The sequence below is a fragment of the Dreissena polymorpha genome, chromosome 2, assembly GCF_020536995.1.
Source record: "Dreissena polymorpha isolate Duluth1 chromosome 2, UMN_Dpol_1.0, whole genome shotgun sequence".
Classification (NCBI taxonomy): domain Eukaryota; kingdom Metazoa; phylum Mollusca; class Bivalvia; order Myida; family Dreissenidae; genus Dreissena; species Dreissena polymorpha.
Genome location: NC_068356.1, coordinates 83,375,730 through 83,447,818, shown reverse-complemented (window position 1 = coordinate 83,447,818; position 72,089 = coordinate 83,375,730). Strand labels below are relative to the sequence as shown.

Sequence of the window (72,089 nt, the reverse complement as noted above, 5' to 3'; positions counted from 1 at the left end):
GATAGTATGTATAACAATAGCGTAATGAATGAACTTCAAATTTCAAATTTCAGGCATACAGCAATTTATACTCACAGCACAAACTGAATCCTAATTGTTTGACACATTCACTGCTTAAATGCTATTCTGTAAAGTCCGCCCTATTTGTATGTGTAATGGGTCAATATAAAATGTGTATACTGCTTATAACTGAATTTTTCGTATTGTGTATTTCTATCATATGAATAACAAACGTAACAGTATTGTTTTCAATTGTATGAATTATTCCCCAAACCAACAATACAATCGATTGCGTCTAATAGGGATAAGTATTTTTTAAATAAAAAGTCATTTAAGTAAAACGCTTTATTTTCCCTAATTAAATACCTGTGATGGTAAATGAAATCGAATATGCACATTGACCTACCATAAACCTGACTTTGTCGTAGTCCGGTACTGCTAGTATTGAGGGCGCGTGCATACATGTCTGAAAGGAGTCAATCATTGTTATCTTTGTTAATTCAAACCACCATAAATAAATAAATTGAGGTGCTTTCATATTGCCGTTATCTATATAAGTTGTATGTTTCATAATAAAAATCATTGAGCTTATTGTCACAGACGTATTTTGACATGTTTTTAAACATGCACCAGATGGTTGACATCTGGTTAAAAAGTATCTGGAATATATAGGAATTGATAAACATTATTAAATGTTTAATTCTGATTGCGAGTTTTTTTTATGTAAGTCAACATTTAAAAGGAAATAAAAAAAGCTAAATAATTTGATTGAGATCCAAATTTTTACTGATAACTACACCCCCTATCAACAAATTATATATATAATGGATTTGTCTATTGGTCTACCGCTTAGATGACTGATAAAGCTCATGGTGCGGTAATTCTCTAACAACTTGAGGTTTCCCTTTTTCGTTAGGAGAATGACCAGCGATTGGGTTTACTCCTTGGACTATATTCTATTGACCATTATCGTGGAACTGCTCTTCATGTGTATACACAGTTTCATAATCATATCTATATAATGTTCTAGGTATTGCATTATTTAGTGTATTTTTTCTTATTATTCGCGTAATTTAACCGCTGGAGGAGTTATATGTCATGCATATTATGTTCTCATCACGTTTAATATGTAAACAAAGTTTCTTGATCGATTCGCATGTGTTTCGTGGTATTTCTTTGTTTGCGGATTGCCGACGCCAGCGATTATGGCAAGCATATAACACAATGTAAATGTTTATACTAAGTATCATTATTGTATCATGAGTCATTTTTTATTTATTACAATATAAAGTTTTGTAACAGTGATCTGTACATTGATGTCTTGTGAAAGAAACGTGAAAAAAACGTGCGTTTTTTTCTAACTTTGGTTTATGCTTTATAAAATGCACAATGTACGTTACATGAAATTAACTAAAAAGGGAACGCATTAGCTTGGTTGTAATTATAACATTGTATAAATATAGTCTTGGGTTATAAATGTAAAATAATAATGCGACTGTGACATTTATTTGCTTTTTTGATATTATCTGTAAACCACACCTACCCTGTCAGACTAAGCGTCCCTTTGATCCAGGCACATAGAAAAATAAAACTACCAAACGCTAATGCCTTTGTCATTGCTGGCAACCGAATTTGTTGACTCGGAGTGTAAAATGCATGCATTTATATCTTTATTGTAAACTTCCTTTTCGATGATTACCCCATTTTTTCCATTTGGGTCATTTCTGGAATTCAATGACAGCTAACAAAATCTTTTGTTTTCGTATATTTTTTAAGGCCATGTCATCTTATTATCAGCAAACATTAATCACAAGAGTTATACTCATGCTCTTTATCAGCTTATTATCGCTGAATAAACATACAGTACTGACAAGTAAATGTAAAACGTCAACGTTGTTATACTCATGCCCTATATCTGCTTATTATCGATGAATAAACATACAGTACTGACACATACCCTGTACGTCGATAATCCAAACTGAGTTGGAAATTCAAACTGAAGAAAACAATGTCGGCCGAAACTGAAACTGAATGGTAGGTGGTCATTTTATCATTTCTGCTAATCTAGTAACTATTAGGACGTAATTGTTCTGCACATGTGATAATGAATGTCTAACACACACACATGCGTTTTGAGTTTTGCAATGATTTAATAGTTTTCTAGTAAAAAACGATAAATTTGTCTTTCGGAAAATGCTAATTTTCATGAAATGCGACCTATGCCTTGAATTATTTACACGTAAATCGACAAAAGAGCGAACGACACTCTAACAGAAATATGCCAAGTTATATCATGAATGTCTTTTAAAATTTTACTTTTAACACCTAGTGTTTTTCTGTGTTAAAATCAAGTGTTTGCAGGACGGGTATAAAAATTATGGATAAATCATAACTGATATGAAAATTTATGTGGATAATAACCCCCAAACTCAAAATAGATAATGCACAAACTGTGATGTATTGAACATGTTTTCCAAACACAGGTTGGATATTATTCTTTGAAAACAACTAGTTTGACCAAAAACTCACACGATGTGTATAATGGAATATAAAAAATACTTTCAACGAACATTAACATTCATTAGTTATTAGTAAAATCAATTTAAATAGAACTTGCATACAAATATACAATTGAGATTAGAAGCAAAATAAGTATGCAAAATGTGCATTCCACGTACACAGAGATGCCATAACACGTGTGCCATGTCATTTTGGAGAGCATGAAAAGCATAGAAATTTAAAATTGTCCCTACTTATTATTTAATCACTTGATTTAAAGCGATTCGAGTCGAAGCTGCAGGTCAAAGTGGCAACGTGATTTATGTATTAGTCACCATATTTGAGGTTTCGAATATTATTTGAGGCATTACTGATGTGATTCATTATACATTATATCAGAAAGATTGCATCGAATGGTGCACAAATATTTAAGTAGCATATCGACGGCTAGTATAGCATTTTACTTTCCGAAATATATTTACTCATTGAAAGGAATAACTTAAATGATTTCTCAATACACAGACATAGATATTAAAAATCTTCTGTAAGTTATTTATTTTAATAATAATAAAATGTTTTCCCTGTGGCCCTTTTCGCCGGCGCGCGAAAATTGAAGTAGTAGTAAAATATTTTCGAGTTAATTGCACAGAACCCCGCTATGCGCATGTTAGATGAACGACTTATAAAGGTATTTAAGCATAGAAAGCTTGCGAGTTCTTTATATGGAATGACTTTAAATCCTATTGAAACCTTGGTGGGAAGAATATTTGTGGACTTTTAACAATTTCTCTTCCCGATTTCATAAATTACGTATTATTCCTTCCGATTTTATGTTAATAAAATTTTGACTAGTTGTAATTTTGAATATTTGATATTTCATTATATAGGGCGCCTTTAAACTGGTGGCAAATAGTTTTTGAGCCGGGGCTTGTGCACATAGGATTGGCTTTATTTCGCTACTTGGTAGGACCAGACTGATGGGATAATACCTTCATGCGGCTTTGATTTATAACCGAATTTGTTTAGTACGGGATCATATGCAAACTCCCTGTATTTCAAGGGCTTGACACCATGGTGCTCTATGCAGTGCTTTATTATCTCACTCAAAGTTTGTTTATCGTTACTACAATACACGCAAAGCTTTTTTGGCCTGTTCTTATGCGATTCCAATTCTTCACACGGGCACTTATCTGGCGATGGGCAGGCAGTTTGATTAACTTTTTCTATTACTTTGATAACGCCATTTTCAATAGTGAGTTGCTGATGTTGTTCATCTATATTTTGTGGTGTAATAATAATTCAAACATATTCATTTTATTTCGACGTAATTGTTTTTAATTGTTATGGGTTTATTAGCGCATTGTATCCGGCAAATAACATTTTATAAAAAAAAAAACGTTTATGTCGCAACCTACCTTAAATAAACGTGTTCTTAGAAAAAAACGACTGGAGTCTTTATTTCTGTCGCCATTTTTTTTATTCAGTTTGAATTATCCTTCTTAGTATGGATTATCGACGTTCAGCGGGTGTGACAAGTAAATGTAAAACGTCAACGTCGTTTTATGCCCAATATTTACTTTGATAAATGATAGTAAGGTTTTACATATGGATCAATCTTCTTCTACTATAAACAACATATTTAAATTATTCTTAGCATGGATTTAATAAAATTGTGCACGATATCACAGATTATATTTAAAGCATTTAATATTTATTACATTTCTATTAATATATATGCTTGGTTTTAAACGATAAATAGTGTCAAAAAGATCATAAACACGAACATTTTTGACGTTGATACTAATGTGCGACAGTTTGGCAAATTATTTTGCGCGCACTATTTAATAAACGTATTCAGGCTCGTACGCAGGGGGGGGGGGCATGAGGCCCGCCCCCCCCCCCCCCGCGCCCAGCTGGCTTTTAGGTTAGGATTTTTTTTAATAATGCACCTACTGCAATTTTTAGTTGTTCGCACAGCGAACACTTAAGTTGTACCCAAAATCTCAAGTCGGTTCGGCTTATTTACGGAAAGCCTTCTACCTGCCACATCCGCGCGAGAAAGAGTTGTATAATGTATTCAACAGGCTTGAGTTTTCCAACTATATTCATTCACAAATGGAAACATTACCACAGCCACTTTTTTCTTGTGTGCATTTTTGGTGCGGGATGCGGCGCTATATTATATGCCCGGAAAATGTTCTGACGGTTTAATAAGGGGGGTGGGGTTTTAAAAAAGACCCCCCCGCTAATTTTGCCGGGCGTTTTATTTTTCTGACAATAAGGCATTTGATCGCTACATGGATGGACATAAAATTTACATTACAATTTTTTGTATAAATAGCAGATGAATGCTTTACTGAGTCTAAGAACGTTCGTTCGCAAACATGTCGTTGTATCAGAGACTTCAATCGTTTAAAAACATGCCTTCCCATTTCGGCGTGTCAAAGGAAGACCTGGCTAGCCAAGGGTTCATCTACGACACTTGTGTAATCTCCGAAAATATTGAGTGTGTTCGATGCGTGTTTTGCCATGTGCACATTTCCATTTGGAACATGGATAAAGAAGATGTAAAACTGAGGCATCGACAGCTGTGCCCCGTTTGCCCTTTTGTGTTCGATTGGGTCATGAACACAGAAGAAGAAGTGAAACTGAAACTTAGTCAGCGACGGTTTAGCCCTGCTTGTCCTTTTGACAATGAATCATTCGGTCGGTACTTACAAAATGAGTTTTCCAAGCTATATCAAAAAGCGAACAATGGAATTGCGAAAACAGAAAGCAATAACCAACGATGTTCAACGAAATCGGTTGATATCCTTCAAACCAAAGATAACCAAAATGATGACGAATACGATAATTACAGTGATTTCGATGACCTGCTTACGGCGAAAATTGAAAAGACTTGTACTCGTACCCGCCCCAATTCCTATAAAAAACAAACTGAAAAGCAATTTAAAAAGGCTGAACAAAGGCGTTTGCAAAGGCAACTTTCAAAACGAAGAACAAAAATACGCAATGCAAATCGAGATCAAAAACAAACATATTGCCAGGAAAAAAACGACGATGATAATTACACAACTCAAACAGTTTCCAATGATCGAGATGTAAAAATACATGATCGAAAAATGTGTTGGGTTTGCAGAAGCAGAGATATCGATGATATGATAGAAGATAGTTTTTTGGAATCTTACGAACGTTTTTTGGAGGAAAAATATAAAGAAGAATTCGACAATTGTTTTGCGGACGAAATCGGTGGCGTCGATGATGAAGAACAAAATAAAATTGAACATCTACCTTATGTTCAATCGCCATATGACTATTTGATTGACAAAAAGCTGGATGAAGAGGCCCACCATATTTATTTTTCTGATTACGAGGCATTCGCGCAATACATCGAAACGCGGGACGAAGAGGCCGACAATATTTATTTTTCTGACGATGATGCATCCGATGCGGCATTCGAGTGATACATGATATTAACACATAGATGTGTGACTCAATAATTAACATTTTATGCATGTTTGTTTTGTTGTGTTCGATTGTATATGTTAATAAAAAACCTTGAAACAATTGTGCGTGTTGTTTGTTATTTGAGTATGTTCTGAACAAATCACGAAAACACAAGCTATGATACAATACGTTTTATTGAATATTCTTCATGGACATTTTATTGGAATATCTTGTCATCGCATGTGCGCTAAACATTTCAAAAACGTGCTTTGTTTCAAGAATATCTTTGGCAATATCTTTTGACTTTTCAGCACCTCGAAAATCAATTGCGCCACATATCCAGTTTTCGTCGTGAATGAAACTATACAATAAATCGAATTTACACAGATTTGCTTTCGTAGCAAGAACGTTCAGAGTTTCTTTTGTCACATCTTTGATCAGAAACGACCAAACTGAAAAAGTTTTCCTTGAAGTACAAAAGTCCATCAGCGCATGTTGAATCTTGATTTTGCTTATGTTTGTTTTGCTGCAAACGAATTCAACAATTTCATCAAATAGACACATTATCAACTTCGTTGGTTGTAGAGAAGCTTTGAGTCTTGCGTACGTTTCGAATTGATGTGCAAAATGTTTTCTTGTATTTATTTCTACATGCTGGAAATCTGTCCACAGACACATAGGAATGCTATTTGTGGTGTAATCCATGTGAATGACTGGAAGACAAATAACTTCAATTTGTTTGTAGAAAATACTTATATAGGAACTTTCCAAAATGACAATGCATCAAAAACTCGTCATGTATATGTTTGTGCATATAGTTGCCCTGTTTTTTCCCTTAGTTTTACATACAAATGCGTTAGGACGTCCTAAACCAAATTTTTATGAACCGTCTTGTTTCAAGCATGTACATAATACACCGATTGACGTTACGAATGGTTTATTTTATGTGTTGATAAACGTAACCTATGAGTATTTGTCATTATACGACGATGTCAAAGAAAATTTACAATTTTTCAACAAATGGATGCAAAACCCAGAGTTTAGTTTAGAAGGTCATGAGCAACAATGCAAATCCATAGGTCTATCTAGATGTCCGAACAAGAAAAAAGCGTTTTCAAAACCGGTATACAGTGTAGTTGATGGTTTTGTAGCGGGATCAATGTTTATCACTTACGACTTACCAAGTCTTTTAGTTAGATTGCAAATTGAGCCGAAAACGTACTCTATCAGTGAGTTTGTAGAATCTGTGTTTACTGAGATTTACACACACGCTTGGATACCTTTGTTTCCGTACAATTTTTCATTGACCTATGATGGAAGTGAAATTTGTGCAAATGGGATGCACGGTCATGCCTTCATCAGATTTAATACTGAACTGTGTACAACGTTCGGAACATGGTGCGATGTGAATTTAGAAGGTGCTAGTCCCGAGAAACAGGATCATGCGTTAACACGAATCAAAAATGCGTTATTGAAGAGAAAAATGAATGATTTGTCAGTCGCCAAGTATATCAAAGAATATGATCTAGGTTTGGAAATAATCCCTTCTAAGTCCAAAGAATTGCGAGACACAATTACACAAATAGAGCAAGAAATGAGTGAGATCCGCTTAAAAATCGATGATAAGTTCGACTTTGATCAATCTGACGAGGATTACTCTGACGAGGATAACTTTGATGAGGATTACTCTGACGATAATTTGGATGAAAAGCAAAGCGCTGAAAATGTACCAATTATCGATTTTTCTGACTTTTTTTTCAAAAACACTAAAGTTCTGTCAGTAACAAACAAACCTATCGTTGAACCTATCGTAAGCCAAAAAGTTCACGATCTTCAAAATGCCAATACTTTCGTTAGCCAAAAATTTTACGATATTCAAACTTCTACCAACAAGCCAAAAAACAAGATAAGTCCAACAGTTAAAAAAAATACTGTTGTTAACCAAACTTCTCACAAAATTCAAAATGCTCTTACCAAGCCAAAACTCACCGTTAGTCTGCCAGTTAAAAACGATAACATTGTTAACCAACAATTTCAAAATATGCAAGATGCTATCAACAAGCATAAAATGGGAATTAAGCACAACAAGCAGACCGTTGCAGAAGTATCTACGTATGGATTGCAAAATTGTTACTGCCTAACATGTAATCGTTCTACTACAATCGGCAAAGTACATAACAATCGTTGCTATTTCATCAACTTGGATTCATCATTCAAGATTTCCTCTAATACGCATTTTTCTCCGTTTCGTGAATACACACTCTTGATTATCAACGAACGTAATCATGCTTTACGTGCGATGCTAAGTCAAATAGTGAAACAAGTGAGTAACGAAGTTATTCTCGCGAAAAAGGCTTCATCATATCGACTTACTGTCTTCAGCACCAAAGATGGCACAACTGTTGATAAGATTTGTATGTCGTTATTCAGAAATACGTATCAAATTGAGAATTGTACCGAGAGCACGAATGCTGTGCTTATAGCGAGAAATGGTCATTTCATTCGCGTACCACAAATACAATTGGCTAATTTCACGTTCTGCGATATTGGTGCTGTGAAAGCGGAAAATGGCAAATGTTTTCGGATTGATGCAAATTGTTCGCACTCAAGTATAGCGAGTGTTTACGATTTGGATAATACGGTTGTTTCATATTTGGTTAGCATTACTCAGAACACGGCACACAATATGAGTGAGGCAAAGTTTCAAATAAAAAATATAGATGACAGTTCTGTCACAAGCGAACACTTCATTGTGTACAACAAAAGGACGAACAGTGGACAAGAATGCACGTATGTCGATATGCGATCAAAGACCATTTCAATCGAAAAATGCAAACACAGTCCCACGATTTGCGAGGTTTTGTTGGGTAAAAGTACATTGAATGACGAACCGGGACTAAGAAAATTAACGTTTTGGGAAACTGTCGCTGTTTGTGTTGGTGGATTCATTGTGCTCGTGATAGCTGCTATTTGCTTCATAATTGTACTACACAGCATAGCTCGGCATAACGATACTGTTGTAAACAGTTAACATATATCAAAGCGTTTGTATCCGCTATTGTCATAACTCACAATGACTTCGTATGACAACATGTATACCATTGAAAGCGAGAGCATTGGTAACACTCAAGAATTTTCCATCCACGTTTTTAAATGCATCAGCGTTTTGATCAATGAACAAGAACTGCTCGAAAGCATTTTTGAAACCATACTAGACTATATTGGAGACGAACACGTGTTCATATTCGACTTGACAATCGAGTTTTGTTTCACAACAATTAGTAAAACTCTACATATCAGTCAGCTAAATTCGCAAAACTGTTCGTGTTTTGACATTACTTGTGCTATGCAGGAACAAGGAATCAATTTCACGGTACCAGCTGATCTTCATGTTTTTGTAACAAAAAACGCATAAACACATTTTCAGTCATAATTTCACTATTTTGAGTTGTTGATGGACTACAAAGTTAAACCATGTAACGGTGAGCGCTGCACTCTATGTTCTCAAATAAAGAGTGGAAATAGTTTTCAGTTCAATTGTGGTTTTGTATACATTGTTGAAGATGGAGAGAACTTGACTTGTAAATCAAAAGATGTTATATATGTTCTGAAGTGCAAAACCTGCGGCGGTGAGTATATTGGCGAGACCGTTAATTTGAGAAAACGCATTCACACACACAACTCTCATATTCGAACAGAGCAGCATTTGTGTCGAGCTACTGACCATTTGATAGAATGTGGGAAACACTTGTGCGATGTTAAGGAACGGTACACTGTATTCGTTTTGGAGACAGAGCGAGACAAGCACGTGCGTAAAGCCAAAGAGGCGTACTACATTCGATTATTCAAGCCAATGATGAACAAGTAAGGCGTGCATTATTTTTCAAGCGTATATATATAGCTGCAGTTAACAAAATAAGCACACTCGCAATCACTTTCTACGATGGCACAAGCAATGTTGACCTCGAGCTATGCTATAAAAACGAACAACCGAGAACGAATACAGCAGTTTGCGAACACTGTACTGAATCACGGCGTGAAAAGGAATTTGGTGTCTGAAGTCGAGTCAGGTGTCTTCTTGTCGCCTAACGATTATTTGAAGATAGAAGAACTTTCAGAGAAACTAAAACAGATTGATGCCAAACTAGCGCAGTACAAAAGCCTCAAAGTAAGAACGCAGAATCTGATAAAGGGCATCAAGAAAACAAAAAACCTGCAGAACGATGTTGTGAAGACTGTGAGCTCTAACGTTTTCGATCGAATTCCAATTGATGTGATTAACAAAATACTCGGTTCTGGGGAAGACGAAAACATGTTTGCGCTAATAGAGCGAATAAAATCTTCCAATGTTGAGGAAAAACGCAAATATGCCGATATCGACATCTCCGATACAGAAATCTCAGATACGCTAAACGATGATGAAAAGGAAATTATGAACGGTCTGGCTGTTAAAAGAATGCGCAAATCTGGTGAAACGAAAGCTGCAAAGAAACCGAAAAAGGAAAAGACTATACTCAGTGATCTAGAATTGAGCGATGATGACGAATGACTACGTTGTTGCAATATTGTATGATTATGTTGACTTGTGTGTGTTACATTTTTTGTATATGTTGTAAATAAATTGTATCAATGAACTGTAAACATTTGTTGCCTTATCAATGGATATCGACGAGGTTTTGATTGTTGACGAAGACGAACAGTTAGCACAAAACACCTACTTGCTTTCACCCATGTACTCTAGACATCACCACGAATGCTCGCTATGCATTTTTCAATACATAACAGAATATGAAGAACCAATACGAATATTCGAAAGCAAGCTAGTAGAAATGAACTCAAAACTCGGGTGTGGAATTCAAACGTGTGTCACAATGGTTCTCAATGAGTTCAAAGACGATGAACGCATGTCGTTGTTCAAAAAATTGACAACTAGCGAAATTACAAGCCATTTTGATTCAGTATTTGGCGATCCTATTTGTGGATACAACCGACTTAAAGCTTACAATTTTTTCTCTCTGTTTGACGAAAGTACGGTTAACAATTCCACATACATAAAGTTTATTTACGATACATACAAAACTTCGAGAAACACTTCACTCTGCCCTTATTCGCTTTTAGGAGTTTATGTTTTTCTTGTTATGATTAACACTATAGGATGTGATTCCCAGCTCAAGAAAAAACATGACTTTTTGTGGATGTTCAACTGTCTATACAATCACAAATTACGGTTTGGAAAACTGCGATAAAAATCTATTTAAGGTTAGTTTTTCTATAGAAACACTCAAACCACACACAACCATGTCAACCATGTCAACCATAAACGTTAAAGATATTAAACGGGTCACTGACACCGAAGCCACTAATCGCTTGTTCACTAAACTGAAGTACGATATTGGTATTGAAATCTCTTCAAAGCTCATTCAGTCGCTTAAACAAAGCAAAGACAGGGTTGTATTTTATGTGGGCAAAGAACAAAAATCATACCCAGCAGCAATTGTGAAAATGTTCACTAACGTTAAGACAAATCATGTCAAGATTCAGCCGAAGTACAGTGTTCAAGAATTGATGAACGTGTTTGAAATTCTCATGAACCTGTCTGAGTACCAATGTAACGGTCTCACGCTAGATTACTCGGATTGGCAGTCAATCTCTAGCCTGGTAAACATGATCGAACTCGCTGAGCACCTAGGCATGACAGAAGTGGTGATGTTTCTTAAACGCATTCCACAACTTCTTACATTTCACAACAAAACCGCGTATGATAACGAATTGCTCAGAAGAGAAAACGAGTCAAAGGAAAACCTTCAACCGAAGTCAGTCAACGAACTTAGTGAAAACGATGATAAACGTTCAAGGCCTAGGAAGAGAAGCTTTACAAAGGTGTTCAGTCGTAGTCTGAGTCGAAAGCGCAGAGAAGAAAATGTGATGACATAAGTGTTGTACATTTTTGTTGTATGTTGTTAATAAAGAACAATAACAGTAAACTTGTGTGTTTGTTTTGTTCATGCAATAAGACAACCAAAAGCGTATTTTTCTGTTTTCTACTTTTTATTCACATAAAATGCATTTCAACGGTTTATTTATCGATAATAAAAACACTCAAAGTCATAACTTCTAATCGGTCCAATAAATCGGCGTCCAACCCCACATCTCAGTTCTACACACAGCGCATTTGTTCCCGTTCATATGCATGCGCCAGCAACAGTTTACGCAAAACAAGTGCCAGCATGCAGTTACCACACAGGTTTTCTCTTCAATGCGGCAAACAATACAAGTTCGAGAGTCTTTCACAGCTTGCTCTTTCTCCAGTTGAAGTCGCGCAATTAGTTTGGTGCAGTCTTTGCGACCACAGCAACAATCTGTTCGAAAGTCCATACGAATTTGTTCCATCATCTGTATGCATTCCATTCGTATTTTTCTAACAGACAACCACCATCGCAGTTCTTGAATACAAAACGCCGCAAGAAATGTAACACAAATCATGTCTTCTTCTTGTCGTTGTCAGGTTTGGTCTGTTTACGAGTCCAAATATCGGGGTTTCGTTCTTCGATAATGAATAGTGTTAGCAATATGCCGAGAAAGAGTGTCACAAACATCAATTAATGCAGTTTACGTTTTGCGCAGCGCTTATATATGCACATTTTGTAACGATCTGCATCGCAAACCATTTAAGTGTCTGTTGGGAAATTGTTACATTTCAAAACATGTATTTTCACCGCAGAAAATGGTCATCGTATGCTCGTCCGCAAATTTCGAAGTATGATCGCATCAAGTCACAAGCTGATGCAAAACAGTTGTGGGAAATAGTATCGAAGCATTTGAGCATCACATCAACTGAAAAGCCCAAAGTTAAGAGGTTCTATAAGTTTAAATCTGACACGTTTCAACCGGGTTGGTCAAATTCTTGTTTCGAGCCAAGACCTGAGTTCAAGTATGAAATTAAACTAACGTGCTTTGGAATCACAGTTCACCTTAGCGTGTACTTATATCTTGTTGAAGATGTTGTTGGAAACGTCGACGACGATAATTATGGCGATGTCGATCTAATAGTAAGGGATACACTAGATGAAACGAAACTGCTTTTCAGTATTGCTGATCGAGATGGCGAGACTGAAAAGAAATATGATTTACTGAAATCCAACGGCTGTGCTATGTGTAAGGAAATCATCGATATGATTGGTATCAAAGACATTTTCGATAAAAACGATTTGTTTGTAGAGTTGGAATCAAATTTATTGTTTAGTTTACAGAGCGACCGTGAATGTGATGATTGTATATATGAAATATATGAATAAAACAACCAAAAACGTATTTTTCTGTTTTCTACTTTTTATTCAACAAACATGCTTACAATAATCAACAAATGCATTCCATTTACCAGGTTGTTTTTCAACCCAGTCATTTAGTCTATACTTTCGAAAAACGTCTTGAATCTTGACCAGGTGGTAGAAGCCTTCAAGGTTGTATTTCGATCGTTCATGCACGACGGCAACAAACAAAACAAATGCAGTCACAAACACATCCCAGCTCAAACCACTGTTCAGCTTTTGTTCAAGCAATTCGGCGAAATAGTCTTTATCGACACAAGAGTTTATCAAGTCATATTTCGTAAGAACATGCATCGTTACCGTTCTATTTACAAGCAAAACCACACATTCAACAATGTCACAAAGAGTGTCATTTGAGTCCTCAAACTGCTTGCATTCCAAGTAATTTGCTACCATCGCAGCCACAAACTCACAGCTGAACATTTTTTACGTTATGACAACTACTGACTTTGCGTGAATGGTTTTATACTCGAGTTAGGCGCTTGTTATTTGAACTGTTGTAGTAGTTTGTAAACGTCTAGATTGAAATCCTTGCAACACATACGCAATAACTATAACTATAACCAAAGAAACAACCACAAATGTTAGTGCAATAAATAAGACCCAAAAGCTGTTTATTTTGGAATCATCGTCACTCGGTGAATCCAGTCCCATACCAGGAATTCTAATCTGACACAGAGTTCGTTTTGTTGTACAATCTTCATACGAAATAGATTTTTCATTCACGTCGATATACAAGCACGTATTGTTCTCATCATATGACACTCGCGAATAGACTATCGCGTAATCGTTTAATTCGAGCGTTTCGTTCAGACTGTCAATTTTGAACATCAAATTTTGAGATATTGCATTCACCTTCGGGTCGTGCGTTCTGTTAATCAGATAGTCAAAAGCGTTTTGAAACTCTTCTTCTGTTTGCAGCACTGCTGGTAAGCACTGGCCATCTTCATTCACCACGAAACAAGTTTTAGGAGATGTGATCGACGCTGCTGCGTTTTCGTCAAATGAACATGTCTTGTACGCACGCGGATTGAAAGGTGACACAGTCACAAACTCTCCTCGATCCGCTTTTAACAGCGCTACGTTAGCCGTTTCGCATGAAATGCCCAAATATTTTCGTTTGAACAAATGAACGCATTGAGCAGGCCTATCTTTGTTGTTGAACAGCGCTATCTTGATAGAACCTTGAATGTTGTTCAAAATAAATTCGTTGCTTACTTGAGTGAAAACCGTTTTTAGATGAATGTTTTTTTGTCCAAAAATGACCACATCGTATGCATTATAGTCGGTACTGTTTACAGTTTTACGTACATTGACGTGCGTTGAAAACTGGTTTCCAACTTTGAACTGTTGCTCAATACTAATAAAGTAGCAAGATCCATCATATATTTTACCAATACTTTTAGTCGGATCACACACATTGCAATAACAGTTTTGTAAACCGTAAGAAGAAACGCTTTGAACTGTTGTGTTTGCGCGGACAACAATGAACAAACACAAAACGATAAACGACCGCATGGTTGGCTTAGAACATCAAGAATGACAAGATCCGTTTGTATAAGTGTGTTTTATATTTATTTTAGTTCCTGTGTTTTTTTTATAACGTTATACACAAATCCTATTAGTCCAAGAACGATTGCAAACACGGCTAGAATGCAAAACACAACTTCGATTATAACAAGGACAGATCCTGTTTCGCTATTTTCGTTTGCCTTTGTGGCTGTTGAGCCATTGTTAGTGATATTACCACTCGTTATGTTATGGTTTTCACTGTAGTTTTGTTGTGTGCTAGTTTCGTTTGCAACTATCGATGTGCCAAGATCGCTATTTTCTTCAACCTTTGTGGTTGTTGAACCATCGCTAAGGGCATTGACAACTGATGTGTTATGTTTTTTACTTAATGTTTTAGTGGTATTTTCGTGTGCAACTCTCAGTGTTGCTTGCGTGCTTTTTTTGTTAACCTTTGTGGTTGTCCAACCATTGTTAGGGATAAAAGCAAGCGTTGTGTTTTCCATTTCGCTGTTTGTGTGTGTGTCAATTTCGTTTGAAACTGTCGATGTGACGAGCTCATTATCGGTACTGCGTTTTTCGATGTCTGCAACATGATTAGATGTATTGTCTGGTACCAAGAACCGCGATAGAGAATCAGTAGCTAGCATCCTACCTATATTCGCGGTCAAAATCAAAAAGAGTTTGCCTTTGATTTGGAAACAAAACCTGTCCCTGTGATTATCAATGGTCAAATAATTGTCTTTCACGCCCAACATTTTATTAATGACTTTTCGTATGGCCTCGAGAATATCATATTGCGTTGTGTACGTTCTCTCAGGAATATATACAATTTTGCGTAACTTTTCTAGCGCATCATCATAGGAAACGATCGAGAATTCACCATTGTATATACCCAGATCGCGCTCTGGCGATTTTTTGAAGCAGTTATCGTTACAGCTACATAGAGACACAAACAAGACAAATAGTATGAAACGCAACATTGCTGGTTTTTATTTCATTCATCTAACAAAACACATGTAATAGCTATATAACAAAAAATTTGCACACAACAGACTACAACACAAAATCTGCAGGAATGTACAAAACGAGGCCGTTTGTCAGCAATTCCTTCGACACACAAAATGCGACAAAGTTCGGTGGGATGTGAATGTTGGGAATGCATGTTCTAACCGCTTGAGAGAGCATATCTTCGTGTTCTTCGTTTTGACACTGATTGATGAAATAAACTTTACATGGGTCTTCTTCAGGTAACATGTCGCTAACGGGCATCGGGTTTTCTTGTACCTCTTGTTCTGGGGTGAACGTTTCCACGATTTCTTCTTTCACGACTGCCAAATCGACCGGCATACTGATTATCTCGTTTTGCTCCGAACACGCCTTCTTATCAGAACAAGGCAAGTCATTCCATGTTTGTTCTTGTGTTTTGCAAAGCATCTTTTTGGGGAGACTCGACTGATCCTTTGGATCTTCAACAAATTTGCGTTTGCGATTAGGAATAGCATTGACTAGTCTACCTTTTCCCCCATCGATCAGCTCCGTTTCAATGTGAAGACTGTTGATGTGCTTGCGGTACAAAGGATGCATCACAAACAAAACCTCTAACGCCTGACACAAATTTGTATTTGGATATCCATATTTTGGTTGCAGTGAGTATACGTTAGCATTCATCTCTCTCATTTCGATGCCAGTTTGCAACGCTTCGTATATTTCACCACAGCTTCTCACAATTTTCAGACCTATTGTGAGCTCTTTCTGTGTACTGACAAGCTGAAAGTTTTTACTCGGTAGCACTCCTTTTTTCACCAATATTTCCACGATATCGTTTTCCGTACAATCGAGTAATGTCATGACTGCTCGAAAGTAGGTGTTCAGCTTCAATCGTATCTGAGTCCTTTCCAAAGAAAGACAAGTCGATTTCACAGAATAAACTTTGCTGAACTCCTCGATTCCATGCAACTCCAACACTGGTATTATGCATATCGGCAGTCTGTAGTTTAACGTGGGATTCGACTGCATGTATCTACCCTTTTTTATGCGCTCGTTTAGAGTTGCGAAATGTTCTGGTACTAATGTTTTCAATATTTTGAAGTAGCACATATCAATCTTTTCATCGGCAACAGAAAACATCAAGTCAACATATCGTTCAAACGCAGCTAGTGTCGGTTCATCGAGAAACACATGGTCCAGCGTTGGCTTGTAGTTCAAGTAGTCATACGGACTGTTCGTTATCGACGTAAAACGCAGTCCCTCGACATCTGTGAAAGGACATGTAACGCTAAACATGTACTTCTTCTGGTGACCATTCGCATTGAAATTTCTTTTCTCGCGAATGAATTTTTCGCACAATGTTTGGACGAACATGTTGTCGCTTCGGTTGTCAAATTGTAAATGAGACGCATTGAATAAGTTGCATGGCTTTATATACAACCCGTCATGTTACAAAGTTAGTGTTATAAGCTTGAAAAAGTAGGTTTTGAAAACAGATATGGCTCGTTGCATCGAACGGAAAGGCGAAAGCAAATTGCATGCACTCATCAAATCAAACCAACCCGAGTTGTTAGCAACACACATTAATCAAAACTTTGATTTTGATTCATCGTGTTACATTGTTATCAACGAAAAACATGTTTTGCCTGTTGATTTCACACAAACAGACCTAGAACAAGTTGTCATTCATATATCTAAACCTGAATACATACAGTTTGTGAAGCTCAGGTTTACTGGTTCTCAAAGCAATGGGTCTGATTTTCTGCTTTGCGAACAAACCGATTACGAAGATAACTACGGCAATGAGGTTCATCAGTGTCACCTTTATTTTTCAAGAACATGTACCAAAGATATGGCAGCTACGAGCTATTACTTGACACAAGCCTTAAGTATGATTGGAGTACTAACATTTTCAAAGAATACGCATGACAAACTGGCTTCGTGTCTAATCAAACGTTATGGTCAAACACTCGTACCCAAATGCACTACTGATTTTTGGAACAAACAACTTGACTCATTTCGCATGAGAAGCATTCTTGAGGTCTCGCAGCAAGATGACTCAGCGACACTTCGTGAGGAAATTGAGCGTTTGATGCAATCAAAGTACAACTTCGTTTCTTGTGAATACAATACGGCCAACAAAAACCTAAATATTCTGTATACTGAAACAAGTAACAACAGCTTTGGGTTAGTGGTTGTCAAAGAGTCGCTGCAAATAAAAGGCGCTACATGACTGGTAGATCAAATCATTCTTGATCTAACCTTCAAAGCGATAACATGTCTGTGCCAGCAACTACATTCCGGGTTCCAAAAACTGAGGACTGGGATATGGAGATTAGGCTGTCTGAGATAAAAAGTATGTTGTTAAGAATTTCATATGTTAGTGTTGGAGGTTTGATTGTAAACGTTGAATGCTGTAACTAACTTTTGCTTGTTCTGTTTCAGAAACCGTCACTCCAAAAACTGAGGACTGGGATGCCGAAATTGCGGTGGCGAAACGTCCTCCATTTTTTCTCAGCGTGGGCAAAATAACACAGCGACGTATAAACCGAATGCACCGATGCTGGACCTGTCACTGCGTGCCTGTCAATTGTACATGTTCAAAGTATTGAATAAAATTGTTGAAACGTTTACAGGTGTTTGTTTGTTTTGTAGAAAAATGTTATATAGCAGTAATTTGACTTAGTACACTTCACACAAAACAATGCTAGCCGTCGAACTCAAAGATTTAGGTTTTTTTCGACACATGTTACGTTTAAACCTCGAACAGTGGAACAAAGCTGTCGAAATGTACATCATGGATCTCTATCCAGATGTGAAGTTTACATTTTCGACGCGAGATCAATGTTGGAAAGCGACAGATACGGAAATTGTGTACTATGTCGATATTGAGGTTATTCTGATCAATCCGAAATATGATTTGTGCTGGACACACCAAGATCCCACAAAACGACTTCAAACCATTAATGGGATTTTGTTGAGCTCAAAAGCCAAGAGAACAAAACTCGTAACGTTTGACCAAGAGTATTTTTGAGACAAAAAATGTATAAAGATGTTGAAATAACCAATTGCATGTGTAATATAATATCATATCATATCATGGATGATACCGACGCTTTTTGCACGAATGAAACAAGTATGTTTATGAACAACTATATCGATAGACTGAAAACTTTTGAGCATTGGTCGCCCCAAATACAGCCAAACAAATACCAGCTTGCTTCGTGCGGGTTGTACTACTTGGGACAACACGATCGTTGCAAATGTTTTCGTTGTGGCATTGTGTTGTATCATTGGAAATCCACAGACGATGCTTTCTTGGAACACCATAAACATTCACCGAATTGCCAGTTTTTGCGAATGGTGGGTCCAGGAACAAGACTATTGATAGACACATGAGTATGTTTCGTATGATCGTGTTGTAAATAAATATCATGAACCGTTCAATTCGATTTGTTCTTATTCTTGTAGTAACATATACTTATTCATGCAACTACCAAACGCAGAGTTGAAAAACAAGTACTATTGTGTGCACGAATGTTTGATTTCGCTATTGCGTTAGTTATTGATATAACCCAGTGTCGTATGTTTTCTCAAACTATATTATCCAACTCTAATCAAAGCAAATACAAACAACTATGTATATGTAGTTTCAAACGATTTTATTCTGCAACAATCAATATTTCAAACATTTAATCTTTCGCAACAACAACGTACAACAGTTTACATAGTCCACTAGATCAGCCCACATAGTCCACTCGATCAGTCCATCACAGATGCAAAAGCCTCGCTTCTCTGTTTTGACCGTAGCCCTGAATTTCGCCACACCATTCGCAGCGATCGTCGATCCGCGTACATGACACACAGCTGAGGGCCTCGCATCTACGGCAAAAGTTCACCATCGAAAAAAAGTTTTTGCACCTATGACACACAATCACTAACGTAGTGTCATATACAGTTGGCAGCATTTCGCCCATGCCCTTAATCCATCTGTTACAAGCTGCTTTGTTGTTTCCAGCTGACGACTCATTCTCACGATGCTTATTCTGCCTCTCTAACCATGCCTGGAAACTGCCACTTTTCTCCACACTTGACATCCATTGCTCGCAAGCTTTTCTGTTACTCATTATGCGTGTTGTTCGTTCAGTTTCAAAAATCGAAATGATTCTAACACGATCAATTCGCCCTTTTATAGTATGCCGTTATTCAACTCAACAGCATAAAAACTCGAGATGCATGTCCCTTCCCCAACACATGAAATTTCACAAAGTCGACAAAAGCCCCAATTGTATGTAAACAAAGTGTTTTATGTTTTCATCGACGAGTATTTTTATCAACAAGCCGAATTTTGCGCAATATGCGGTGTCATTAGTTCTAGAAAAGATAGTTTTACTTCCTGCTTGACAAAAAGTTTGTAGTTTACTTTGCTTTTTGGAAAAATACAACGTTCAAAGATATGAGTTTCATCCGAACCTTCCGAAAAATGGGTGTTGTTCTATGTACAGTATCGATACATGTATGTGAGGCATTTTCAGGCTTTCTTTCTTGGATTGAGAGTTCAAGAAACGACGAATTCTGTCAAAACATGGATAATATGACATATAAGTACCACGAACATGTTTTTTTTTGTTTTGTGATGGACAAAACCGTGGATTTTTTTAAATGTCAACACATCCCATATGTAAACAAAGAAAGTTAAAATACATGATAGATCATCTTGTGTAGTTTTTTGTTTCAAAAGTGAAACACTGTAAACAAAATGTGTACTTCAATTCAGATTTTTGTGAAAACTTCTGATTTATACAAAGTCAGTCAGTTTAACACTTGATATGTGTTGTTTTGTTTTTTATCTGCATCAGACCTTTTTGACTGTAGGTTATTTGTACACATCAAACTCTGCCATACTAAGTTGATTTCTACAATGAATTAACACTCAGTATTTACTTGTTACCATGTGCTGCTAACACCGTGATGGAATATTTCATCTCAAATCATAAGTTGAACAATTTCTGACCAGAATTTACATTTTAATATGATACTTTATGTGACAGAAAACATATGCACTAATTTGTCAGCATATTTCTATTTAGGCTTACTTTTGATATTTTTGACCATATAATGCAAAATTATCCATTTCAAATCTCATTCGCAAGCACATTTCATGTCCCAAACTAAAAAAAAATCTATAAGCACACCAAAATACAAATTTTGCTTTTTACCAACATGTGAATTTTTGGCCACAACAATCTTTCATTCAAGTTGACACAAATATGTGTATCAACAGCAAACCCCATAGGAAGTTTGTCTTGGTTAGAGTACCTATAGTATAGATATTTAAATATCAAGAAGCAAACCCTTCATAACAGGTTATGGTGTACAAAGTTCAAAAAAAGGTATTAACACAAAAAATGGGCGAGGTATAAAACCCGGAACTATCCGGAAATCTTTATGGTAAAACCCGGATCCGATATAAATGGTTATAACTTCATTATTATTCGTCCGTTATTAATTATAATGGTACCGTTGTAAAGAAGATCCTCTACAGATTCTAACCATATCAAAATATTTTATGGCAGGGTCGTAGTCGGCCTGTAAATCGCGGACAAAGTCGGCCTGTTTTAACGTTTTTTTTTACACACGCAAATGCCGAAAAGAAAACCCGGATCCGATATAAATGGTTATAACTTCATTATTATTCGTCCGATATTAATTATAATGGTACCGTTGTAAAGAAGATCCTCTACAGATTCTAACCATATCAAAATATTTTATGGCAGGGTCGTAGTCGGCCTGTAAATCGCGGACAAAGTCGGCCTGTTTTAACGTTTTTTTTTACACACGCAAATGCCGAAAAGAAAACCCGGATCCGATATAAATGGTTATAACTTCATTATTATTCGTCCGATATTAATTATAATGGTACCGTTGTAAAGAAGATCCTCTACAGATTCTAACCATATCAAAATATTTTATGGCAGGGTCGTAGTCGGCCTGTAAATCGCGGACAAAGTCGGCCTGTTTTAACGTTTTTTTTTACACACGCAAATGCCGAAAAGAAAACCCGGAACCGATATAAATGGTTATAACTTCATTATTATTCGTCCGATATTAATTATAATGGTACCGTTGTAAAGAAGATCCTCTACAAATTCTAACCATATCAAAATATTTTATGGCAGGGTCGTAGTCGGCCTGTAAATCGCGGACAAAGTCGGCCTGTTTTAACGTTTTTTTTTACACACGCAAATGCCGAGAAGAAAACCCGGAACCGATATAAATGGTTATGACTTCATTATTATTCGTCCGATATTAATTATAATGGTACCGTTGTAAAGAAGATCCTCTACAGATTCTAACCATATCAAAATATTGTATGGCAGGGTCGTAGTCGGCCTGTAAATCGCGGACAAAGTCGGCCTGTTTTAACGGTTTTTTTTACACACGCAAATGCCGAGAAGAAAACCCGGAACCGATATAAATGGTTATAAATGCATTATTATTCGTCCGATATTAATTATAATGGTACCGTTGTAAAGAAGATCCTCTACAGATTCTAACCATATCAAAATATTGTATGGCAGGGTCGTAGTCGGCCTGTAAATCGCGGACAAAGTCGGCCTGTTTTAACGGTTTTTTTACACACGCAAATGCCGTAAAGAAAACCCGGAACCGATATAAATGGTTATAAATGCATTATTATTCGTCCGATATTAATTATAATGGTACCGTTGTAAAGAAGATCCTCTACATTTTCTAACCATATGAAAATATTTTATGGCAGGATCGTAGTCGGCCTGTAAATCGCGGACAAAGTCGGCCTGTTTTAACGGTTTTTTTTTACACACGCTAATGCCGTAAAGAAAACCAGGAACCGATATAAATGGTTATAAATGCATTATTATTCGTCCGATATTAATTGTAATGGTACCGTTGTAAAGAAGATCCTCTACAGTTTCTAATAATGTTAAAATATTTTATGGCAGGGACAGTGTTAACCTGTAAATCGCTGTGCGGTAAAAGTTGACCGAAAAATACCGTGTTTTTTTTAACACAGAACAATGTCTTGAGGAAAACACGGAAAAGCTAAAAGGGGTTATAAAAGCATCCTTTTCCCAACCGACCATACATTTTTGGTACCGTTGTTACGGTATTGTTCCACTGTTTCTAAATATGTAAAAAATATTGTGAGAAAGCATAATATGAAATAAGGCGAAGCATCAAAGCGAAAATGGTTATAAATGCATTATTATTCGTCCGATATTAATTATAATGGTACCGTTGTAAAGAAGATACTCCACAGTTATTAACCATGTCAAAATAATTTATGGCAGGGTCAGAGTCCGCCTGTAAATCCCGGTCAAAGTCAGCCTGTTTTAACGGTTTTTTTTACACACGGAAATGCCTTAAGGAAAACCCGGAGAAGGTAAACGGGGTTATAAAACAGTATTATTGACTCGATATTAATTATAATGGTATTGTAGTACAGGAGAACCTCCACAGTTTCTAACCATCTAAAAATATTTTAAGGCAGGTTCAGATTCAGCCTGTAAATCGCGGTCAAAGTCGGCCTATTTTAACGTTTTGTACACGCGCAAATGCCTATAGGACTACCCGGAAAAGGTGATAAAATCATCACTTTCCCAACCGACCATACATTATTTGATACCATTGTAATGTAAACAATGGACCTATTCCTACGGCCGTGTTAATACCAATATGAAAAGATGCCATATCAATCCACAACCCCTGGGTAGGTAGATGGGCACCTTAGACCACTAAGTCACGGTAACTATGTCTGTTACTGCTACTTTTGACATTGATATTACCAGTTAAATGTCAATTTCGTGACATGGTTCATGCAATACCCTGAAATTTTCCGGGGACACAGTAACAACAACTGCCAATTAAGGATACAATGGTCGCGATCACAGGTTAGTGCCACCCTTGTATATCTGCTCTTGGCATGTTGTTCTTACTTACTGTCAATCGAAGATTTGGGTCTTGGGTAGATATACAGCTTGTTGTCAAACCGTTCCGATCCGAATACTTAAATAAGAAGTTTTTTGTTAAGAAAAAAATCATAACTGCAATACAAGTCTAGCTTTGATCACGATATAAATCATATAAACATTTTATGAATCGGTGTTGATATAAAGTGTGTTAATTGACCTTGTGCTCGAATTGTTGTGTTTGATTTTATTTACTTACAATGCCTTTAGTAGTGGGACATAGCCAGACAAAGTACTTGTCTGATTATTTGTGTAAGGGATCGTACACAGTGTTCTCGTATTCTGGATATAAAACGCTCCAGTTTATGTACGAGAGGGACGTTTTTGAAGTTGCGCCTTTCTTTTCGGTAAGTACCGTGCACAGTACATATATATATATATATATATATTATGATATGATTATATATTGTATATATGGGTAGATTGCTCACTATGTATTGTTCACGATGTCTATACATAGTTATTTACGGGTGCATACAATCACCGCAAAGTACAGAAAAGCATCGAATAGCACCGAAAAGCACCGAAAATACACTCAATTTCTCGCTATATATATGCAATATATCGTTTCTAGTGTGTGTTAACGGGTTTAATTAGTTAATTAATGGTTATATGATTGTATGTCTATACTACAAAATTGGATAAATATCGGCAATATACCGACCGAAATGCTTTTCCTGTGAAGACCGAAAAGCACTCAATTTCTCGCTATATATATATATAGAGTTCCTATAAACGGATTTAAATTAAATAAAAGTTAAGAAAAACATGTGTGGAAAAATACCAAATAAGCCAGATACTTCATTCTGATTTCGTCAATACTGTACAGATCTTAAATTTACGGATCATTGTAATTTCCTGCAACGATATCTATTCATACGACACACGAACACTAACACGGATCTTAATTAAGCAGACAAATGCTTCTGCTATTCACAAATTCACACGAGCCGCACTTTTATAAAGGATAATAACTGAATATACACTTATTGACAGAGATCAACGCAAATGTATATTATGTAACCTAAATGACATCGAGGATGAATTTCACTTTGTTCTTAAATGTCCTTATTATAATGATGTTAGGAATGCATTAATTCCGAAATATTATAGAATCCGACCGAATATGTTCATGTTTATTAAACTACTTAATAGCACAAACAAAACTGTATTAAGAAAGCTAGCCATGTATTGTTTAACATGCTTTAAAATAAGAGAAAATGTCATATATATGTAGTGTTAAATAGAAGTACATTTTTCACAAAAAAAAATAAGGTCAGAAATATGTAACTGTATCTATATTTTTGTAAACCTATATGCATAACATTGTGTGACCACTGTGTATTAAACCCATCCATGTACCATTCTCACGAAATATGTTCACGAAATATATTTCGTGTTTATTTAGATTATTTATTCTTTAAAATTATGTGTGTTTTTGGGTGTACTTCAACGCATGCTGTTATTTATATGTATGTTAATAACGATGAGCTTCACATGCTTAAGTCAAAAATAAACTATTCTGTTATATTTGCAAAGGCAGCAGCATCATACTAAAACAATCCCAGAAAAATAATGAATATCAACCGACATGACCGACAGAAATGATTCGATGCACGATGTGAATCAAAATTTAGTTTAAGTAATACGACACAAAGAAACTTTTTTAGTTTACGGATCATTTCGGCTTAGAGGACTAAGACAGTCATGTAAAATATCAAATAAAATATATAGTTATAATCAACTGGTAGCAAGTTATAAATATATCGGCAATGTACCAACCGAAAAGCACTTCATGCTGTTTATCATCTTATACGTAAATTGATGTAAATGTTTTAAGTTTTTCTAATTGACGTGAAACTCTTAAATAGAAATTGCAGCATGAATTTTAGTTCATGTGCTTTGTATTAATAATAGCGATTTTAATGGTTCCATTAAAACCATTTATTGCGCGAGCATCGAGACACTTTTGAGTTATTGATGTTAGCACAATGCAAGGTGACACAATATTATCAGTTTTTAATTATGTGTAATTTCATTCGCACCTCTCGCTTAACTCAACGTTCAAAGGCACGCGCACTTTCACACTTTATTAGCGCCGTCTTTAATCTGTTCTATCTCTTTTTACAGAACAGATTGATGTGAACTTAATGAACACAATTATTTTAACTAATGCAAGTTTAGCTAGAATTAATATATGACTTCTTGCTATACAATCATTATCATTCGAAAATGGATCTTATTTAATTGTGGTTCCTTCTTTGAACTTATGCTGTCCGCCAACATATAGAAAAGGTAGTGTCAGTAATAAATGTATTGCTTTAGATTCACATGTTTGTTTTTTTTAAGATATGTAAGATGCAAATGTGTCTAACTTATATTGTTTTCTGGTCTTTAAGCTATCTGATATATGTGACTACGTGCTATTTTGTTGGAGAAATGAAAGATTCAAATGTGTCTTATTTATATTTTATCCATGTATCGTGTGTATTCAGTGTCATGCGAAAATATATCTTATTTCTTAATTTCCACCTTCACACTTTATTAGCGCCGCCTTTAATTAGTTCATTAAATTAATTAATTTAATATAATGTGCAACGGTGAGGTGGATCAATGCTCGTTGTTAATTTAAATACACACCACTTCAGCAATAAATGAAATCAGTTATTTTGGCTGTAAATCCATTTTTTTCCGTACAGTAGCCATGTTCCTGTGTATTGAGCTGATAAGATCACCACAGCAAGTTGCTAATACACAGTGTAGACTTAAACGAAATTGGTTATTTTGACTGTAAATCCAATTTTTCCAGTACAGTAGCCATTATGACCATGTTCCTGTGTATTGAGCTGATACGATACCCACAGCAGGTTGCTTATACACAGTGTAGACTTCCCCTGTTTTATTATAGTATTTGTTATTTACCTGCTTGGAATAAATGACGTGTATTCATTCGGGTCTGATGGCGTTTTGTTAAAGGTCATTTAATGCAGCAAAGCTGGTTTTCTGACTTAATTTTTTAATCATTTCAATGTAAAAAAGAAATAATGAAACAATGAATGTGTAATTTAATTCTCAACTCTCGCTTAACTCAACGTTCAATGGGACGCGCATAGTTCTTTTTATAAATTATGTACAAATATAATATGCTGTACATTGTTGTTTATTTACTCAAGAAGTACCAGAAAGAAGCATTGTTATGTATAAAGCGCTTTACTTTTTCAAAATTCTACATTAAATAAAGAAATATCGTATTTTTTGGTTAAGTGTACGTGCTTGATATATATTCATAAAATAGCAGTTTTTTTTTAAACATTCGGTCTTTAACCTTTAATTTGATGCAAATGAAAAGAAGAACTGCCTTTTTTATTTTTATACTTAAATCAACATTTAACGAAGTCATTATTGACTAAATAAATATGTACATTTTTTCACTCCATTAAAATCGGCCCTTATAGTTTACTTTCATGTATATATAGAATAATTGAGTGCTTTTCGGTGATTCTATGCTGGCGCGATAGTGCTTTTCGGTTGCAAATAAAAATACTTTTGTGCGTGATCTTTACACTTAAATCAATATTTAACGAAGTGATTAATTACTTAATTAATACGTACATGTTTTCAATCCATTATAAACGGCACTTATGGCTTACTTTCATGAAAATATGAAGAAATTGAGTGCTTTTCGGTGATTCTGTGCTGTCGCGGGAGTGCTTTTCGGTCGTCACATGAAGTGCTTTTCGGTCGGTATATTGCCGATATATATCCAATATGGGGCATTAATACATCATAATAAACACAAGGTAGTATAAATATGCATGAAATATAACCATTTTTATCTAATTTAGTCCATTAACACACAATAGAAACGCATTTTTGCATATATATTGCGAGAAATCGAGTGCTTTTCGGTCTTCACATGAAGTGCTTTTCGGTCGGTATATTGCCGATATTTATCCAATTTTGGGCATTAATACATCATAATAAACACAAGGTAGTATAAATATGCATGAAATATAACCATTTATAACTAATTTAGTCCGTTTACACACAATAGAAACGCAAGTTTTCATATATATAGCGAGAAATTGAGTGCTTTTCGGTCGTCACATGAAGTGCTTTTCGGGCGGTATATTGCCGATATTTATCCAATTTTGGGCATTAATACATCATAATAAACAAAAGGTAGTATAAGTATGCATAAAATATAACCATTTATAACTCATTTAATCCGTTACTCACACAATAGAAACGCAATTTTTCATTTATATACAAGAAATTGATTGCTTTTCGGTCTTGACATGAATTGCTATTCGGTCGGTATATTGCCGATATTAATCCAATTTTGGGCAAAATGTAGTATAGACATACATTCATATAACCATTAATAACTAATTAAACCCGTTAACACACGCTAGAAACGATATATTGCATATATAGAGAGAGAAATTGAGTGCCTTTCGGTGCTTTTCGGTGATTGTATGGACCGACTTAAATACCAATAGAGCGTGACACAAACACAGCACAATTGTTTATTTCGGCAAACATTTTGATATTATTTGCTTTTAAACATAGCTTTTAATGACTATTGATAGATGAATAATGTTATACTATTATTTGTAATTTCAAAACATGTTACTTGGTGATTTTATTCACGTTCTATAAATACATCAGTTATTCTTATTAACCTGATGCCTGTTGTCTGCTACTGTTACAATACGACGCTTAAAAATGTGGATTGCATAAAGTTAAAGGTCACATTCCGTGTGCACTATATTACTTGTAATAATGCATTATAAATATGTCAAGCATGTTCACTTTAACAAATACGATACTTCTTTATGTAATGTAGAATTTTGCAAAGGTAAAGCGCTATATATATGACAATGTTTTATTTTTTCTTGTTGATTAAAAACAAAAACAAAATATAACAATACATATCATATGTGTACATACTTTTTTAAACCAATATAATGAATCACGTGATGTTTTTATAATTTTGTTAAGCGTGCGTGATATTGAACGTAGATTTAAGCGAGTTATGCGATTTAAAAACTGATACCACTCAGCTTGATTTACAATTCATGTTCCAACGCGCCAATGTATTTAATTAAATGGTTTCATGAAATTGTGTTTAAAAGCATAACGATTGAAAGTCAGTAAGAAACACAGTTTTGCACATAAAATGATCGCCAACAGACCCGAATTAATACACTTCATAAATGCCAATCAGATAAAAAACAATTCCAATAATACAACAGGGGAAGTCTACACTGTGTATTAGCCACCTGCTGTGGTTATCCCTATTTATCAGCTCTATCTCAGGCACCTGGCTACTGTTATGAACAAATTGGATTTACTGAAAATAACTGATGTCATTTATTGCCAAATTGTTATGTACATATAAAATAAACAACGAGAGTGGACCCACATCATTGTTGCACATTAGTATAAACTTCACTGTAATCTAGGCGCCCCGTAATCTGTTCTTAAAATAGACATAGCCTTAATAAAGACGGCGCTAATTAAGTTGGATATTAAAGAAGCTACATTAAGCGCACTGAAAAAGATGAATTGGACACATTTGCATCTTTCATTTATTACAAAGCATGTGAATATGTACAATACTTTTATTACTGACACATTATTCTTAAAGTCGACGGACAACATAAGAGGGAACCACAATTAAATAAGATCCATTTTCGCAGGATAGTGGTTTTTTTAGAAAATATTCACATATTATTTTTAGCTTGCATTAGTTACAATAATAAGTTCGCGTGCCATTGAACGTTGAGTTAAGCGAACGGTGCGAATTAAAATCTGAAACTATTATGTCATCTGTACTAACAGCATTAACTCAATGGTGTCAAATCCTCTATAGTCAATTAAAGGGGCATTTTCATTTTTTGAAGTAGTTAAAAACCAACTTGTAGTGAGTGATATTTTGATGCAACCAATTGAAACTTTTGACTTTAAATGACGAAAAATCGGATATGGGTGCATTGTGTGTGCTATGTATAAAACATGACAGTCACTACAAAATCGTATATATAATATACTCTGTAAGAGACGTTACATATTATGACATTTCAAATTTAAACCACAAAATTGACAATTATCCAAAGATATATCATTCATTTTAGTGAAGGAATGATATATTATAATAACCATGAAAAGTATTTCCGTTTGACTATGCCTTTAACGAAATAATTTTTCATAATAATATATATAAAATAAACGAGAGTAATGATACCTTCCTTTCATGTATAGTGTACATGTAAGACAAACAGATTCTTTAAATTCATCGCTGTCATTACATCAGTCTATTAGCATCTCATTCGCAATGAAATAATTTGCATTTCACGTGTGCAGAAAATGATTCATATTTTGGTAATAGGAATTGTACTTCTCTTTAGCGTATCTTACAAAAGTATAAGCACGCATTGCAGAAAGCACTTTTTAGAACAAAAAAATCAACGAAAGACTGACTTGCCTTTCGCTAGTAGTAAAATCGTTTTAAACGTCTTATGTAAACAAGACCACAAGCTGAAATAACTGCACAAAAATATGAGATTGTAAACGTATATTGCATTTAACACCAGAGAGAGAGAGAGAGAGACTTGAACGCTCCAAGGCTGCGGGTAAAAACTTGTACGAATTGGTCCAAAATCAACGAATTAGTATGCATTCATAGTGCAATGTTCTCGTTTAAAGTAAAATTCACTAACAAACTCAAATTCGTATATTCGAGCTCTCATCATGATTTTGATTTCAGTCTTCATGAAACGAGTCTTAATTTATACAGATTTTTTGTTATTGTACGAATGAGTAAGTGCTAATTATTAGATCTAGTTGATTAAGTGCACACTAATTTTGAAACATGAAATAATAATGTAAATAGCATTCATTTCTGTGAACTCAGGTTTATTCGCGAATATTAGTATGTTCAGTAGTCAGGCTAGAGACCGACCGGAATGAAAATAATGAGCTATGTAACAGAACTTGTTTTCATTGTACAGATAAGATCGAGGATGAAATACATGTACTCGTTCACTGTCCGTTGTATGTTGATGTTCAGGAGGGTTGACATAATTTATAACTGATATAGTCTTTAATTGTAAGCTATGTAAATATTGTCGTTGTTTTTAGGGTCTGTTAGTTATAAATCAAGCGTGGGTAACCATTGCTAATGAGTTAATTTCCGACCTGGTCATAATATACTTGATTTCTTAAACCATTTTATATTATGCGCGTTAGTGCATCTTATCGCAGTGTCATTGTTTTACGTAAATATATTTTTATGTATTGTCCTCGGTGGTAATAAAAAGGTCATAGACCGGACGGACTCGTATGACTTGAAGGAAAGAACAAACACAATATTGTTGATTGAAAACGGGCATTTATTATAAAATGCCATAAAAAAGATAAAAATAGAACAGATTCTTTCCAAAAAGGCATAATGGGTGGTATAAACACGCCACACACGTATAAACACATACAAAAACATGAATTTGAATGTGATGACGGCGGGAAAACACGCCCAAAATAAGTATAAAAGAAAAATATTGATGCGTATAACAGTAAAATAAGAAACAAATGTGTTTTACACACAGGTAAAAACATACATAGTAAGGGAGTCAAACTTATGGCGGAGAAGGGGTGGAGGTGGGTTGTTAATTTCGACCATATTGGATACCACGTTAGTCTAGAAGGATCCAAGGGGGCCACACTGAATTTGATTGGTCAAAAGAGCCCATGTGACCCCACACTGAGGTTATACACAAGTAATTAAATATAAGGCTTGAACCAATATAATGTTCAACAATTAAGAAATCGTACAATGACATAAAATCTTTTATGTGTGCATAAAATATTATTTATGTATTGTCCTCGGTGGTAATAAAAAGGTCATAGACCGGACGGACTCGTATGACTTGAAGGAAAGAACAAACACAATATTGTTGATTGAAAACGGGCATTTATTATAAAATGCCATAAAAAAGATAAAAATAGAACAGATTCTTTCCAAAAAGGCATAATGGGTGGTATAAACACGCCACAAAGGGGACCGGAACGGGAACCCCGCCGCCCATGAAGTACGGGAGAGGACCGCAATTCGAAAAGGGGGTAGTTGCCCCTGAATGAATATAAACGTAGCCTTACGATTAAGGTCAGGTAATGTCAAAATTAAGGACAAATAAGCATTATAAGCTTTGATTTGTAAATAGCCCCTAGGCTAAAATCATCCATCTGCTAATTAATAACAAATTATAGAACATAGTGAAGTAAATTAAGTGACAACAATAGGATTGGTGTTCAACGATCACTAGAATAAGCATAACTTAATTATATGTGTATGCTCCATAAGAAAAATACTGCCAGAAAAAATCAGTGTTAATAAGAACTGCTTAACCTAATTGTCAACAAGAGTGACTTAGACCTATATGTAAATAATGGGAGCTGCGACCTTAACCGGTCAGACATAAAACAACCGATATTTGTATAAAGTATAAGCGCTAGTAAAAATGATGAAAGACTACCTGCAGCCTTTAACTGTCAGGGAAACATAACTTTTACAGCAAAACAACAAAAGTAAAGTAAGAAGATGCACACTTAAAGGAGTAACAATCATGAAGAAAAACAAACAAACATGTATCTGCGGCCTTAAACTGTCATACAACATAGGAGATATATCCAACAAATAATGGCTTTAATAAACAGCCTTGTTAAAATGGGAAACGTTTGCTTGCAGCCTAAAACTGTCAGGTAAACATAAATTGTACAGCAAAGCTACACACGATAAAATAAGACAATGTACCGGTAAAAGAGTAGGCAATCAATAATATAGTATAATCCCCGATCCGAGCACTAAACCGCCAGACAACATAGGAGATATAGGCAACAGATACTTGCCTTAAACAGCAGCCTTATTAATAGATGAAAAAGTACCTGCAGCCTTAAACTGTCAGGTAAACATAAATTGTAAAGCAAAGCAACGAAAATAAGTATAAAAAAGATATACCGGTAAAAAGTAAGCAATAATATAGTAAAAAAATGGATCTGTGGCCCTAAACCATCCTGCATAGGAGATATATACAACAGATATGGCCCTAATTACAGGCCTTTGTTATAGGTGAAAAATTACCTGTATCGATAAGAAAGTAAACAATAATATGTTATACAATGGAGCTGCGGCCTTAAACCAACAAGATGACCAAACAGATGTATACAACAGATTTTGGAATTCAGACTAAGTACAGGTACCTGTTAAGAGGTGAAAATGAATGTGCAGCTTTAAACTAGAAGGTTAACCTTAAATGTACAAGAACCTGACCAAGCAAAATATTAAAATGCAGTGGTTAAGTAGTATCATGAACCCAGTGTAAAACAATGTAGGTGCTGCCTTTAACCATCAGACAACATATGAAAAGTAATGAACACATATTGGCCTTAATAAAGGGTATTGGTAAAATTTTAAATACAATCTGCGCCCTTTACCTATCAGGTAAACATAGATAGTACAGCAGAACAACAAAAGTAAAAATATGTACCCATACAGGAGTAAGCAATCATAAAGTAAAACAATGGAACTGCAGTCTTAAACTATCAAAAAAAAAAAAAAAAAAAAAAAGGGGCAAACATTGCCTTAATAACAGACCTTGGTAATAGGTTACCTGTGGGGTTAAACTGTTGGTTAAACATAAACAGTCAAGCAACACAACAAAAGCAAATTAATAATTGTAACACATAAACAGGGAAAGCAATAATGTAAATAAAGGACCAACTAATTGTTTTTAATGAAAATTCAATAGTGCTCCAGCAGCTGGAGTTTCACTTCTTTATAGTGTAGTACAACTATGGAGCTATGGTTTGGAACCGAAAGACAACCAGCATTGGCCTGAAGTACAGGTACCAGTAAATGAGTGAAAGACCATTGGAACAATAAACTGTCAGTAAACATATATACATAATATGAAAAACCTTGACAAAAGTAAGATTCGAAATGTACTTGAAAAAGAGCGACCAATCAAAAAGTAATAAACAATTGGGCTGCAGATGTAAACTGGCAGACAGTTAAAGTGACATGTACAACAAAAACCAATAATCCAGAGGAATATCTGTGGGAATAACCATATGGAACAGCTCGGGTAACAAGCCCCTGATTTAAAACGTGAAAGAACTGGGCTAACGATACTCGCTTAAGAGTAAGCAAAGTAAAAAGGGTAATGGATTATGATGGAAAATATATATGTAATGGTTTTCGAGGACAAAACCTAGGAAACGTATTGCTCTTATTTGGTGTGACTTAGTGGAGCATGTTTATTTACATAGGGATATGGCAGATCCCTGTGGGGCGACATTCCCTTTAACTCAGAGATATGAAAAACTAGTATGCCCAACAGTAGCTTCAAAATCTTAGACCCAGAAGCATCTTTTGGGAGATGAAGATTATCGGGCAGAAGGCAATTTTATTCGTATAGTACGCCAACACACAGGTTTATGAACCCCAGGAGTATCATCAGGGTATAATCAAATGAATTGGTATTTTAACAAGTACCAATGGGAAAGATGTGTTGACACTAGAACTGTTAGAATAACTACCCGTAAAGATTGGCATATACGGTAAAATTGGAACATACCAATCAGAAAAACGGGGAAAATAAGTTTAAAACTTTGGTCATAAAAATAGAAATAAGTTTAGTTAGAGGGGTAGAGTAAACCCCAACGATGCCTGACTGGGCAGAAATTAAAAGATAAATATATGCATGGCATGTCCAGATATCTGAATCAGACGGAACATGTAAGAAGTACGAGCATGACCTGATCTGGTACCCAACTTAGGAAAAATAGCTCCTTTGTAGAGAACTATAGTATCAATATCAGCCTAAACTGAATAACTAAAATCCTGCAGAATATTGAAAAATACAAGCATGGACTGAACTGAATAACTAAAATCATGCATAAATTCAGTTCCTTCGTAGAGAACTACATCCTCAATATCGTCCTGAACGGAATAACTAAAATCAGGAAGAATACTGAAAAATATAAGCAAGGAATGCATAAAACATAGTTCCTTCGTAGAGAACCATAACATCAATGTCAGCCTGAATGGAATACTGAAAATCAGTTTGAATATAGAAAAATATATGCACAGTCTGAATAAATATAGTTCCTTCGTAGAGAACTAAAATCTCAATATCGGCCTGAACGGTCCAACTAAAATCAGGCTGTATATTGTAAAATATAATAAGCAAAGCCTGCATAAACATAGTTCCTTCGTAGAGAACTAAAATATCAATATCGGCCTGAACGGTCCAACTAAAATCAGGCTGAATATTGGAAAATAATAATAAGCAAGGCCTGCATAAACATAGTTCTGCGTAGAGAACTAAAATATCAATATCGGCCTGAACGGTCCAACTAAAATCAGGCTGAATATTGGAAAATAATAATAAGCAAAGCCTGCATAAACATAGTTCTGCGTAGAGAACTATAACATCCATATCAGCCTGAACGGTATAACTAAAATCAGGCTGAATAATGGAAAATATAAAAGCAAGGCCTGCATAAACATAGTTCTGCGTAGAGAACTATAATATTGTTCTGCGTAGAGAACTAATATAACAATATCAGCCTGAACGGTATAAGCAAAATCAGGCCAAATATTGAAAAATAAATAAGCAAGGCCTGCATAAACATAGTTCTGCGTAGAGAACTATAATAACAATATCAGCCTGAATGGTATAAGCAAAATCAGGCCAAATATTGAACAATGAATAAGCAAGGCCTGCATAAACATAGTTTCTGCGTAGAGAACTATAACACAATATAAGCCTGAACGGAATAAGCAAAATCAGGCCGAATATTGAAAAATATAATCAAGGCCTGCGTAAAAATAGTTCCTTCGTAGAGAACTATAACCTCAATATCAGTCTAAACTGAAAAACTTAAATCAGGCATAAACATACTTACTTCAGAGAGAACTAAACCATTAGAATCAGCCTGAGCTGATAACTATAATCGGACATAACATTAAAAATGTATAAGTATGAAATGAGAACTAAAAAACTGAAGATCACTAGATAAAACACAATGTTCTGAAGAGTGAAGTCTTCCTGTTTCTAGCCGTAATTGTTCGTTCCGGTCCTTCGTGGTTTAATGTAGTGTTCAATAAGAAGGGCTGGAAACGTGCCTTATCGTCCCATTGTAGTACTTGTACAGGAAGTGCCAGTCAGTGGACAGGTCCTCTGTATAGGAGGGGTGTTGAGAGGTAGGCAGGTTTAATGTAGTGTTCAAAGGAAGGGCTGGAAACGTGCCTTTTCGCCCCTTTGTAGTACTTGTACAGGAAGGGCCAGCCAGCGGACAGGTCCTTTGTATTGCGGTGTTGAGAGGTAGGCATGGCCTGAAATGATAACTAACAGCGTGCTTATATTACAAAACCAGCAGCATACAGAACAGATGATTAAAATCATTTAAACTTGGTATAATCTTGAAAATATAATGACAGATTACAAAAATTACATTAATATTGCAAAAGAGATTATAAATAATTGTGTCCAAAATCCTATTGTAAAATATACTGTGAGTCGAAAACATAATCAAATGTTAAGAAGAGCTGCTTTTTTATAATTCATAGCGTATATAACCCATGAGTTCAAGATTGTGAATATGATTCACATTGTTCATGACTTAAGTACATAAAGACACATACTGGTAAATGACAGTATATTAAATAGGAAGCATGGCTTTTAGTGACAATAACACTTGAGTGGGTTTTAGAGATAGATACAAATACATATGTCTTGCTGATAATGAGCACAAATGTTATACGTACACAAATACTTGAAACCTGAAACTTGCTAATTTGATGAAACACCTTTGTATATAAGTATATAAAACAAAACGTGTTTACAAAACATATACCCGTACATAAAATTGATATAAAAAAATAAGATTGATAGATATTACACTTATGAAGCATTAATGAAAGTATAATAATGGAAAATAGTTTGATAAATAAAAATGTAGAAAGAAACTTCAGCAAGTTTTTGGCATCATAAAGACGCGGTTTTTCATTAACTGAAGGATACGTGAAAGGATATTTCTGTTCTCTGGCTCGGGCTGTGGGATTCCGCAGCTACCGGTCACCTTTACGGACGCTCCTTGGGTATAACCTTATGTGAACTATTGTGACTACAAGTCACAAATAGACTGACCAGATGTGACTACAAGACAAAACTTGAAGGTTAAAATTACAGTGTGACTATAAGACACACCACAAAACATACAAATAAGATATATATATGAATATGAAGCTTTTAAGAATATTAAAAATACTTATAGTTTTTAGTAGTTATGTATTTAACAAGGATATGTTAATGAAAATATTACAACCAAATAATTGCCATAAAGAAAACATGAACAATAATAGCACAACAAAACACATCACAAGAATTCTAAAATACACACGTTGACCATATAAATGAGGTATGGTAATATAGATTAAAATGAAAGGGTGTTTTATTGTTTATTTCATAAAAACGTGATGGCATCTGTTAATGTGACAGTAGGAAACCCAGCTTAACTGATAATACAAATGTGTCGTAAATATACATAAAGTATAAGCCCAGGCTGAACTTAAAATTAAATAAGACAATAAATATACAAGATATATAGAGCTGACCCGAATTTATCATCATTCTTAAAAAGGCAGTAAAATTATATTTTAAACAGCCAGAACTTAGACAGGCACAAATGTTAACAAGAAATTAGAATACTTATCTGAACTGAATCAGTATGACTGATACAGGGCAGCGACAACTGTGTAGCTGACCAGCATAAAAAAGTGACTGGCGAAATGCGCTAATTACGCTGTGGGCGCCGCCATCTTGTAAACCTTTCACGGAAGACTGCGTATACGTCACAAAGTTTTCTGCACACGGCACTGATAAGCATGTTTACTCGTTCAACTGCCCTTTAAACTTCTAGTATCACACGGGATAACACCATTGGTGTACGTCTTCGTACAACGAGAGATAATCCTTCACATAAACGGAATGAAACGGCATCATATCATATTAAAATTAATCCTTGGAAGTATCGCTTAAGAGCGTAATTGTTAATTTCGACCATATTGGATACCACGTTAGTCTAGAAGGATCCAAGGGGGCCACACTGAATTTGATTGGTCAAAAGAGCCCATGTGACCCCACACTGAGGTTATACACAAGTAATTAAATATAAGGCTTGAACCAATATAATGTTCAACAATTAAGAAATCGTACAATGACATAAAATCTTTTATGTGTGCATAAAATATTATATATATCTATCAACGGTTACTAGATTTACCGAAAGCGCGGGTACAAATTAATGCTCGTGTAAACACGTTCATAAAAACATAAATTGCATCAAGATTATGACTTTGTTGAAATTATGATCTGTTTACGTCGTATTTGCTCAATCAGCATTTAGTAGTATAAGTCTTATAATCTAAGTAATTTACGTCATCAACAATGCCACCAAAACCGTTTATGCGATTCTAATTAAGAGCGCAGTATTTAGCAGATTTGAATAGAAACCAACACTCGTTAAGTCATGTAACGCGCTAAAGAAAGTATATAATGGCCATTGAAGAAACATGCCTAATTTGTGAAATTTCTGAAGTCGCGAATTCTTCAGAATTGTGAAAATGAGTCGCGAACTTGCAATATTTGCGAAAACACGTGAGTTTTCCAAATTGTGATTTTTTAAAGATTAAATGTAGTAAATAGTTAGTATTCAATAATTTCATTTTTTTTACACTTCATTTATTCGGAAATTTAAACATCGCATGCCATTAAACTGAAATAATGACCCTATGATTATATCTTCAATATACTTAGTATAAGAATAATTTTTGTGTGAACGCATCTCCTTGCAATTTCAATTGATTTTCTTTCAACTCATGGACATTATTCAGGGCGACATGCAGTTGTGCGTAATTGCGGAAAGTTATGTACTGTCTATTATGTAGAAAGTTATGGCCATTGGAATATCTGATTCTATTAACCCCAATTGTTCCTGAATCTGAATACCTAATTCCCCCATACAAAGGTTAATATTTATGTGTAAATTGTTATTCATGATAACAATTCACTGTCTCAGTAAAACGGCTATTACCGTCAAACACAGTATTTATATAGTATTCCGTATCTGAAAAAGTGTTCATTTCATAAAGCATGTATGTTTCCTTGGTTAAGAAAAAAAAATATTCATATGTTGAATAAGGTTGAGCATTTTGATCGAGGCAATGTAAATACAAACACGCTTGTATGTGTTAGTGTTATTCTATTATATCATTAAAACACCCTTGTAAATGTTTGGTCATATCTTCTGACCACATCTAGAATATCAGAACCATACTACGGAATTTCAATAACATCTTTTGCAAAAATTGATTGTGTATATTTGTAAGTATTATACTGAATAATACAAATAAATCCGTATCAACTCGCTTTCAACTGTGTTTCTGTTTTTGAAGTTTTTAATATGCATTGTTTATTCGTACACAGTACGGTGTGCCAAACCTGTAATAGTGAGAATTGAGCCATGAATACATTGTATCCTAAATGAATACACAAGATCCTTATCAGTGAATTCATTATATGATTTTCTCCAGAAATGAGATACACAGTAAATTCGCTGCTGCCTAATACACAACTCATAGTGAAACATTTGTAATTGAAAAATAAATGACCGCACACTATAGAATCGTCATTATAATTATCATGTTTCTTGATATTACTTGTTTTATCACAATCGTATATAAAGTAGGGCGAGATTATTAATAGCACTATCCGGATTCCGTACTTTAATAATACTTGTTAGGATTTTCAACTAAATTTTCTGAGTCCCCTAAACCTAAATTTTCATAAAGGACCACACTCGTGTCACTTATATGCAACGTTATGAATGCCCTTCGTAAAAAATGACTCTGAATATTGATGGAATCTGTGATAAACGCACGGTTAAAAATCTCACGCTTCTTCGAAAAAATAGCAAACCGCGTGTTGCCAAAAAAACGGGACAAAAGAAACCGAAAAAAGCCGACTTCGAAATTAACCCAGCACCCGATTCAATACTCATGACACCAACTGGAAAATCATGCGACACATCGCTGAAACAAAAGCTCGCCAATTTAATAGCATCAACCCCAAAAACACCAACGTCTAAAAAAAGAAGCCGGAACACCAACAATTCATTCACTTCTTGTAAACAAATAAAGTTTGACAACAATTTAAGTTCAATTGCAGAAGACGTTCTCGAAGAAGAAAACCATTTAAATATAAGCAGCGATGATTCATTTACCAGTGAACAGACGTGTTTTAATCAAATGATCATTGATGACGCGGAAGACGATAATGTAGAAATTGCAAATATATCTACAATAGATTTAGAGCTAGTTAAAAATCCATCCGGGTGGCTGAACGACCCAATAATAAACAAATGTCAGCAAATGCTAAAAGAACAATTCGCGCTTGACAGTGGGATGCAGAACACACTTCTTGCTCCGTACTTTAATCATGATTTAGGTACCTGGGATATAAATAAACGTTTAACGAAACAAAATCCCCCGTCCGCCCAAATACATTACAACGCCAGTAATCACTGGGTATTATCATACCAATCACAGAAAGATCGACATGTTATTGTGGTGGACAGTTTAAAATCTCCAAGAACTCTAAACAGTAGTATTTCAATTCAAATCGCTCAAATCTATGAAAATGGAGAGCGCAGTGTACAAGTACAAATACCCGACGTACAACGTCAACCTAATTACACAGATTGTGGTGTTTTTGCTATTGCCAATCTTACTGAGGTGTTACACAACAATTATGATGTAGATTTTTCAATTATCAGATATGATATACCAAGAATGAGAGCACATTTATTAGAATGTATTACTAAACAACAGTTTACAACATTTCCAAAAATAGAAAAAATGCCAAAAATGCCGTGTAAAGTAGCAAAAAGTTGTTCTATTAAGATTTTTTGCGCTTGTAAGTTGCCTGATATAGTTGGCGATATGGTGGAATGTGACAATAAAAGATGCAAAATGAATAGATGGTTTCACAAAAGATGTGTTGGGTACACAATGACAAACCAAGATGAAAAATGGTTGTGTCCATACTGCACATGGTAATTTGAGATGAACAAGCACTGAGATAAAGGTATGTGATTATGGTACAACAATTATATCTTAATGTTTATAAATATGATATCTATTTAGATATAATGTAATGATATCCTCCAGTACAGTTACTTTTATGGTGTCATTTCCATTATAACAAATTAATCTATCTCGTCCAATAAAATGCAATTTATGCCTTCGACATCCAGCCCCGGAAAAAGGGGGGGGGGATAACTTCCTATATACGGGTATATAGGGATGTGCCGAAAATACGGGGTGAGTTTTTCGACTAAAATTACTGATATGGGTATGGTTTTGAGAATCTAAGTATAGATATGTGTATTGAAATCCGAACTTTGCTTGTATTTAAATGCATATATATTTGAAAGTATTTTAAGTATCAAAATGGGTTTGATAAATTTCATACTGGATTTACAAATAGACAGATAATTCAATAAGTATACTGGACAAATCGTCATTGATTGCATTGGACTCCGAATATACAACGAAAAAAAGTCTAAAGGTATATTTACAATGATATGCACAACCATTTTTGTACTTCAGTCACTTTTTCGCAATTTAATTTAAACCACACCATTATTGATAACGTTTGTTTCGAACGCTAACCATTCTGACCATTTTTTTACAAACCCGCGATCACGTAGAAGCGAGTTATTTTATGCCTATGGAAGTTTTCTAGTATGCATGACAAACACAAGATCCAAAATGCGTTTTGGGCTCGTTCGAATTTTTAACAAATATTTTACTGTTAACTAAAATGCCACGTCCGACTTGTCATTAAAATCCAGAGAGTCAAACGAAATGCACATCCACATTATGCTCTCTTTCAATTTATCTTACATTTTTTTAACCACATACACATGTCTGCTCTTTTTTTAATCTTATCGAAGTTTACAATAATGCATGACAAACAAACAATCCTAAATACGTTTTGCATTTGATGATGCTTTGAATAAATAATTAACTGTTAAAAACAAACCACGTTCATATGTCGTCGCTAATTCTATCGAAAATGTTTCTTCCCGATTTGTGCAAAATAAGGGTTTATATGAACTACACGGTCGGCAAATTATCACCATTTTACAAACGGAAGCTTTTGTGGGCTTTTCAAACATTGCCTCGTGTGACCTTTTAAACTGCAAATATATCGTTCTAAATCATAAAACAATTTCAATGAAATGTACATGTAATTCTTTGGAAACGTTTTTCTAAGCAAGTTAATCATGCTATTCAACAGCATTGCAGTTTACCCATATATTTTTCAAAAGGTCAGAATAGCTTAATTGGTAGAGCAACCCAGGCCGGAATCATATCTTATTTAGATGGCTAATGGGTGGTTTCGGGTTCGAATCCCGATCTGACCTTCGTAGGTAAATTGTGGTTGCAAGGATGGCAACGAATAGGATGACAATCTGTTTTGGGCGGGGTTTTTGGGCTAACAGTTCAGTTCATTAGGTCACATGAAACCCTTTAATATGGCCCGTTTGTTGTTGAATTGCTGATTAAAGTAATAATTGAAAGTTCATTTCCTTACTTTTTAATAAAAGTCTTTACGAACTCCAGGTTCTTCTGCTAGAAGTGCCTTTAATGATTTAATTCAAATATTTTCTGTATATAAGTTGTGAGTTAGTTTCTTCACGGTGCGTATATTGTATATTGTCATCTAGATTTGCGTGTGTAAAAAAAAACGTTAAAACAGGCCGACTTTGTCCGCGATTTACAGGCCGACTACGACCCTGCCATACAATATTTTGATATGGTTAGAATCTGTAGAGGATCTTCTTTACAACGGTACCATTATAATTAATATCGGACGAATAATAATGCATTTATAACCATTTATATCGGTTCCTGGTTTTCTTTACGGCATTAGCGTGTGTAAAAAAAAACGTTAAAACAGGCCGACTTTGTCCGCGATTTACAGGCCGACTACGACCCTGCCATACAATATTTTGATATGGTTAGAATCTGTAGAGGATCTTCTTTACAACGGTACCATTATAATTAATATCGGACGAATAATAATGAAGTCATAACCATTTATATCGGTTCCGGGTTTTCTTCTCGGCATTTGCGTGTGTAAAAAAAAAACGTTAAAACAGGCCGACTTTGTCCGCGATTTACAGGCCGACTACGACCCTGCCATAAAATATTTTGATATGGTTAGAATTTGTAGAGGATCTTCTTTACAACGGTACCATTATAATTAATATCGGACGAATAATAATGAAGTTATAACCATTTATATCGGTTCCGGGTTTTCTTTTCGGCATTTGCGTGTGTAAAAAAAAACGTTAAAACAGGCCGACTTTGTCCGCGATTTACAGGCCGACTACGACCCTGCCATAAAATATTTTGATATGGTTAGAATCTGTAGAGGATCTTCTTTACAACGGTACCATTATAATTAATATCGGACGAATAATAATGAAGTTATAACCATTTATATCGGATCCGGGTTTTCTTTTCGGCATTTGCGTGTGTAAAAAAAAACGTTAAAACAGGCCGACTTTGTCCGCGATTTACAGGCCGACTACGACCCTGCCATAAAATATTTTGATATGGTTAGAATCTGTAGAGGATCTTCTTTACAACGGTACCATTATAATTAATATCGGACGAATAATAATGAAGTTATAACCATTTATATCGGATCCGGGTTTTCTTTTCGGCATTTGCGTGTGTAAAAAAAAACGTTAAAACAGGCCGACTTTGTCCGCGATTTACAGGCCGACTACGACCCTGCCATAAAATATTTTGATATGGTTAGAATCTGTAGAGGATCTTCTTTACAACGGTACCATTATAATTAATATCGGACGAATAATAATGAAGTTATAACCATTTATATCGGATCCGGGTTTTACCATAAAGATTTCCGGATAGTTCCGGGTTTTATACCTCCCCCAAAAAATGGAAAATTTGCATGTTGGTCAGTACAGAAATTGTATTGCACTCACATATGTTATCATGTTGACTTAACAGTGTAGAATATTTCATCTTGAATCAGAATTTGAAATTGTGATACACTGTATGAATTACAAAAGAACATGTGTTCACTTTTTTTTCAAACATTTTTCTCTCTACAAAAAAACTAACTGCATATGTTATTCTGTTTCAGGTCTTTTTTCTGATCAGTTCCCATGTAAGGTATATTTTAGAATTTTGATATAAATCCCACATAACCGGCTATGGTTGAGAATGATGCAAAAAAGGTATTTACACAAAAAGTGGAAACTTTTGCTATTTTGCAGGCATGACAATGTCTGTTTACCAGATTTCATTCAAATACATTTTACAGTGTGTGTGAGCTAGCAAGCACAACCACAAGCCAATTCTTGGTTCAGATTCATAAGCATCTGCATTCTTGTTTCAGTGCAAATATGTGTGAAGGTAATTATGGGTATGAGCTAGCAAGCACAACCACAAGCCATGTTTTGGTTCAGATTTGGTTTATTCATGCATATGGATAAGAATATGAGAATTTTTATACATGGCTCTCATAAGATTTCTGATGCAAATGATGAGAAAAAAAGTATATACAGGTTATTTTGAAAGCATGGTTTTTTGTCAGCACATTTATGTCTGGCCACAAAACTCATTGTGTGTGTTATGTGTGAAGTGATGTTCAGTTCATATTCTCAGAGTGGTTCAAGGAAGAACGCCTTCTCTTGCAGAAGGAGATCTAGGTTCAAGTCCTAGCTCTGATATGATTTGAGAAATCACTGAATGCAATTTACAGTGTCTGCTTGAGCTAGCAAGCACAACCACAAGTCAATTTTTTGTGCAGATTTGTTTTAGTCGTCTATATGATTAAGAATACAATAATTTTGATACTCGGCTTACATAACTGGTCTGGTACAAAAAGAGATTGCCATTCCGAGCGCATATTACAGTGTGTGTGTGACCTTGCAAGCACAACCACAAGCCAATTTTTTGTTCAGATTTGTTTTATTTGTCTATATGAATAAGAAGATGAGAATTTTCATACTCGGCTTACATAACTGGTCTGGTTCAAAAAGAGATTGCCATTCCGAGAGCCTATTACTGCTAGCAAGCACAACCACAAGCCAATTTTTTGTTCAGATTTGTTTTATTTGTATCTATAGATAAGAACATGAGAATTTTTATGCATGGCTCTCATAACTGGTCTTATGCAAAAAGAGATTGCCATTCCAAACCCATATTTCAGTGTGTGTGAGCCAGCAAGCACAACCACAAGTCAATTTTTGGTTCTGATCACAGGATTAATGGTTATAGAAAGCATTAACTAGTACAACATGTTTTCAAAATGTATGTTTCCACATTGCAGATATTTGTGAAAGTTGATACACAAATCATACTTTACAGTCTGATGATCACTTGAAATTTTGCATTTTGGTCTGCACATACATATTTGATCACAATAATCATTCTCTACCCAAGCTAATTTGTATGCAATGCAAATTGAAGCAACCAAAATGTATTAACACTGTGTTGGCTGGGATAGTAAAACTGTTTTCTTATTGCAGAATATGTTAGCTATACGTATAATACAGATACTTGAGGTTTTCAAATCAAAACTGGCATATCATGTTTGCTTGAACGTATGTGAACAAATGTCATATACATGGTCAAACGGGGTATTGTTGTTGAAGAGAATATCAGATCACAATCATGATTGCTAGGTTTTGACTGCTATGCATAGTGACTATCCAGCATTGATCAGTTCAAACGCCAGAGTAGTAGAATGTATAACGCTTTCTCCAGTCATGTGCTGGATGAAAAAGATCCAGGTTCAAGCCCTGGCTTTGGCATGAACATGTGAAATGGCTGCATTAGTCAATATCTTAATTTCTGATCTATCACTATCAAAGAAACAGGATTAACGGTTATAGAGAGCATTAACTAGTACAACATGTTTTAAAAATGTATGTTTCCACATTGCAGTTTTTTTGTGAAAGTTGATATGTGTGTCTGACGTGTGTGAAATGGCAGTTTTCGGTATTTTCATATGGCAAAGCATTTGACAGTTCGTTCTTGGTGCAAATTCATAACGTCATTTCAATATTTATTTAAGTTCATCCTACCAACTAAAGCGGCGTTAACATATCGATAATAGAAAATTGTGTTTATTTGTAAGTGGTTTAAATGCAATATTTCTATAACCCGTTGTCCGAACTCAATAAAATTTTCACAAGATTAACCGAAATTTCGATGCGCTCATACTGATACTATTTGTTCATACAAAATCGAATGCGCAAGTTATGATATTTTGATCTTACTGCAGTTGAAATAAGAACAGAGCTGTAGTCGCTTTTATAGTGCGGAATCATATCGAGCAAATTTCGTCAAACGAACGTCATGTAAAAAATTGTTATGGGTCAAAATCTTGTACAATAACGTGTGTTCATCTGAGTTTTCATTCCGCTATTTTTTAAGGCCAATATGAGCCTGAAGTCGTGTAAGCATATAACATCAAGCATGTGAAACAAAACACGTTGTAAGGTTCTATACATTTTATTCATTCTAAGTATCAACCAATAATGCCATAGCAAGCACCAAGTTGACATGTTGCATTCTTATCGTATGGATGTCTGCATTTCAGACAAATCAATTGCCCAGAATTTTTGTTGTAGACGTATTCCAAATACTTAACTATGCACTTCATACAGCAAAACCCGTGTCCGCACGTCTTGCTTATAACTGTTGGTGGACTGTCTTCATTTTTGCATATTCGACACGAGTCGATTTCGCCACTGCTCTGTAGTTCACTTGAGATGCTTTCGATAACATTCGTAATATGCGCTGTCGCATGTCCAAGGGAAGATTTTTGGCTTGAATTTTCAATGGCACTTTCTTCAGATTTTAGCGTCAGCAATACTTTTTTAAGATTGTTGATTCGTATCTGAGCTTTACCGTGCAACGATTTTAGTCTCTCTTGTTTTATGAAATACTGCTCTACGAAGTCAGTCTGCTTGTTTCCAGTTGACATTGGGTCTTGTTTTGACGTTCGCGAACCTTTAGGTTTTTTGACAGTTTGGCCGTTATTATTGGCAATAGCTTTGCGTTTATTCGAATCCTTTTTACTAGTCAAACCTGACGAGTCGTTGGAATTGTTATGTACAAGCTGCGCCAAAAAATCCGCAGCTTCTTCGTCTTCTCGCGATTTAAACTGATTGCCAGCTTCTTCGTCTGTCATTTTGAGAAGAGAGTGCACATTTTGACAAGTTTGGTCGAGCTCACTTGGAGTGAGATATAACGGATGACTTTCATCATCCAAACAAAAACCAACATCAGCAAGTTGTTTTGACGTCATTTCGCTTTGCTAACTCAAGAGTGAATGATTGAGTTTTAATAAAAAGACTGGCTTTTATAGAAGACGTTTGAGTTATCTTATTGTTTCTTTACTTCGGAGGATATTGCGAAAAATGTTCATACTACTAGATGTTATATTACACAATGACTCATATTTAGCATTCGATCCATTGCAATTCAATACGACATTGTTCGTAAGCTCAACGTTCTACTTTACACTCAAACTATATCTAACCTGCTCGACTAACAACATACACATCATATGCATTTAAACATTTTATTTTACAACAAACATCAAACATATGAAAACAGTCAAAACATCTAATCAGTGAAAAGCATTCGCACCCAGCCAGTAACGTCAGCTCGACACATAGCGCAGTCTCCATCAAACATCATCAGGCAGCAGTTTTCACAAAAGTGTGCCCACACCTTGTCAAGGTACTGTTTTTTTCCTCATCGTAGCATATGGTACACGTTTTCAATGCTCGAATAGCCTCTTCTTTTTCTTCTTGAAGTTTTGTTCTAAGCGAATCCAAAGCCTGCTCTTTTTCAAATAGGAGCTGCGATATTATCCTATCGGTTTCGAGTTCATGCTGCTCTTTTAGCGCGCGTTCGCGTTTAGACCACTCTTCGTTGAAGTAACGCTCTCGATCATCAACCAAATGTTCGCTTGCTTCTCTCTGGTACGAGGAAGCCTTCTGAATACACGATACCATTTTTTTGCAGACATCGCGACCTTCCTTTGACATAGCGTAGTCGCTGCTGTTCACAAACGCTGTAACCTGACTTCCAAGTCTGTTCAGTTGATAGCCGAACGACTTTAGATCAATTGACGCCGATTGTTCTGGTCGAGTGTATGGCTTTGTAGCATGTCGCTTGCCCTTGCCAGTCGTTTCGCTACTACCACTAGCAGCGTCTGTGTCCTCGAACTTTGGCAGTCGGTTTGCGTATTTCGGCATGATTTCGAGTCAATGTTCTCTCTTGGAGTCTCAAATCAAGAATGATGACCATACCTGTCCGTGTCGCTTTATATACCCAACGGGCTGGTGCGTTTTCAGTATATAGACAAAGCATAGCGCTTACATACCAAAGTCCTTGATAAAGATGAATAGCAAATTTTTTACGCGTGGTAGATGTCGACACTCATATTTGAGAAAAGCGCTGAGCAAAGTTGCATGTCTGAAAGATTTTGATCAAACGTACGTTAGCGAATTAGGTCAGTACCTTCAGAAAGACATTTCCCACATTACGCGACGACTGTAAATTGTACATTAAGCACGAAGTAACAATTCAGAACAGGCGACCCGATTTCGTTATTCATATACCAAATGTTACCCTAATACTACTCGAATACAAAACATCGAATGTTACAACAAAAGTACGCAGAGAATATCTAACTCAAGTACTCGATACGTATCACAAGTTTCGACAAAGCTTATGCGTTAGTGAAAATTCCAGCCATATACGTTTACTTAGCATTTTGCTCATTCGCAATTCTTCATCTCGACAAAATAAAATTGTGTGTGTGAAAAATGAGTTAATACCTAACAGCTGTTATTTGATATGAACTTTTATGAATATTTTTGCGAAATGTACTATGATCAAATTTTCAACGCAACAGTGCAGTGGAGTATTTTTCAAATCACAATATCTCGCTAGTACAACTTTTGCTGTAATAATTTCACAACGCTAAAATTTCCAATCCAATACTTCATCAAATATCTACCAGCATCGCACGAGAAATTACACCCAGTACAGCGAGGTCATAAAGTGCAGATAATATCGAACGTCATTTCAAATTAAAGTACACGGATAGATGAGTATTTGCGAGAAAGTTTAACTGTACATTTCTCAACAACCTATGCAGATATTGGGATCAAATTTTGACTATGATATTCAACTAAGAAAGCTCCACAATGATTGTTCCATACGTTGTATTCTTTTGTTAATGCTTCTTGGACAAAAGTGCAAGTTTATGGTCGAAAATACCGTTTGTATGAAGAAAACTTTTTTGCCTTTTCGTTTTGCTAAACGAAATATGTACAGTTGAATAAGGAATTGTTTTCTGAAGAATTTGGTGTATACCACTTTGCATGTATGTGAATCATTTCGATTAAATACGTAGGAAGTTAAACGCAACATTGATATTTTTCTTGACATCGGCATCGAGTCAAAATTCATGACGTGCAGTAGATCTACGTAATTTCGCTTCATGTAAACAACCTTGGTGCAATATCGTACAACGAGGTTTAAGTGCATTTTCTTTGAAACCACTCAAAATATCAATATGAAATTTTCAGTACAGTACACAGATGGCTATATGCTACAATTACGTACTGATTAGTTTGCCCTGAAATATATGCTTCTATGTAAAATATCTGTCCGAAATCTTTTGTATGAAGAAAACTTTTTTGCTTTTTCGTTTTGCTTAACGAAATATGTACAGTTAAATTGGGAATTGTTTTCTGAAGAATTTGGTGTATAACACTTTGTATGTATGTGAAACATTTCGATTTAGCACGTAGAAAGTTAAACGCAACATTGATCGTTTTGTTTAAATCGGCATCGCGCAAAAATTCATTACATGTAGTACGTCATTTCGCTTCATGTAAACAACCTTGGGTAAATATCGTACACCGAGGTTTAAGTCAAATTTCTTCGGAACTGTTCAAGTCATCACTATCAAATTTAAAGTACAATGCCCAGCTTATTGTTAGCTACAACTTTTCTATTGTAATTTTTGTTCCAACATACATGCTTATGAGATAAAAATCACGTTGAAAACGTTCGCAACAAGAAAACTTTTTCATCCTATCGCTTTTTGAAACAAAACTGATATCATCTTATAGAAAATTTCATTCCGAATATTTTGATATGACATGCGTGTATGTTTATTGTATCGCTTGATCAAGACTAGCCGAAAACCATTTTGCCTGTAATCATGAATTGACTTTTAAAGCACACATGTACTGTAGCTCGAACGTCATTTCTATCCATGAAAACAACTTTGGCTTGGGTGCAATATCTTACAATGAGGTTTAAGTCAATTTTCTTTGAAACCACTCATAATATCCAGATGAAATGTTCACCACAATATTCTATCATATGATAGCTACAATTTTTGTCTCGCCTATATTGTTCTCACACGACTCATTGTGTCAGATATTCAATTTTGCAAAATTCGCTAAGAAGAAAACTTTTTCGTGTTAAGAGCATTTATCTTCATTTTGGTATGATTTTGTAGGAAATTCAATTCCACGCATTTTGATGTATTACACTTAAACGTCTGTCTAAACACACAAACAATACAGTGCAATAACGATTTCGTACTAAACGCATTTCTGTCTTTAACTTTAGATTTTTACAACGTCGTCTTTTATCCATGTAAACAAACGAAACAAGATGTTAAGTTACATCGGTTTAACTCAATTTGCTCGATAGCGTCTCTTGATATTTAGATGAATTTTTCACCACAGTATTGCATCATATGATAGCTACAATTTTTGTTTCGCCTATATTGTTCTCACACGACTCATTGTGTCAGATATTCTACTTTGCAAAACTCGCTAACAAGAAAACTTTTTTGCGTTAAGAGCATTCATCTTTAGTTTGGTATGATTCTGTTGGAAATTCAATTCCACGCATTTTGATGTATAACACTTAGCTATATATCATAACACAACAATAAAACAGTCCGATAACGATTTTGTCATAAACGCATTTCTGTCTTTAACTTTAGATTTTTTTTCAACGTCATTGCATTTCTATGCATGTAAACAAGCGGGGAAAGAGTTTAAGTTGCATCGGTTTAACTCAATTTGCTCGAAAACGTCTCTTGATATTTAGATGATTTTTTCACCACAGTATTGCATCATATGATAGCTACAATTTTTGTTTCGCCTATATTGTTCTCACACGACTTATTGTATCAGATATTCAACTTTGCAAAATTCGCTAACAAGAAAACTTTTTTGTGTAATGAGCATTTATCGTTATTTTGGTACTAGCTTGTAGGAAATTCGATTCCACGCATTTTTATATATTACACTTTACCGTATGTTTAGACACAACAATAAAACAGTCCGATAACGATTTTGTCATAAACGCATTTCTGTCTTTAACTTTAGATTTTTACAACGTCGTCTTTTATCCATGTAAACAAACGAAACAAGATGTTAAGTTACATCGGTTTAACTCAATTTGCTCGAAAACGTCTCATGATATCCTGATGAAATTTTCACCATAATATGTAATCCTATGATAGCTACAATTTTTGTCTCGCCTATATTGTTCTCACACGACTCATTGCATAAGATATTCAACATTAAAAAATTCGCTAACAAGAAAACTTTTTCGTGTTAAGAGAATTTATCTTCATTTTGGTATTAGCTTGTAGGACATTCGATTCCACGCATTTTGATGTATTCCACTTAATCGTATGTCTAAACAAACAAAAAATACAGTGCGATAACGATTTCGTACTAAACGCATTTCTGTCTTTAACTTTACATTTTGACTCAACGTCGAAAACTCTGCGAATAGAACAGTGATTTCGTACAAAGTTTAAAGCGGGGGATCTTCCACACCACTTGAGATAACAACATGGGATTTTTATCATTTTGTTCAGTGCAATATTGGCTATAAATTATACGCTGATAAATTTTCTCTAGCATTTATGCGTGTGTGTTAAAATCGCAGATGTTTGATTTGAAAACGAGTCGCTGAATAGAAAACTTTTTTGTACTCATTGATATTGGGGTGATTTGAACATCTGCTTGTACAGAATTTAATTCTGCACATTTTGATACCACATACTTGATAGTGTGTTGAAAATTGGCTTCAATATTGACCGAAAACCATTTTGCTTGAAACACGCCTTTGATAAATTCTTCATAACATACAACGTCATCTCATTGAATCTGTTAAAGTGTAGATCTTCAGCGAAATGCACTATACGAAAAAGTTGAGGTCGTGTTTTCTCTTCAAATAGTTGACCGATCTACCAAAAATTTTCGCATTAATATAAAACGTGTTAATAGCAACAAGTTTTGTGGGGATCATTTTTTGCTAACATATTCGCATTAAGTAGAAATTCTTAGTTTTTCGCATGAAAATCACTTCACTGACAAGGAAAAAAATTCCCATTCAATACAAGTACATAACAATTGCTATCATTCTATAGGGAATTCTGTTCTGCACATTTTGATGTATGATACTCCACAATAGGTCTAATTACAAGAATACTGCTGAGAGAAAACGCATTCGTGCTTATAGAAATTTTGAACTTTTCAGTCGAGTTAAACCGAACGTCGTTAGATAGCGAATAGTTGATAAAACTGTGTTTGTATCGAAGCGGTTTATGTTAACTGTCACATTAACGCGTGAACGCATTTCGATGAAATTTTCACAATCATAACCAGCAAATAAACAGGAACAATAAGAGTTTAAATATTTTGCAAGTAGATAAGTGGATATATGTCAAAATTTCTGTTTATTGGTAAAACTTGGGTTGATATGAAGAAAAGATTTTCATTTCGCAATATGATACAGTAATATTTGCATCATGCGATGGGGAATTTATTTCTGTGCATTTTGGTGTAACATACTTGATGTTTTTGTAAAACGCTGCAGTTATACGGGCAGAAAACCATATCACAACAAACACACATTTCATGAATCGTAATTTTGACCCTTCGTTGTCAGTGCAAATCGACGACGTCATTTCAATAAAACTCATCTTTCAACTTAAAGGGGTGTTTACATATCGACGATAGAAAATTGTGTTTCTTTGACAGTGGTTTAAGTGCAATATCTATAGAACCAGTTGTCCAAATTCCATAAAATTTTCACCAGATGAACCGAAATTTCGATGCGCTCATACTGGTACTATTTGTGTATACAAAATCGAACGCGCGAGTTATGAAATTTTGATTTTAACGCAAATTTTCTCGATATTTCAAATTTTCAAGAACAATTGTACACATAACCATACTATTTGTATATCATTGTGTAGGCGCCAGTGTGCTGAACATTTTGATATATGTGGTTTGATATTTATTTTCTATATCTTCGTTGTACTAGTACAAATCACAAAACACAGTTGAAAAAATCACAGCGCGATAGTTGCTCTTTAATAAAGTTAGTGCGAAATCATATCGAGCTGCTTTCGTCAGTCGAACGTCATGAAAACATTTGAGTTCTCGGAATTGAAAATAAATATTGAATTGTTCAGGCTATGTAGAAAACTAAATGGGTATACGGGAATATTTTGTGCTGATGTTAAATGTTCAGTAATAAATATTTTGATGGATTACTCACATATTTGATATGATCTAGGATTATTTCAGAATGATAGGTTAGTAAATCTATGTTTGACTAGATTTTTTTATATACTCGCCTTTTGTCGTTTTAACATTGACTCTAAAAATCTGCGTTGAGTACGCCTCATAACAAAATTTGAGACCTAAAGACCATGGATTTGCTTTAACTCGAAGGAAATACTGGATGGATTGTACGGACTCATGCTTATCAATTTGTATGCCCATTCAAGCTGTGAGTGTGAATATTTCGGCTTGTATGGTCATGAAAAAATATCATCACAAAGTCAATATTTGTAGGATTTTTGCATGGTAAGTATGATTTTTAGATTTGTCATCAAATACACATTCGATCGTAACTCAAATCATGAAGAATAAACATTTTCCATGTGCTTTTCTGTCATTCTTCGTTTGGTCGTTGAAGGGTTCGGACGTGTTTTTCGAAGCTCTCGACGTCGTGACCTAATTATAATTTGAACTGCGCGGGTAAAGAACGCTCATTTGCGGCTTGGACATTGACCAATACGGACGTGTTTTTAAAGCGCTCTGAAAAAAGTTTTGACTTTTAAATTTTTTTTACTACGACAGAATCTTAGTTGACTGATGGTCTTTGACAAAGACAGACTTGTTTTTGTGAGCTCTGAACAAAATTTGACTTTGAAATATTTTTACGATTAAAAAGTTTCAGTTGACTTTTGAACGTTGACGAAGACGGACGTACTTTCGTGAGCTCTGACTATTGATGAAAAGTTTTCGCGTTATAGAATAGCGACTTGGTACTCAGGTTGTTGAATGACTGGATGACTGAAGTGTTAGGTTATTGTTATGAGATAACAACTTGACTTTGACTTGAGTTGTGAAATGAAATCATACTCTTATGCGATGTTAACTTTTGAACGTTTAGTATTGACTGACAACGAAATTTTGTGAGCGTTATATATGAAATGTTTGACTTACATTAATTTTTTTGAACGACTTGACTTCACTTTAAGTTTTGACATCGGACTGATCGGACGTGTTTTTTTAAGCTCTGACTGTTGTGAATAATTAAATTTATGTTGTGGTGTCAAGCGATTGACTGTCAGTTGAGGTTCAGATGTCGAGCTGTGCGGACGTGTTCATCGAGCTGCTGTCTACAAAAAACGTGAGTACAAATTTTTTTCGTTTTACTGTTTACAAGTTGCGTGATGATGTATGATGGTTGTAATGTGTTGGGTAGAAATTACTCAGTGCTGATACAGTGTCGATATGTTGTGATGAGCGATAATAGTGGATGATGGTGGAACAGAATATTCATTGAGCTATTTTGAGGAAGCGAACATATGATGGAAAAATGTTGCAAAAATATTAAATGCATGTGCTTATATGTACTAAATATGATATTGCTTTACTTGTATTTGCATGCTGTTAACATTTCTATTTTATTCCAGTGGGCTGTGGTGAGTATTGCAGATTTAACTTGTATGTGTGGTTTTTAGTTAACGATGCTTAATGAAAACTGTTATTGTACACTTAGTATGGAATGATGTGAATGATGATATGATGGGTAGAATTAATCAGTGCTTGTGTCTAGAAATGCTGAATGTTTATTGAAAAGGCTAAATGCTAGCCAGTACTAAGAGTTGAGCTACCGTGGGAATGTGAAACGAACTGATGGTGTAATATGATGGTGTATTGACATACTTTTCTTATATGTACTAAATATGATATTGCTTTACTTGTATTTGCATGCTGTTAACATTTCTATTTTGTTCCAGTGTGCTGTGGTGAGTACTGTAGATATTACTTGATTTTTAGTGTCTATGAATGCTGATGTATGATAGCTATAGCATGAGCTCAATGCTAACCAGTATTATGAGTTGATGTATTGTGGTGATGCTAATCGAACTGATGATGTAACATGATGGTGAACACTTACTGAATGCATAAAATTTATTGAATTGCATTTGTTGATATGCACTATAATATGATAAATGTATTGCTTTACATGTATATTTCATGATGTTTAATTTCAGTGGGCTGTGGTGAGTACTGTAGATTGTATTGCCTATGTATAGAATTCAATAAAAGATTATGACTGAAAACTGCTTTTGATTCTTTTTGAACAGTTTTAGGGACTATAAGTCTATAACAAAAATATGTCGGTTGGCGTTCATACAGCAATGTTTTGAGTAGTACAGAAATGTTTCTACGTTTGTGGTCGCCAGTTGTCTGTGATGTGTAAAGTGAAAAATACACGGAGCTTTGAATACAACAAACAGTTACTGTTTTAACACAGATTGTGTGCTATGCATTTTTCGATGTAGATCTTTTTCAGATTTGACATGAAATGTAGACCTGACATTTGAACAGAGCTGGGAAACGAAAAGGTAAGTTTGTTAAATTTCACAATGAACACTTGTGTTTTGACAAAAGAAGAGATAAAGTGAGTTTTGTCATCATCATGGTTTCTTTCAGAGTATAACTCGTGAACAGATGAAAACCTATTTTTTGCTAGATTTTCATGTACTCTTTTTTTGGATGATAAGTATGTCAGTAACTCAAAATCATACGGCTAGTACAGTATGGAACATGAATGCTTTGTTCAGATTTTCAGATGTGTGCTGGCAGTTCAAGTCTGGCAGCTGAAGTGAACAGTCGTGTTTTCTGGAGCTCCAACAATATGCTAGAAGGTAAGTAACTATGTTTGTTTTGCATTGCATGTTTTTATATGTTTCAGACTTTCAAGCAGAGATGTCATGCTGACTGGAGTTGAGCACAGGGCAGTGACAAAGTGAAAGGTAAGTACTTTTGACTGAATGTTTGTTCTATGCATGTTTTGTTTTAATACATTTCAGGAGTGCTTATCCAGTGATGATATGACAGTTGGAGTGAACAGTGGAGCCAAGCAGTCTTGTTTTTAGAGCTACTCAACAAGCCTTGAAGGTAAGTTTAGAATTTCTCAATGTTAGTGAATTGAAGTACTGTCACTTGCTTTTGGACAGTCGAACAGAACAGACGTGGTTGCGAGAGCTCTCATATCTGTTGTGTTAAACTGTTTTTATGATATGTTATGTTTGTTTGTTTGTTTGTGATGTACTATTTTTCAGATGCTGATGGCAGTGATGGGTTTTCAAGCTGACCTGAACAGAAAAGCACTCATATGGTAAGTACAAAATAGTTGTTATATGGGATGTTTTGTGCATGCTTTTATGTTTCAGGTGTACTTGCTGACAGCGACGAAGACGAATCAAGAAGAGGAACATTGTTGAGAAAGTGATTGGGACTTGCAAACAGGGTAAGTGTAACACTTGTGTTTGTTTAATTTGTAACATGCGTGCTTTGCTCTGTTTCAGATTTCACATGCAGAAATTAAACAGGATTTCAACTGCTGAGACACAATTCATCAAAAGTAAGGTAAGTTTTAATTCATTGATTTGAGTTGTACAATGTGTTCTTTACTTTATTTCAGATTCGAGTCACTGGTTTACACATGGAAGAAGATTTCCACGTCTGTTACTCAACTCTACAGAAGCAAGGTAAGTCGATCAAATTTTTGTTTTCATTGACTGCTGTAATGTGATGTTATGCTATTTTTATGTGTGCTATGCAGAGATGGAGAATTCAATTTTAAGAAAGATTAACTGCTGCAGATTAGCTCTGCTCTGTGTTGATTTTTGTTCAAAAACGTTTAAAATGTATGTGTGTTTTCAGATGTTTTGTTTCAGTTGATGTCCAGATGGCAAGCAGTACAGACGTGTTTCTTGGAGCTGCCAAACAGTGAGTACAAACGTTTTATATTTTTCAGTTGTTTACTCATAGAAGTCTGTGAAAGATGATAACAAGGGTTGAATCTATCAGCACTTGTGTCTAAAAATGCTGATGTGTGACGGTTTACTGAAAAGGGTAAATGCTAGCCAGTACTTACACTTGAGCAACCGTGGGATGTCGAACTAACTGATGATGTACTATGATGGTGAACACTTACTATGTGTATCAAAATGCTTTTGTTGATATTTACTATAGATGATTTGATATTGGTTAACATTTGTTTGCATGCTGTTAACATTTCTATTTCATTTCAGGGAGCTGTGGTGAGTATTGTAGTATACATTTGTTTCAATAAACCATGATTAATGAAAACTGATTTCGATTCTTTTTTACAGTTTTAGGGATTATCACTCTATAACAACTCTGTCGGTTGGTGTTCGTGAATGTGAGCTTAATGTTTGAGTAGTACAAAAATGTCTTTACTTTTGTGATCGCCAGTTGTCTGTGATTTAAAGTGAAAAATACACAGAGCTATGAAGCATACACTTGTTTCAATATTTTATCAATGATTCATCAATGATAGTGTGCTATGCATGTTTTGATTTAGTTCGTTTCAGGTATGACATGACATGAAGAGTTGACAGTCGAACAGAGCTGAGCAACGCAGAAAGGTAAGTGTGTTTCATTTTAGTATGAACACTTGTATTTTGTTTTTATATGGTATGTTTTGTGCATGCTATGTTTCAGGTGTACTTGTAGTCAGCGACGAAGACGATTCAAGAAGAGGAACATTGCTGAGAAAGTGAATGGGACATGCAAACAGGGTAAGTGTTACAATTGTTGGTTTGATTTTTACCATGCATACTTTGCTTTACTCTGTTTCAGATTTCACATGCAGAAATGGTCTCATAGCAGTGCCAACAGTGAATAAGGATTTCATCTGCTGTGAAACAACTCAACAGAAAGTAGGTAAGCATTGAATGAATGCACTTGAGCTGTACAATTTGATGTGATGCTTTTCTCTGTTTCAGATTCAAGTTCCTGGTGTAGACAGAGAAATGTGTTTGAAGAAGGAATTCTACTACTGTGATTCAACTCTACAGAAGCAAGGTAAGTAGAAACAAAATTTTGGTTTAATTTAACTCATGTGTTTTGCACTGCATGCTATTTTTCAGGTCTCTCATGCAGTGAGGGAAAAGAAGAAGATTTCAAGAAAAAATCACTGCTGCAACTCAGGCCGATAACAAGGTAAGCGTTTACTATATTGTATACAAAATGTTTTTCTGTTTTACTCTGTTTCAGGTTTCAATTGCAGAGATGTTGCAGAGATGATTTGACAGCTTGTGGCAGAAAAGAAATTCAGCATCTGTTTCTCGACTCTAGCCACGAGGTAAGTCAAAACAAATATACTGGTTTGTATGTAATGTTGTTATGCCCTTCTATGTTTCAGACTTACATTGCTGTGACTGTTCCACAGTGGGTCAAAAAAGAGACGAATACAGGTTTCAAGAAGAAAATTGGCTGTTAAAAACCTGCACAAAATATGAGGTAAGTAAACTACTCTTTTGGTTTGTTTTGTGCTTTGTTATGCTTAACTATTTTTCAGATTGGAATGGTGGGTCGTTACAGAGCAGACTTTTGGACTACTGAGAAGTTGAGAAACAGAGAATGATTCAAGATCAGCTAGGTAAGTCTTGATTATTATGCATTGCTAAATGTTTTTTTCATTCCAGTATGGCTGTGGTAAGTACACAAACTTTCTATAATTTAATATTGAACTGTTTTTATGACCTGTATTCTGCATTGTAAAATGTCTGTTTTTCATTTCAGTATCCTGTGGTAAGTACACTAACTTTGTATAATTTCATATTGAAATGTTTTGATGACTTGTATCCTGCTATGCAATGCTTAATATATTTTTCATTTCAGTGTGGCTGTGGTAAGTACAATTGCCTTCTTTAATTTTCATATTGAACTGTTTTGATGATTTGTATACTGCTATGCAATGCTTATTGTTTTTTACATTTCAGTGTGGCTGTGGTAAGTACAATTGCCTTTCATATTGAACTGTTTTGATGACCTGTATTTTGCATTGTAAAATGTGTTTCTTTTTCATTTCAGTATGGCTGTGGTAAGTACACAAACTTTCTTTAATTTTCATATTGAACTGTTTTGATGACTTGTATTCTGCTATACAAAATGTGCTTTTTTCAATTTCAGGTCAGCAATGGTAAGTATAGTGTGTTTTTTTATGTATAATTTTGTATACATATTGTTTTTTTTCATCATAGCATGTATTTTATATTTATGCTTTGTGTAAGTAAAATGTTCATAAATCATTCTTATCTTCAAACTAAAAATGTATTGTGCTATGCAAAATGTCTGTATGATTTCAGTTGCCAGAGGTGAGTACCATTACAGTTGAAAAGTTAGTTTTGTTTAGTTAAAGTTTTGGTTCACAGTTCTGTTTGTTATTTGGCAAAATTTACATGTATGCATTGAGTCTTGATTTCAGCTCGATTGTGGACTGAAGAAGATTGCCCGCAGAGGGATTGGATACAAAATACAAAGTAAGTACTGAGTTTCTTACTAAAAGTTTTGAGTTGTATTCATTGTATGTTAATATGCTATGATTGCTATGAACATGACTTTTGTATTTCAGCGAAGACAACATAGGTAAGTAAAATTGTTATCTGTTTCATGTTTACTGTTACAGTTCAATATTGTGTTTATAAATTGTAAGTTGTACAAACACATTCAAAAGTTTCTAATCATGCTTTCGATTTCATTTCAGCTTTACTGCTAGACGAGTGTTCTCTACTACTTGACGAGTCAGCTTTACTACCAGGCGAGCAGTGACAACAAGGCGCCTTTGTGGAAACAACACAACAAAAAAGTGAGTATTAGTTGAAATTGTTTTACTGTATGTTATACTTAAATGCAAAATTGTGCACATAAATTGTAAGTTGTACAATTACAATGAAAGTTTCTGATCATGCTTTCTATTTCATTTCAGCTGTACTGCTAGACGAGCAGTGACAGAAAGGCGCCTGAACATGCAACACAAAACAAAAAAGTAAGTATCAGTTAAACAGTTGGTAGAGTTGTGTGTTTTTCTTTAGCAGTTTGTGTTTACTATTTTATTTGATACATGGTATATTACACATGCATGTTTTTATCATTTCAGGCTGTTTACTTTCATCGTTTACTGTTTAACACAATTTGCTTTTCTATTTTCAGTGCCAATATACAAACCTTGATGTGAACACCGAGTAGTCAATGCATACGTGTGGCGTACAGCTGCGACAAAACCGTGGGTCCATCGCACCGATAACTCGAACATTGGACCGCGTATGGACATCAGTGCAACTTTGTGAATCCATGTAACTTTGTGAATCCATGTAACATTGCGAATATGTGTCGATCGAAAAATGTGTACATTCTGCACTGAAACGAACTCGGTGTTGCAAGTGGCAAGTGTTGACAGTGTGTATGTTTATGTTTATGTTTTTACATGAAAACTAAAGGAGATTGTTCTCCTACCTTTTTTTTCCTTGTTTTATTGCGCTGGCCAGCAATATTGATGTATGTGTTTGTGTTTAAACTATGCAATACCAAAATCAAACAAAAATAAACATTAACAGTCATTAACTGTGTTTGGGCGGCCGAGGGGTTTAAGACTCCACAAGTGTGAAGCGCACTGATAGCACTTGGGGGTGAACACCTCGGTATTTCGGTGCTAAAATGTTTTCACGGTGCTTATCTTGACGCACTGTTAAGACTACCAACCAGTTAATGATTGCTTCATCTTTAAACAAAAAGTAAGTCTCTACTTTGGCACAAGAGACTCCAAGTACCAAATACCAACAATTAAAAAGCAGACGTTTTTCAAAACTATGATCGCTGAGATTGATAGTCAGATGGAGTCCTGCCCAGTTAGCTGTGTAGCGGTCTAGGGCGGGGTTGCAAGTCAATACGAAATGAGGCGCTATAAAGCAACTCGTCCCCGTTATGACCGTCAATACTTTCGACACTATCTGGGAATCCTTTCAACACCACATTGTTGCGCTGTTGGAAGGGTGGTAGGCACGCATGGTGACATGCCTGTGCTTTGCTATGCGACACCATGGTATTTTCGTACGGTGACACGAAATATCTTAATCTGGCTCTCTCAGAAACGCAGGCACGCGTTGACCGAACCTGACCGATGACCGAGCAATAACATTTCTATTAAGTGCTTCAATGCACAAAGTCTGCTAGGGCTGGGGTGGGAAGGCGACTTCTCTTGTACTCAGACAAGAGGAACGGTCACAAGTCCGTGAAAACGCCGAGTGACACCACTAGCTTTCAATCGTACAAAGCAAAAAACTTTCAAACTTTAGTTTGAGGTGAAATGATAAAAAAACTATATAAACAACTAACCGTTATAAGATATTTGCCATATGGACACAAACTATGCTACTCAATGTTGCGTTGAACATTAATTGCGCCTTACGAACTACTCGTGTTGAAACTAACATTGAGTGACTCGTAAACTTAAAGCAGTTACTCGCTTTTGACTGCATACACATTTTGTACAACGGCTCGTTATTGGTATGACTTGTCTTTCAATGAGACACATTAACACAAACGTTCAACAGTATTTAGGCTTTATATTGCGCTTGTAGAATATACGAACAAAACACACTATATAATCTACAATCGATCGCATAGTTAGCTACTTGAGTTGATATTGACAAGCGCTGGTCAATCATCTTGTTGGTAAGCTTTCGAGTGTACACAGTAGTTTGCAGTTTTGTTTCACACATAATACAAAATATGGATGAAAAAAATCTATATACATAACAGTTTGCGATATTAACTACTTTTGCCTCTTGGCCAAATCTACACTCGATCGCATAGTTTGCTACCTAGGTTGATATTAACAAGCGCTGTTTGAAAAGCAGTATTACTTCAATGCTATGGTTTGGTTGTAAGATAAAATACTAGTATATGATGCATTGATGTAACAGATATGTAGGCACATTCGTATAGTAGAAGAAAATTCTCAGCAGCAGCTGGTCTGCAAACACTACAATGCGATTTTGCAGTTTGATACGAACGTGTTTTGTTCACGTGAAGTTGAAATGAAAATCTGTCGTGTCTGATCAATGAAATATATTTGATAAAATAACACAGTTGAAAGGCAGTAACATATCTAAGGTTGTGCTATGTTACAGCTCCACAAATAGTTATTCGTCTTGCAAGATACTGGAACAGATGTCCACATGTTATTGTATATTATCTGATTTAGGATATTTTGAGAAATTATGCAACAGAACATTTCTGCAAGATGTGAAAAAAATATTTATTTAAATGGGATTTCTGAGGTTTAGCCATCGCCGAAAGGCCAATGTTTCTTCGTTAATGCATGGCAAAAGTAAAGGCTATATTGTTTGCTAGTATGCTAGTCCGTATTGCATATCGCAAGGTGGTAAAGCGGCTCTTTTCATTTCGCTGTGAAAAGAACGGTCACAAGCCCGTACAAACGCTGAGTGACACCTCTTGATCATGTAGCTTGTATGAAACGTGTTTATACAACCACAGTAGTTCAAAGCAGAACGCTTTTCCTTCTTCGAGGGAGAAGAAATCTGGGTGCAAGTCCCGGCTTTGGTTATAACACGAATACTACTCGCTGCTCAATAGCAATATTCATACTCTTACACAGTCAATATAATCTCGGGACCAAATGCCACTAGGCTCGATTTTGAGTTGCTACACTCATGATAAAAATGAACCAACACATTGACATTGAGTACGTGATTAAAATGTACCAGCAATTTTTCGCTAATCGGTATGTAGTAAAACTATTTGACAAATCTACGTTATAACTAGCACAGTTAAAATTTAACGTTTAAGCATTCGCTGATAATAGGCATGCAATAGCAATCCAACGCTGAAATGACTCACACTCCTACGCAATTAATTTTATCGCGGGACCAAATACCCATAGGCTCGATTTCGAGTTGCTGCACTCACAATTAAAATGAACCAACAAATTGTCATCGAGTACATGATTGAAATGTACCAGCAATTATTCGCTGATAAAAGGCACGCAATAGCTATTAAATTCTGAAATGATTCTGAAATGATTCACACACCTACACAGGCAATTTTATCGCGGGACCAAATGCCACTAGGTTCGATTTTGAGTTGCTGCTCGTGTTTTGCTGCTCGAGTTTTGTTTTGTATTTCACATGAAACGATATTTGAAAGCTGCTCGTGTGTTTGTTAACAAAATACCTTGCTACATTGTTTCTCATATGAAACGATGTTTGAAAGCTCTCGAGTGTTTGTTGACAAAATACATTGCTACATTGCATTTCACATGAAACGATATTTGAAAGCTGCTCGTGTTTTGCTGGTTCTGAGTTTTGCATGATGATGATTATGATTATGATGATGAAATATGATGATGATGTTTATGCTTATGAATATGATGATGATATATGATTTTTCTCATAGCGCGGGTGAAACTGATTTTCGTAGCATATGATTGCGGTTGTTGACTAGATACCTAGCTTCACTGTATTTTACAAGATACGATATTTGAAAGCGTGATATGTTTTTTGAGCATATATGATTATATATTTGTTGAATTCGGTATTTGATGTTTGATAACGTTACTCCTGAGATAGATTACTTGACATTTTAGATTTGCTAGAAATGGTTTGAAGAAATTGTATACAGTTTTGTGAAAAAAGGGTATATAGAGTACCGTAACATTTCTCTCCCATAACACACAATCATGTCGATCAACACAATACCCACTGACAAGGATCTGGCAAATATATCAGCTTGCATTGGCGAAGGATGGGAATTGTTGTCGGTGTATCTAAACATAAATGAACAGATGGATGTCGACGGGTCAAGAGTCTACAAAATATTTCACATTCTCCGATCCTGGAAACGACAGAAAAATGAAACCATGAAATTGTTACTGAAATCATTAGTTGAAGCTGAAAACACTATTGTTGTTGATTGGGAGTTGGTGAGAAAAATTCTTGGCTATGGCAAAGAAGTTCTATTGTTGTAAGTAAAAAGTTGAACAATAAATTGAAAACAACTCACATGCTGTCTTTGTTTTTTGTTCAAATGTTGCTTTGTATTCAAACATAATATGTCTAATCTCAATGCATGGATAGACCTCAAATGTGGTCAAACATGTTATTATGGTTTCGAACTTCGAAGCGAAAACATGTCGCATAATCGCAATGATATCTCGTCTGATATGAATGAATTCCTAGCAAAAATTGTCTGTCCTAGTGATGACTTGTCGGCAAGGGCGTCATGTATACCAAGACAGAAAACGATGACTTGTCAAAAAATTAAGATGGAAGGCAAGGAGTTCACGATCGAAGACATTTGTCAGATACTGCGAAACAATGTCGGAATAATACTGGATCCAAGGCCACGAAATAAGCACCAAAACATGTTACATAAAAGAATTAGCTCATTGGAAAGATGGAATGGACGAACTAAGAAAACCATATCAAACATGGATATAGCCATGGCTGGATTTTACTATGAAAAATCTATCGACTGTCTTAGGTGTTTTCACTGTTTAGTGATACTTCCATCGCGTGGTACGCGGACAGATATTTGGGAGGAGCACGCTGAAATATTTCCATTTTGTGGGCATGTTCGGCAATGCAAGGGTGACACTTTCATTGAGAGTGTCCTAACACAGTCAAACGAACTTGAGTTATGCAGTGCAGTTGATTTTTTGGAAGAAGGAAACGAATCAGCAAATGGACATTGTTCAACAACCTTGATGAAACATGATAACGGCGCATCTTTTGTCATCGATAACAACATCAAGAGTCCAATTGATCTCAAAAGTATTGTGGAAGAAAACACGCAAATGTCTAACAACATTCTATGCAAAGTTTGCTTGGCTGAACAGTGTTCCATTATCATCATTCCGTGCTCGCACTTCGCCGTCTGTGGGCAATGCATAACAGCATTGGAAAATTGTCCACTTTGTAGGTCAACTATAAAAGGAACAATACGGGCACAGCTAGCCTAATGCCGTTTGAAAACAACTAACATTCTTTGTTTGTTTAGTTTTTTTTTGTACGTTGTTTCTCGCGTAGAAACGTATAAAAGACTTCAGATGTTGTCAAATATGTCATTACAGTTCTAACTTCCGAAGCGCAAACATGTCCAATGAAAGCAATAACGTTTCGTCTGAATCAACTATCATGGATGAGAATCAGTTAACATGTGCTGGTAAGTTTTTTTTTCAGTTGTGTTTGTTGTTTGTATTGAAATGTATTTCACATGTGCTGTACTAAACGATTGTTATTGTTTGTTACAGATGTGGAGGTCGATCTGCTGTTTTGGGAAGAACTCGAATCCTACCTTGGCGAGATACACGACGAACAAGAAAAACAAGGTATGCTATGTTAGAAAATTGTATGATTTGTTTTTCAAATGATATCCATACTACATTGCAATAACTGTTTTATTTCTCATTTCAGTGACAGATCATTCTACTGCGATGGACGAAGAAATCGCCAGTTTTCAACTACCATCGCCTTGGGAAGAAGATGTCTTGAGCCAGATAGACGACCTTGATGTTGAAGTGGCGTATGCTCTTGCGCAGCAAGATATTGACAATCAGAATGCGTGTATCATTTTTGAGGAAAAATAAAATCACAAAACTAGTACATATTTGTTGAGTTGTTTCTTCATGGGTTAATCAGTGTAACATATAGCTTCAACGCAACAACATGTCACAAAACAACGACACAACTATCACTTTAGATATTTGGCTGGAGAAAGAAAAGAAACTCACATGTCAAATTCAAACGTTGCGAAAAGCGTTACAACAAAAACATCTGTGCGAAATTTGTTTTTGGTCAGAAAAGAGCATTGCTTTGATTCCTTGTGGTCACACCTTTTGTGAAGATTGTACAATTCGTATGATGGATAAACAGACGTGTGCTATGTGCCGTGCAGATATTTTTGAAACGATTCGAATCTACATTTGATTTGATTTGTGAAAAAAAGATATATGTTCTTGTCCAATGTTAACCCATTTGAGTCGGGATACGGTTTCATTCGTATCGCCCTGAAATAAGTTTATCAAAAATAAGTATATAAGCAAACACATTTTTTGCCTGCTTTTTATTGTACAGCCATGAAACGCAAACGAGAGAATTTTACATTATGGGATGCTGCAAACGTCCACAAACACAAAAGTATGTGGTATTGGTGGGAGCACATAAGAAGAAAGGATATGGTTAATCACGAGAAAACTGATTGCGATGTGATTTCAATTGTTACAGTCTGCGAGTGTCAAAAAGCAAAAGACACAGTCCGATAAAATTTTAACGTCGTTTTCGGTTGGACTTCGTCCTACTAAACATCAAAAGCAAGTCCTCAACGAAATGCTTCGCGTTTCAAATTATACGTATAATTGGTGCTTGTGGTTAGTAGACGAAAAAGGTCAACGACCACACCTATTCGAGCTACAGAAAATTGTTTGCAAAACAACTGCCAACGATGTTGATCCATATTATAGGATGGAAAACGATGACTGGTTTTTTAACAACAAAATGTCAAATATAAAACTAACATCGTGCAAAAACTTTTGTACGTCTTACAAGTCGGCTAAGTCACTAAAATCAAAACTAATACGACCCATGTCTGTATCAAATATCATTCAGGGATCGTTTTGTGTTCAAAAAGTGTTACTACGACATCTTTCAGACAAAGATGTGTCTACCGATAATATGCTAAACCGATATATCTGTATGATGCCGGACAATTTTGAAAAGCGGTCTAAACCCAAAGAACGATTCTTAAAACTTGCTAAACCGATAACAAAAATACCGCCTATTGATCACGATGTTAAAATTGTCAAGCGTGCTGATGGTATGTTTATCATGAATATTCCCTGTGATTCTAAGTATACAAGGAGAAATGCATCAAACGATACGATAGAGAAACGTGTATGTGGCATTGATCCTGGTGGTAGAACGTTTGCTACAGTATATGACCTATTGACTGTTGTGTTTTCCAAGTTGGCATTAAAGAAGACAAGCAGTATGTGATACGTAAACTCCACGATAAAATTGATCATGCCCATAAGCATTTGACTAAAGCGCAAAAGAAAAAGCAGCAAAAAGCAGCACAGGAACGGATTGTATCACTGAAGAAAATACACTTTAAACTTAAAACGTTCGTTGATGATATTCACTTAAAGCTATCCTCGCATCTCGTCAAAGAGTATAAATATGTTGCACTGGGTAAAATCAAGTGTAGCGCAACTGGTAAAGACAGACAGACCCAAAACCGCTTTCAAAACGAGCCAAAAGGATTTGCTATCTTGGCAACATTACAGATTTCGCCAAAGGGCTAACTCACCGAACCACCCAAACACCGACTGCATATTGGAGGTTCAAAATGAGGCAAACACTTCGAAGACCTGTGGAGTGTGTGGTGAAAAGGATGACAATCTGGAAAGAGTGAAACATATTATTGCATTAAGTGCGAATATAACACCCACAGAGACGTAAATGGTGCGAGAAACATTTTGCTGAAATCATTGCACATGTTTCCATTTGTCAATTCACAGCAATAATAACTCTGTAACAATTAGGTCGATCCATCCTAAGTTCGAAAGTTGATTGCTGGGCAATTTTTCTGCCGAATGAAATGGGTTAAGGTTATTGAACGAAAAATGGAGGTTCCAGATTTCCACACCTGATAAAAACTCAATTTGTAGGTATTTTCAAGCAAGACTACGAACGTTCTAATATTGGCCATCCCCAAATTAGACCTGACAAATATGCACTAGCTCACAGCGGGTTTGTATACCTCGGCAAATCTGACAGGGTGAAAATGTTTTTGCTGCGGTATCGAATGCCACGAATGGAAAACAGACGACAACGCTTGGCTAGAACATCAAAACATTCTCCGAATTGCGAATACATAACATGGTTGGGTAGCTCCTGCGATCGAAAAGAAACAATTTCACTTCGGTTCTGGTTCGATGACAGGATCTAATCTGTTTGTTAAGCCTTTTTTTGGTCAAACATAAATTGTATACCATGTATCGTTAATAAATTTGTTCTACTCAACATTTGCGTTTGTTTGTAGAAAATCTAAAAAAACCTGACTAGCAAATATATAACAACAATTTGTATTGGATTACAGCGTACTTTATTCACACACAAATCTTCGGGTGAACCAGCAAGTAATCAAATATCATATTCATACACTTGTCAATCGTCAATTAACTCGCCAAGTCTATCACAAAAGCAACAGTTAAGCTGAAAACGTTTTCTGTTTCGCCCCTCTGTTTTCGTGCGTAGCCCTGGACCTCACCACACCACTGACATACGTCTTCTTTCTTAATACACGCGATGCAGGACATGTTCTTGCAATTTCGGCATATGTTTGTGCAGTTGTTTTTCTCGCCACATGTGTTACATTGCAATTTCTATCTCAAAATCAATGACCGTCCGGTTGCAGCTTCGATATCGTATCCATCCATTTTTGCAAGCGACTCTGTCATTTCCACACCTCGTTGTTGTAAGAGGTTTCTTGTCGATCAAGCCATTGCTTGAAACTACCCGCTCTTCTCTATCATCCACATCCAGCGATAGCACGCTTCTTTGCTTGACATGATTTATTTCGACTTGCCAATTTCAATTTTGTGTCAAGATGAATTCTGACAACGATTTATATACGATTCAGCCAACCAATCAAAATCAAGCACATGTGGCTCTGATAGAAAAGCATAACTCGAACTCAAATGGGTCAATTCTTCAAAAAGCTATCAAAGAAAACGCATCTCAACATACTTTGCAATGTTCGTCGTACCACAAACTGAAGGATTGGGAGAGAGAATTGTTCCACATTCAGAGACAGAAAATTGGGACGGAGGAATACTGGCAGTACGAAGTCAGGTATGTTTGTTGACAATGCTTGTTACTTATTTGTTTCGTTTCACAAATTTTGAACAATATTTATCAAATGTTTAACTATTTTTTACGATGTCTTCTTGTCTATTTTCAGAGCAAACCCAAACGGTCTTTCATGCCTTGCCATGACATCGGTGGACGTGACGAACTACGTTTACGAGCCATATTGCTGGATATGCGAAGATATGAAATGCATTGGACACTGTACGTTGAATAGATTTTTGAAACAAAATTGTGTGTTGTTTTTATCTATGGTTATATCGGTTTTCCAGCAAGCACTCAGGTTGACCATACAAAAGCACACTGGGTTCACTAGTACTTTCTTTGTACACTTGGTAGCAAACCAAGACAGAAGCGTCATGACAATTGCGCATAGAAAAGATATCAATACGATTATTATAGCCGTTATCCCATGTTCTATACATAACTTCAACGAATAGTGCATTGTTATACCAAAAAACGTATATAAGCACTCAGACACACTTATTAGGTCATTTGCAAAATGGAGATCGAAGGAGCAACATTCAACATTAGCAGCTCTCTTGTAATGAAAATATGCTTGGGTGATGATTGTGTGCCAACCCTCACACTGTGTGGACCTGAACGACTATTTATCGCTCCAGAAGTGGAAAAAAACTTACAGAAGAATCAAAATCCATTCTTCTGCCATTGAGGGCAAATGTGAAGAATCCGAGTGGTGCTTGGGTGGCTATTTCTATGTAACAATACCTCAACAACATCGTAGATATTCGCAAGCGAAACAAAGTTGGAGAAGACTTTAATCGATAGCAACCAAGGACTATTGTTAACTTACAGTGGATTTTCAGGACAATTGATGAAACTCACAAATATTGTTGAACAGTTAGTTTCCAGAACTTGTTAACCTGAGGCCGTGTTGGGAAGGTGACGACCACTACAATCAGATTGGAGCTCTGATGTGCCCAGAGTGCAATCCAGACGAGTACCTATTGGCTTGAATAACCGTACCATGTTTGCGCTACTTACAGCAACATTTCTTTTGATCAATGAACTTGAGAATCAATTGTATTTGTATCGGCAACGGTCAATGTTGCAAAATGCAGTGGATGTTTGTCGCGAATTGTTCATGCATATATTAGACAGAATTCGCCATTCTTTGCTGTTTTGTAGATGAACAATAAAACTACTGAACATTAACATGCGTTGTGTTTTTTTCGTATAAACATTCTTCATTATAGAATAAACTCAAACTAGAAGGTTTCGAAATGTGTTTTGATATTTTCCTCGATTATATTGAAAATGCTCTAGCATCAAGACGAGATCAAAACAATCTTGCTACTCGTTTTCCTAGGTACAAAGATCGACTGAAAACATTTCAGTCCTTGGCCGAAACCTGTCACATCTCATAAGAGGCATTGGCAAATAAGGGCTTTGTCTATATTATTGATAGAGTACAGTGCGTTTATTGCAACAACATATTTCGAGACATTACTGAACAGACTTAATCACCAATGCCCTGCGAGGAATAGATTCCATGAATGAAGCTCGATTCTTAAATATCATAAGTGTCAAGCATGAATGCTATATCTGACAGTAATTAACAAATATATGAATATTGTTATATGCTTTATTTTTCAAAACAATATACAAACTATTTTCCTTTTAACTTAACTGTGAATTTTCTCAATAAACTGTCGAAACAATTCATTAATCAAATGTTCACTTTCGTTGATTTGCATCCCCGCTTCAATCAGCGCAGTCTCTGCAGACCTTTCCTCATTTCGTTTCACTTCTGGTATAAAGTTCGTTTCTTGCTGAACGGGCGTCACAGGTTTCTGTTCCGACATAACAGGAGATGGTAAGGTTTGTGGAACAATAGGCTGTTGTACAAACGTTGGGGGAATTTGCGTTGGGATACTCTGATACTGTGGTTGATGGTAATACTGGCGGTTGTGGGGCTCTCATTACTGGACTGAATACTTCCTTGAGCATACTAGTTTGAGCCGCGAGAAAGTCCGTTTGCAGTTTTTGCATGCTGTTTGAATTCGTTCAACTCTTCACGTATGTTTGACTCCTTAGAAGTAGATGATAACAAGGTTTCAGTGGCATGTACCACTGGTTCGAGTTTAGATCGTTTACAAGGAGGCTCCTCATCGATACCACTATACGTTCGCTTTTGACCTTTCTGTTGGTTTAACGCAGACGCTATTGTGCTTATAAGAGCAAGGGCCTGGTCATATTTTTCGCTACCATGTTTTGTTGTAGACAATATTCACATGGAATAGCGTTAATAGTTTTTTTCTCCGCACAAATAACTCGGTGTCGTGATTTATCACATAACAGCGCGTCCTTAAATAAGAGCTCGTTTCTTTCCACGGGCCGTGTTTTAATGCGTTTTCTCGAATAACATCCCAATGCTATGAAAATATCATTAGTGCTACTTGCATACCGTTTTGGTTGAACGTTTTTTATTTGCATAGCTGTAATTTTATTAGCGTGCCTCGCCTTGCACCGAGTCAACCAGTGCAACGTGTTTTATAGTCAATGACTTTTTTCATGAGAAAGACTGAAACATGGTAAACATGCTGACTTGAGATACAAGAACGGCGAAGGGGTTGCTTTGGTGAAGATTGATAAAGTCGTCATTCATTTGATTCTGCACTCTAGAAACGCAGCGTTATTTATCACGCCTTTGCAATAAAGACCTCGGCTATCAATTGTCAGCTCGGTCAAAAACCAACAGTTAGGTCTACTCGAAAATTGACATGCGATACGACTAACGGAATGTTAAAAGTATC

General features: G+C 35.5%; 2 long non-coding RNA genes across 51 annotated transcripts; one reads left to right on the top strand and one right to left on the bottom strand.

Annotated features, from left to right (window-relative positions):
- Positions 1 to 31,158: 31,158 nt before the first annotated feature.
- LOC127867853 (uncharacterized) lies at positions 31,159 to 38,106 on the bottom strand. The gene is made up of 2 exons (XR_008043749.1): positions 36,861 to 38,106; positions 31,159 to 36,182 (listed from the first exon to the last, which is right to left on the bottom strand). It is a non-coding gene; the product is annotated as an uncharacterized LOC127867853 (long non-coding RNA).
- A 15,428-nt stretch (positions 38,107 to 53,534) lies between these two features.
- Positions 53,535 to 60,993, top strand: LOC127867848 (uncharacterized). 50 transcript variants are annotated; one of them, XR_008043719.1, is made up of 7 exons: positions 53,993 to 54,731; positions 55,018 to 57,105; positions 57,295 to 58,008; positions 58,085 to 58,161; positions 58,369 to 60,233; positions 60,354 to 60,413; positions 60,578 to 60,993. It is a non-coding gene; the product is annotated as an uncharacterized LOC127867848 (long non-coding RNA). The 50 variants fall into 50 exon arrangements; XR_008043725.1 differs by having other exon boundaries at positions 57,295 to 58,161; positions 58,369 to 58,447; positions 58,640 to 60,233; XR_008043706.1 differs by having other exon boundaries at positions 53,994 to 54,731; positions 55,018 to 55,956; positions 56,176 to 56,259; positions 56,425 to 57,105; positions 57,295 to 60,233.
- Positions 60,994 to 72,089: the final 11,096 nt, after the last annotated feature.